The following is a 72,089-nucleotide window of genomic DNA, read 5'->3' on the forward strand; positions in this document are numbered from 1 at the left end:
TTCTTTAACCCCCTCACTCTTTTCCCATTTTGTAATAAATTGTGCCATCATCTAGACAATGGTCTCTAGAGAACTAGCCTGACTAAACAACTGAACCACTTGCTTCTTCATGATACCTAATCCAGAAGTAAACTTAGCAGAAATTCTGAGAGAGAAGAAAAAGGTCAAACATCACCAGGTACATCACAGGTATATGTTATATATATGTATGTGTGTGTGTGTGTGTGGGTGTGTGTCTATCCTAATTCTTTAAGCTTGAGCCAACTTCTCCAGGGATTGAGTATGCCTCAGAGGATAATGTGTTTCCCTTTTTGGGGAGACACTTTTGTTACTTCTGTCCTTAATCTTTTCACTTAAGATTCTTTGTAAAAGCTGATTAATAACAATTGGCTGATTGTTAGAAAAGTGTTCAACAAAATGAAGGCTTATGAGTGATAAAAGAAAACAACTCAAAATTATGTCAGCTTCACTTTCAACCCTTGAAGGAAGGAGTGGTCACTTGTTCCATGGGAACCCATTTTTTCTGGACTAATATGAGTTTAGAGAGCAAACCAAAAGGAGTGTTACAAGAGTATGCACCACATGTTGAAGGAGATTGATCATGGAATCCAGATTGAGAAGGCCCTGTAAATAATAATTTTCTTCAGATACTACAATTTACAAATGACATTTGTTAGTTATTAGGAGCCCATGGTTGTTATGGTAAACATTTAACAACAATTTCTCCAAGGAGGAATATATATATGTTTACTTTGCATTGACATTTTCTCAAGTCCAACAATCAAGAAAATAATAAGCCAATACCTTATTCTGTAGCATTTCACTATTTCTGAGATATAATTTTTCAAACTGAAAATTTAAGAATTGACTCTTTAATCTGGAACTATGCCCAAAAGGCTATCAAACTGTGCAGACCTTTTGATCCAGCACTGTCTCTACTAGGTCTGTATCCAAAAATATTATAAAAAAGGGAAAATAATCAACCTGTACAAAAACGTTTGTAGCAATCTTTTTTTTTTTTTTTTTTTTTTGTAGTGACAAAAAACTGGAAAGTAAGTGAATGCTTATCAGTTGGAGAATGGTTGAATAACTTATGGTATATGAATGTAATGGAATATTATTCTCCCTAAGAAATGATCAGCAAGATGATTTCCAAAAGGCCTAGAGAGATTTACATGAGCAGATGCTAAGTAAAGTGAGTTAGAGCTAAGTGTAACATTGTACACAGAAACAAGATTATGTTATTATAAACTGTGATGGACTTGGTTCTTTTCAAAAATGAGGTGATTCAGGCCAGTTTCAATACATTGTGTTGGATAGCGTCATCTGCATCCAGAGAAAAGACTATCAGGACTGAATATAGATATCAACATAATATTTTCACCTTTTTTGCTGTTGTTGTTTGCTTGCTTGTTTTTTTCTTTCACTTCTTTCCTTTTTTGATCTTATTTTTCTTGTGCAGCATGAAAAATATTAAAATATGCTTAGAAAAAATGCACATTTTAAAATATAATGGAATACTTGCTATCTAGGGGAAGGAGAGGGAAGAAAGAAGGAAGAGAGAAAAATATGGAACACAAGGATTGTAAGAGTGGATGCTGAAAACTACCTTTGCAAATATTTTTTAAAATAAAAAGATAAAATTGTCAAAGATAGTGGAGGGCAGATAAGACTTTCTGTGACTTTCTTGGACTTTCTCTAAAACCAACAGTAGATTAAGCCTCTAAACTGGTTTTGGAGTCAAATAACCCACAAATATTTGAAAAACAACACATTTCCAGAAGAAGATACCTTGGAAAGACTTCAGAATAGGTCTGTTTCAAATGGCCAGGGGGACAGTCTGCTGAGACCTCCTAACCTTGAGGAAGAAAAGGGCAAGGATGGGGTGGGGAATCAGTGCAGCTTCCACTTCTTCTGTGAGGAATCTTCTGTGAAACTTGCTATAAAAGGCAAATTGTAAACCACTGAGGCCTGGGAAGAATGTGGGGGGGGGGGGAAGGGAACCTAGCCACGATTACCCAGCACCAGAAGTCAATCAGTAGAATTGCCCTAGGGCAAACAAAATCAGCAGTTGCTCTTTTTCATTAAGAGCAGACCTCAATCCTTAAAAAATGATAAAACAAAAACAAAAACAAAAAGGATCTCACCATAGACAGCTTTTATGGACAAAAAGAACAAACCTCAAGTTCCAAGGTTCTAAAGACAAATCAACTCCACATGAAGCCCCAAAGGGAGATATGAGCTGCTCCATTTTTCATAAAACTTTCTTGGAAGATTGCATAAAGGACTTTAAAAGATAGTTAGAAGAAAAATGCTGAAAGAAAATGAGATCATTGCAAGAAGGGATGGGAAAAGCATATAACTCCCTACAAATAGATTTGATGAAATGGAAAAAACACATAACTCCTTACTAAATAGATATGAAAAGGATACCAATTCCTTGAAAAATAAAATTTGTGAAATAGAAAAATATGCAATGAACAGAATAATTCAATTGGCCAAATACAAAAAAGCTAAAAAAAGGTAACTCCAGAAAATAACACACTAAAAATTAGAACTGAACAAATGGAAGTGAATGACTCAATAAGGCTTCAAGAATCAAACAAAAACAGAAAATGAAAAAAAAATAAAAGAAAATATGAAATACCTACTAGGAAAAACAATTGACCTGGAAAATAGATTTAGAAGAGACAATCTAAGGATTATGGGACTTCCTGAAAGCCATGATGAAAATAAGAACCTAGACATTACATAACAGGAAATCATAAAGGAAAACTGCCCTGATGTCTTAGAATCAGAAGATAAAATAGCTACTGAAAGAATTCAACAATCACTTCCTGAAAGAGACCCAAAAATTAAAACCTCAAGGAATATCATGGCTAAATTTCAGAACTATCTCACCAAGGAAAATATATTACAAACAACCAGAAAGAAACAATTTAAATTCCAAGGAGCCACAGTTGGAATTACCCAGGCCCTAACAGCTTCCACCTTAAAGGATCAAAAAGCCTGGAATCTCATATTCTGAAAGGCAAAGGGACTTGGACTGCAGCCAAGAATGAGCTATCCAGCTAAGATGAGCATTATCTTTCAGGGAAGAAGATGAACATTCAATGACAGGTGAATTTCATCTATTTCTGATGAAAAGACCACAATTGAACCAAAAACTTGATCTCCAAATACAGAACTAAAGAGAAGCATATAGAGATAAAAGGAAAGAACTCTTGAGAACTATATTTCTGTTATGGGTATACTTAGAGAGTACAGGCATAATTTGATTTTATTATGGTAATATGAAAAAGAAACTAGAGATGGAAAGGGGATTATACTGCAATAAAAGGAAAAAGGAGTTAAAATAAGGGAAATTACATCTCATGAAGGGGCAAAGAATACCTATTATAATTGAAAGAAAGAAGGGAGGGGGGTGAGCATTGTGTGAATCTTACTCTCATCAGATTTAGTTCAACGAGAGAATATCAGACATATTTGGTTTCACAGAGAAACAGGGAAGTGGGAGAGGAACGAGGATAAGAAAGGGAAAGACTAATAGGGGAAAGCAGAAGTATTAGGGAAAAGGTGTAAAAAAGGGAGGGATTTTAAAGGGGGAGGACTGTTTGAGGGAGTTAATCATCAGAATTAACATATTGGGGATGAGGGAAGGGGGAAAGGAAAGAGAAAAGCATAACTTTGGATAAATAAGATGGCAGGAAATACAGAATTAATTATTTTAACTTTGAATGTGAATGGGATGAACTCTGCCATAAAACAGAAGTGTATAGAAAACTGGATTTAAAAGCCAGAATCTTATAATATTTTGCTTACAAGAAACACATTTAAAGCAGAGTGATATATACAGAGTGATGCTGCAGATGAAGTTAAAAAAAAAAAAAAGCAAGTGTAGCAATCTTGACCTTAGATCAAGTAAAAGCAAAGATAGTGCTAATTAAAAGAGACAAGGAAGGAAACTATATCTTACTAAAGGGTACCAAAGATAACAAAGCAATATCTTTACTAAACATATATGTACCAAGTGGTATAACATCCAAATTCCTAGAACAGAAGTTAAGAGAGATGGAAGAAGAAATAGACAGTAAAACTATGCTGGGAGGGGGGTTTAATCTTGCTCCCTCGGGACTAGATAAATTGAACCACAAAGTAAATAAGAAGGAAGGAGATAAACAGAATGTTAGAAAATTTAGGTATGATAGATTTATGGAGAAAATTGAATGGAGGTAGAAAGAAGTTTACTTTTTTCTCAGTGGTTTATGAAGCCTATACAAAAATTGACTATGTATTAGGACATAAAACCCTCAAAATCAAATGCAGAAAGGCAGAAATAATAAATGCTTTCTTTTCAAATCATGATGAAATAAAAACTACATTAAAAATTACAGAGGAAAATAGACCAAAAATTAATTGGAAATTAAATAAGTTAATGCTAAAGAAGGAAAGGGTGAAACAACAAATCATAGACACAATCAACAACTTCATCCAAAAAAAAGGACAATAATGAGATAACATCAAAATTTGTGGGATGCAGCCAAAATGGTTATAAGGGAAAATTTTATATCTCTAGATGCTTACTTGTATAAAATAGATAAAGAGAAGATCAATGAATTGGCTTACAACCAAAAAAGCTTTGACCTGAGTCCATTAGCATTGAGAAAGCAGAAGACAGCAGGCTTATTATTTTCAGGAAAAAGGAAGGAAAGAAACAAACATTTATTAAGCATTTACTGTGTTTGAGACAAATATAAGCAAAAAGGAAAGTACTCTCAGCTCTCAAGGAACTTAGATTTTAATAAGGGACAATGTACAAAGAGATCTGGAAAGCAGGTGAAGGAGGCAAAAAATGAAAGTAAACTATATTTGAGCATGGTTTTAAAGTTGAGACTATTTCAGAAATAGGTTCAGGAAAAAGAATGAAGGCAGGAAAGAACAAATTAAAAACCCTCAATTAAATATCAGATTTGAAATTCTTAAAATAAAACGGGAGATTAATACATTTGAAAATAAGAAGACTATTGAATTAGTAAATAAAACTAAGAGTTGCTTTTATGAAAAAACCAACAAAATAGAAAAAAAACCTTTAATTAATTTGATTGGAAAAAGGAAAGAAGAAACTCAAATTATTAGTTTCAAAACTGAAAAGGGTAAACTTTCCACCAATGAAGAGGAAATTAGAGAATACTTAGGAGTTATTTTGCCCAACTATATGCCAATAAATTTGATAACTTAAGTGAAATGGAGAAATATGTACAAAAATATAAATTGCATAGATTAGCAAAAGAAGAAATAAGTTATTTAAATAGTCCCATTTTAGAAGAAGAAATAGAAGAAGATACTAATCAGCTTCCTAAGGAAAAATCTCCAGGGCTAGATGCATTTATGTGTGAATTCTACCAGACATTCAAAGAACAATTAATTCCAATACTATAAAAACTATTTGAAAAAATAGGAAAAGAAGCAGTCCTACCAAATTCTTTATATGACACATTTAGGTGCTGATAGCTAAACCAGATAGGGTAAAAACAGAGAAAGAAAATGATAGACCAATTTCCCTAATGAATATTGATGAAAAAATATTAAATAAAATATTATCAAAGAGATTACAGAAAGTCATCCCCAGGCTAATACACTATGACCAAGTAGGATTTATAAACAGCAATGCAGTGCTAGTTCAATATTAGGAAAACGATTAACATAATAGATTATATCAATAACCAACCTAACAAAAATCATATGATTATCTCAATAGATGCAGAAAAAGCATTGCATAAAATGCAATACCCATTCTTATTTAAAAGACTAGAGAGTAGAGGAATAAATGGACTTTTCCTTGATATAAGCAGTAGCATCTATTTAAAATCATCAGTAAGGATCATAAGTAATGGGGAAAAACTAGAACCATTCCCCATCATATCAGGAGTAAATCAGTGTTACCCACTATCACCATTACTATACAATATTGTATTAGAAATGTTAGCTTTGGCAATAAGAGAAGAAAAAGAGATGAAAGGAATTAGAGTAGGTAACCAAATTATCACTCTTTGTAGATGATATGATGGTATACTTAAAGAACCCTAGAGAATTGACTAAAATACTACTAGAAACAGTTCACAACTTTAGCAAAGTTGCAGGATACAAAATAACTTTGCAGAAATCATCAGCATTTTTATATGTTAGCAACAAAGTCCAGCAACAAGAGATACAAAAAACAAATTCCTTTCAAAATAACTGTGAATAATATAAAATATTTTGGAGTCTATCTGGCAAAGGGAAGTCAGGAACTATATGAACACAACTACAAAACACTTTCCGCAAAAATAAAGTCAGATCTACTCCGTTGGAAACATATCAAGTGCTCATGTGTAATCTGAGTGAATATAATAAAAAAAATGACAGTACTACCTAAATTAATTTACTTATTTAATGCCATATCAATCAAACTTCAAAGAAATTATTTTACAGACCTAGAAAAAATATTAACAAAGTTCATCTGGAAGAACAAATGATCAAGAATTTCAAGGAATTAAGGAAAAAATAATGCCAATGAAGGTAGCCTAATTGTACCAGACCTAAAACTGGATTACAAAGCAACGATCATCAAAACCATTTGTTACTGGCTAAGAAATAGAGTAGTCTATCAATGGAGTATGTTAGGATCATAGGACAAAATAGTCAATAACTATAGCAATCTAGTATTTGACAAACCCAAAGACCCCAGCTTTTGGTATAAGTACTCACTGTTGGACAAAAGCTGCTGAGAAAATTGGAAACTACTAGGGCAGAAACTAGGCACTGACCCACACACATAACACTACATACCAAGATCAGGTAAAATAAATTAATGATTATAAAGAATGAGCAACATAGGATAGTGTACCTCTCAGATCTGTGGAGAAGGAAGAAATTTGTGCTTAAAGAAGAACTAAAGTACATTATGGAATGCAAAACAGATAATTTTGATTTTATTAAGTTAAACAGTTTTTTGTTCAAACAAAACTAATGCACAGAAGATTAGAAAGGAAGCAATAAATTAGAAAAACATTTTTATATTTAAGGATTCTGATAAAGGCCCCATTTCTAAAGTGTATAAAAAATTGATGCAAATTTATAAGAATTCAAGCCATTTTCCAATTGAAAAATGGTCAAAGATATGAACAGACAATTTTCAGATAAAGAAATTAAATAATTTGTAATCATATGAGAAGGTGCTCTAAATCACTATTGATCAGAGAAATGCAAATTAAGTCAACTTTGAGATACCATTACACACATCTCAGATTCACTAAGATGACAGAAAAAGATAATGATGAATGTTGGAGGGGAAAACTGGAACACTAATACATTGTTGGTGGAACTGTGATCAGATCCAGCCATTCTGGAGAACATTTTGGAACTTTACTCAAAAAGTTATCAAACTGGGCATACCCTTTGACCCAGCAGTGTTTCTATTTGGCTTGTATCCCAAAGAGATCTTCAAGGAAGGAAAGGGACTCACATGTGCAAAAATGTTTGTGGCACCCCTTTTCATAGTGGCACAAAACTGGAAACTGAGTGGATGCCCTTCAGTTGTAGAATGGCTGAATAAATTATGATATATGAATGTTATGAAATATTATTATTCTATAAGAAATGATCAGGAGGATGATTTTAGATAGGCCTAGAGAGACTTACATGAATCGATGCTGAGTGAAAGGAGCCGAATCAGCAATATCAATATTATAGAACAATCAGTTCTAATATACGTAACTCTTTTCCAACAATGAGATGATTGATGCCAGTTTCAATGGTCTTATGATGAAGTGTCATCTACAGTCAGAGAGAAGATTGTGGGAATTCAGTGTGGATCACAATATATTTTTGTTGATGCTCACTTGCATTTTGTTTTCTTACTCATTTTCTTTCCTTTTTGGTCTGATTTTTCTTGTGCAGCAAGAGAATTGTATAAATATGTTTACATATAGTGGATATTTTAATATGTATAACATATATTGGATTGCTTGCCATCTAGGGAAGGGGATGGGGGGAAAGAGGGGGAAATCTGAAACACAAGCTATGCAAGGGTCCATGTTGAAAAATTATCTGTGCATATGTTTTGAAAATTAAAAAAAAATAAAAAAGGAATATAAAATAAATAAATAAAAATAAAAAGATATTATTAAAAATGAGAAGAATCCAGTCAATCTAAACTACCATGTACAAAGAACATTAAATACTATTGGCAAGCGTCTAGTCAAATACTTCCATTATCACCAATGTTATTTTCAATACTATATCATAATAAATACATTTTAATCAGTATTTTCATGTTTCCAAAACAAAGAATTGGTTCTAGTGTGAGCCACTTTTAATTGACTCCAATACAAGCCCCAAGGAAGTTCTATAATATAACAACATTATGTGGAAAAGAAAGTAAGAGGAGCATGACCTGAGTCCATTAGCACTGAGAAAGCAGAAGACAGCAGGCTTATTATTTTCAGGAAAAATGAAGGAAAGAAACAAGCATTTATTAAGCATTTACTGTGTTTGAGACAAATATAAGCAAAAAGGAAAGTACTCTCAGCTCTCAAGGAACTTAGATTTTAATAAGGGACAATGTACAAAGAGATCTGGAAAGCAGGTGAAGGAGGCAAAAAATGAAAGTAAACTATATTTGAGCATGGTTTTAAAGTTGAGACTATTTCAGAAATAGGTTCAGGAAAAAGAATGAAGGCAGGAAAGTCTGGAGCCTTCTATCAAATGAAGATTCCAAGAGACAGTTATCAATGAAAAAAAATGGTAAGGCCTGATGAAGACCTATTACTTGGTGATTGGTCCACAGAGTCAGAAAGTTCTTCCAGGTGAGAGGTCCCAGGCTTTTAAGGAAGATCCAGGAGGAACCAGCAGTGGGTATTGATGTACAGAGGGAGTCAGGAATGATATAAGGAAGGAAAAGGAATTTCAGGAAGCTGAATTTGAACTCTTCTTCCTGACTCCAAGATGAATATTCTATGCAATATTATCTAGGTACCCTGTGGAACAGAGATGAAGAAAAATCCAGCTCTGTCTGTCCCTTAATTTAATCTCTTCATTATTCTTCAATAGGAAGTCATCTTCTCCCACTTCAATCTCCATCAGTCTCTTTCTCCAAATAGAGAATATTACAGTCTATTTTGAGTCTGAAGTTCTAGACTTATAAGTATTTTTAAAGAACCTTTGAAAAAATTACCCTAGACAATGATTTCCAAATTCCTTCAAACTCAAGCCGGAGATTCTGTGTCCCCATCATTCATCCACATTGGCAATGAAAGTTCCTATTTTTCCCTTAGTTGGAGACCTTACTGATGCTCTTTATTGCAAAACTTACATAGCCTTAGTGAAGGAAGAATACTTCCTTCCCAACTAATAAAGCAAGACAGACAATCTTTCTTTAGCCTATTAAATCAGTGAACAACCCCATTCTGACAGAGGCACTCTTTTCTTCTCCAAACCTTTGGATCAAGGCCAGGAGGCTGACTTCTATCTTGGAGAAAAACCTTCTGTATTGCCCAGAGCATGTATTCACAAAGGGCAATGCAGCCTGAAAAAGAACAATGTGTGAAGTATTTTGAAACTAGAAAGGTTTTCTTAGAACATGTTTGTAGTTGTGGAGAGAGGATGAGATGGGAGTAGTAAGGGAGGAAGGAACAGGTCAGGAAAATTCTTACTAATGTACTATGAGTACAAAAAAACTGTGAAACTTCTCTGTGAAATCATCAATGGTAAGAGAACTATTTAACTTAGTCCTGGCTGAAAGCCATTGCCCTGTCTTTTCTTAGAAACATCAGAAAGACAAAAGGTTTCCCTGGCTATTGATTTTCCAAAAGTTTGCCCTCTGTCAGCTTGAATCTGAAGCAGTATTAAAGAATTTTCCTTTCCTTAACATATATGTCTTTCCTGTAACCTAAGTCCACTTGAGCATTAAAAGAATTCCTTCACTGTTCCCTACCTCTCTTTTCAGTGAGAAAGAAAAGTTAAATAAAGGGGATGATGTGATTTGGAAGGGGGGAAGTTAAGAGATTTCCAGAATTGGAATTTTTCTCCTCCTTCTCCAGATGGCAGGTTGACCAATACATGTTAAATATGTTAAAGTATAAATTAAATACAATATCAGTATGCACGTCCAAACAGTTATTTTGCTGTACAAAAAGAATCGGACTTTGAAATAATGTACAATTAGCCTGTGAAGGAAATAAGAAATGCAGGTGGACAAAAAATAGAGGGATTGGGAATTCTATATAGTGATTCATAGTCATCCCCCAGAGTTCTTTTGCTGGGTGTAGCTGGTTCAATTCATTACTGCTCTATTGGAACTGATTTGGTTCATCTCATTGTTGAAGATGGCCACGTCCATCAGATTGATCATCATATGACTAAGAACCATTAAATTGAATTCCCAGTCCCTCTATTTTTATCTGCCTGCATTTTTGATTTCCTTCACGGGCTAATTGTACAATATTTCAAAGTCCGATTCTTTTTATACAGCAAAATAATGGTTTTGTCATATATATTTATTTCGCATTTAATTTATACTTTAATATATTTAACATGTATTGGTCATTCTGCCATCTAGGGGAGTGGGGGGGAAGGAGGGGAAAAATGGAAGGAGGGGAAAAATTGGAACAAAAGGTTTGGTAATTGTCAATGCTGTAAAATTACCCATGCATATAACTTGTAAATAAAAAGCTATTAAAAAAAAAAGAATTGATCATCATATAGTATTGTTGTTGAAGTATATAATGATCTCCTGGTCCTATTCATTTCACTCAGCATCAGTTCATATAAGTCTCTCCAGGCCTTTCTGAAATCATCCTGCTGGTCATTTCTTACAGAACGATAATATTCCATAATTTTCATATACCACAGTTTATTCAGACATTCTCCAATTGATGGGCAGAAAATTCCAGTTTCTGGCCACTACAAAGAGGGCTGCCACAAACATTCTTGCACATACAGTTTCCTTTCCCTTCTTTAAAATCTCTTTGGGATATAAGCCCAATAGTAACACTGCTGGATCAAAGTGTATGCACAGTTTGATAACTTTTTGAGCATTGTTCCACATTGCTCTCCAGAATGGCTGGATGTATTCACAATTCCACCAACAATGTATCAGTGTCCCTGTTTTCCCACATCTCCTCCAACATTGCACATTATCTTTCCCTGTCATTCTAGCCAATCTGACAGATGTGTAGTGGTATCTCAGAATTGTCTTAATTTGCATTTCTCTGATTAGTAATGACTTGGAGCATCTTTTCATATGGCTAGAAATAATTTCAATTTCTTCATCTGAGAATTGTCTGTTCATATCCTTTGACCATTTATCAATTGGAGAATAGCTTGAATAGCCTTTTTTTTTTTCCAACTTGTTTTCCAATATTCCTCATGTAACAGTATGGCAGCAAAAAATTTTCCTTTATGTAGACTTTTTATTTTTCCTTGGAAAAGACAAAAGTGATCTCATCAAACATAAGATTCAATTCAGGAAATTTGGGTCAGTAGGATTCTATCCAAGGGAATATTTCCTGTAATGAGTTTGAAGGGATCCCAGACACTGAAGAAATCTGACCAAACACTTGAATTGAATAATGATGTTTTCTGAGAGTTAGATATATACTTTGCTTGTGAGATTAGAAGAGGAAACCTTTATCTATCTTCTCTTCCTCTTCTAAGAAAAAAGAGTAAAATATAAGAGGTATAGAATTAAATTCTAAATGATTAAATTGAATTTGAAAAATCATTCTGACACATGGAGCTTCTAAAACTAAGTTAGGTAATTGTCAAGTCCAAGAACTATTTAAAATTTTGTTTTAAAAATCAGAATGAGTTTAATAAATTGTTTTAAAGAAGCAAAAGCAAATTTTTAAAATAGAGTTTTATAATATTTTTTCAGCAAAATTCCTCCTTATCCAATCTGATGGAAAATAGAACTCTTTTAACCTTCAATGAAAAGAAGAAGGCTTTATAACTGAGGTTAAAAGAAGTTGGGTTAAGCCAAAGGAGCAGCAAGATTTTACTGTGTGCAAAAACATTCAGACATTTGGCATTCCTTTTGCAATAAAACTTTATTGATGATCGTTTGAAAGTTATAGCAACTCTAAAGTTATAAAACTTGTCATAAAATACCAAACAGTCATTAGCTTACCTGACCTCTTCTCAATATAAACATTTACCTCCAAATGTATTTTGTTCCTAGCTATGAGGGAAAGGAAAGGAGTTAAAAAGATTAAAAGTTTTACCCACTGTTTTATTTATTAAAGTTTTTTTTTATTTTCAAAACATACGCATGGATAATTTTTCAACATATGCCATAGCAAAACTTGGTGTTCCAAATTTTCTCCTCCTCCCCCCAACTCCCTCCCCTAAATGTCAAATAATCCAATATATGTTAAACAAGTTAAATATATATGTTAAATCCAAATATATGGATGCATATTTACACAATTATCTTGCTGCACAACAAAAATCAGATTAAAAGGAAGAAAAATGAGAAAGAAAACAAAATCCAAGCAAATAACAAAAAGAGTGAAAATGCTATGTTGTGATCCACACTCTATTCCCACATTGGCTCTCTTCATCACAAAATCATTGGAATTGGCATCAGTCATCTCATTGTTGGAAAGAGTCATGTCCATCAGAATTGATTATTGTATAATCTTGTTGTTGCCATGTATAATGATCTCCTGGTTCTGCTCATTTCACTTAGCATCAGTTCATGGAAGTGTCTCCAAGCCTCTCTGAAATCGTCCTGCTGATCATTTCTTATAGAACATTCATATTCCATAACTTATTCGGGCATTCCCCAGCTCATAAGCATACACTCAATTTCCAATTTCTTGTCACAACAAAAAGGGCTACCACAAACATTTTTGCACATGTGGATCCCTTTTCCTCCTTTAAGATCTCTTTGTGATATAAGCCCAGTAGAACACTGCTGGATCAAAGAGTATGCACAGTTTGATAATTTTTTGAGCATAGTTCCAAATTGTTCTCCAGAATGGCTGAATTAATTCGTAATTCCACCAACAATGTATTAGTGTCTGTTTTCCCACATCCTCTTCAATATTTATCATTATCTTTTCCTATTGTCTTAGTCAATCTGAGAGATGTGTAGTATCTCTCAAAGTTGTCTTAATTTGTATTTCTTTAATAGCACCTTCTCATATGATTAGAAATTGTTTTAATTTTTCATCTGAAAATTGTTCATATCCTTTGACCATTTATCAATTGAAGAATGGCTTGAACTTTTATACATTTGAGCCAATTCTCTATATATTTTAAAAATGAGACCTTTATTAGAACCCTTAAATTCTACCTACTGTGAAAAATAAGAAATCTTAAGCTTTAAGATCTATATTTATTCCTTATATTGGAAACAATGAATGTTACATCCAGTTATTTATATTTAGTGTTGATAAATCTTTTTGTGGAAAGTATTATTGTGTCCTTCTCTTCCATAATGTAATTTATATTTGTCAGAGCTTAAAATGACTAGAATCATACAGGCTCTCATATATTATATATTCTTGGTGAACATGGGAAATAGAGATAGGAAAGTAGTCATATCCAATTTTTTGGTAAGAGCTTTCTTTTATCTTTAGATATGTTTTTATTCAGAAAGAGTGACATGTTGCCTGCTAGTGGAAGAGATGCTCATAAAATGGAAGTAGCTGCATATGCTTTATTATGTGACTTGAGAAGTGAATTATTTAAATCTTTGGCTTTTTGTTTTGAGTCATTTCATATCTCTATTTCATTCCAGAGAAAAATAAATCCTCTGCTTCTAAAGTAGTAACAATATAATTAATTCATAATTCCATAACCTGTAAAATATTATACTTGATATCAGCTTAAAAACTTTGCTAAACATCTGAAAGAGTATTGCAGAAAGTAATTAAATTTAACTTGATTTCCAACAAATGTCTAGGGGCTGATTTTTATAATTTTCTATGTACAATTATGTTCATCTACTTTTATGTATGTAGATAGGGAATATATATATATATATATATATATATATTATATATATATATATATATATATATATATATATATATATATATATGATAGGGAAAATATCACTTTTGAGTAATTCTCAACTCTTAGGGTATATTTTAATTGGCTATAGTTCATAGTTATCTAAGATTGTGAATTTAAGTCAATTTACCATTAAAAACCATAATGAAATATAGAAATGATTGACTTGTCTTAACTTCATGCTGATTTCTCCAAAGCACATGAAACTCTGAGTAATCTTTTAAGACTTAAAACAGATAAATGTATATAACTATTTGTAGAAATATATTTCAAGAGAAATTATAGATGTGTCTTAGCAATCTAAAGTTTAACTGATTTATGAACATACTCAACTCTTATTAAGCTAAAGTTGTTATATTTTAAAATCTACGAAAAGATGTAATGAGATTTTAGTGAGAAAAGAAAGTTTCAACAAAATTATGTGTGAAATGTTTCCCTGTACTTTCTTTTTTAAAGAGATAAATGTTATATCATGGGGAAATATTAGAGGAAGAGAGGGGAAAGCTCTAAGTTGTTACAATCATTAAAGAATCAAATTCTCATCAGTGTGTAAGTCCTTTTCTAATTTTATTTTAAATTTTTTTTGTAATAAAATAGATAGCATTTGCTTATAATTGCATTAATCTAATGCATTGATAGTCTGATTTCCTAAAAGAACAAATGTTCCTGCCCATGGTGTTCTAAGAAAGAAAATAAAAAGAGAAGTATCCACAAACATTATAGACCAGTCCTGACATATAGATGGATACACTCACACAAGCCTTGCGCTGATTAGAGTTTCTCTGAGGATGACTATGAGCATATAGAGAATATTCTGAATATAGTTTTTTGATTCTTGGACAATTATGAATAGCTTTTATATTATAAGAGAAGACATTAGAAAAGATGAAATTAACTATCATCATAATTTAATTTAATAAAACTGCCTATTGATATGACTTTTATAAAAATGTATGGATAATGTATGTAGTAACAAAAAAAGGGGGGTGAGTCAGCATGGAAAATGAACAGCAATCTCTAAAGGGAAAGACAAAATTATTTCTTTTAAATTACTGAATTTATACCTTTCTTCCCCTTTATTCTTTCAGTTTATTTTCAATGGAATTAATTGCTAGAAAACAAAAATTTGAGCTTTATGTGTATCATTCTACTTTGTTCTAGTTTCATATCTCACAAAATACTATTGACTTATATTCACTGCTATTAAGCACCAACTTTACCTGGTTGTTGAGTATGTTATCAAGTCAGAAAAGAACAGTGATTCCAAATACATTAAGGATATATCATACAATAGTTGTAGCAATGCTCTCCCTCTTTGTGAAAGCAGTTTGATAGCTATCTTAATGTAATTCTGCTCTTTTTTTTGGTGATAAATCATGCTAATATTCTTTCTCCTCTTCTCTTTTTATATTTTACTTTGTGCATCCTGTGTTTATGAGAAAGGGTTTTTTGTTCAAATTATAAACGTATTTGCTTTCTGGGATGATTCCAGTGTATCTTTAACTTAATTGCATTTGAAGCTTTCTGTGTATAGTTGGGTGGTAAGATTGTGAAATCACAACTTGTGTCTTGGAGTTCTAGTGACATGTACAGACAACAGCATTCTGCCTTCATCATTTCTGTTGACATAAGAAATCATAAAGAAAAAAAATCAATATTAATCTGTACCATCCAATTGTAACTTATTCATTCCTTCTGTAAAATTTAGTGTATATTTTACCCTAAGGGTGTATGCTCCCCGATGAGTCTAATTTTTCTTTAATAGTAATAATACCCTGCATAAGTATAATGCCTTTTATCTTGAAAGTTCCTCAAGTGCCCTAGTATTTATATGTTCAAATTCAAAGTATATGTTTATGGTAAAGTTTCCATATATTCATGTTTAAACTTCTGTATTCTTATTTGCTTTCTTAATTTCTTTTGACACAAGAAAATCCTTGAAAGAAATGAAAACCTGTTTGGGAGCTAGTCTTTTCATCCAATTTAGTAAAAAGAGATTCATTAGAACATGTAAATTCTATATTAAAATTTGATGAGGGAGTGTTGGAGGGGAAAGTCTCACTGTTTATGCATTCCTTGGTGATGTTAGTTTATAGATAAATTCCAAATATTTGAGCTTTAAATGCAGATTTCTAGAGTCTGATCCCTTCTAATGGAGAAAAAACAATTTTCCCTGGTCCTAAATTAACACACACACACACACAAACACATGAACACACACACACACACATATATACACTGAGAAACAGGCAAATTTAATAAGAAAAAAATTTTGAATAAATTAAGGTTAAGCCTTTTCAAGTCTGTGGAAGGGTGAGGATGAGGGAAATGTGTAATTGTTTTAAATGATGTAATTCTGTGAATAGACATACTTCTATATGGAAGCTACATGACAGCAGTCTTTCATTGTTCTCAGTCATAGATTGAATGTCTTGATCGAGAAGGAATTGGTTTTGGATTTTTATATATCTTATATACCTTACCTTTAAACCAATTTGTTTGCTAGAAAACTAGAAATGTATGTAGTTACACTGCACAACCATCTTCCAAATAATTAAGCTCTGAAGGCAAGTGAATTAAAGCATTAGTGTTAGAAAAAAAATCTAAGCAAACAATAGCACAGTTTTCTTACATAAAACATAATGACATTGAATATATATTGTATTTTGGATCATAGGTTAGGCTTGTAAGTGTACCATTTATTATGCAATAGAAGCAAAGAAGTGGAAGAAACTAATGCTGCCATTTCCTGAATTTCAGGGGTTGAAATTTTTAGCCTTAACGTGGCATTATTGTAGGTTTTTACAATTAAATTGGGTAATTATTTTCCTTGCCACTGAAAGGTAGTTTCTCTTAAAGGACTGAACCGTGCAGTAGGCAGGGCATTGCAGCAGAACATAATTATTTGGGACAGGAATAGAATATAAGTTCCGTAGCCAATAAAAGCTGTTAGAGGAATTTATATAGGCAGAACCTCAGTTGTCAGTTCGCCAAAACATTATAAACAACAACTCTATTTCTTCAGAAAGATGTTGGGGAATTTTTAACAGTCCCCTCTGGTGTAGACCTTTGCTTTATCCACTTTCTAGAGGTGGTTTCAGCAAAGAACCATTCCATTGGAGTTATGCTTCAGGATAAACTGCAACTAAAGCACTAGATAACTTATTGTTACTGGTCTGTCCAGCACCAGAAGAATTGTGTCAAACAAAAGAGTTACAACAATGATTAAATAGATTTAGTTAAAAGTCTCTGATCCTTTATGGGGTGTGTGTGTGTGTGGGGGGGCAGGAGCAGGGGAAGGAGGGAGAAAGAAAGTAGGAGTGAGGACAAAAGAGAACTTGCCTGACTTTTGAAAACAAATGAATTTTCTGGTCAATAACTCATAAAATATAAATGAATAATTGTTCAGAGTAAAATAAAAGCCAATTATTAACTGGATGGATCTAAGAATGAAAAGACAATACAAAAACTTAAGTCCAGGCAAAAACATTTCAATATTTTACCTCTGCCTTATGACTCCACTGTTCCATTCCTGACATTCATCCTTTATCAAGGAGCTTCATTCACTTTCTCTATTTCTTTCTTTTGAGGAAACATTTTGAGGGGAAAAAATCGGATCATCAAAATTACAGTTCTAAATAGTCGTGTGTGGTTCTTTTATTAATTTACAAGTATGTTTAGAAATTTATTTTCAAGAATAAACCTATTCGTTTTCATTAAGAGAAAGAACATTATTGAATTACACCAAAGACAAAGTCTTTTAGGCTTTTCCTGAGAAGCTTTGAAAAAAATTATCTTTTTTCCTCAACCACCTGAGAAATATCTACATATTTTATTAAATGTCTTATTAATATCTTTATAATTATTTTGTTTTCAAAATCAGGGAAATCAGTCCACCAATTAAATACAAAGACTTAAAAAAAAATTTGCTTTGTGTGAAACAGTGTACTAAATACTAGGGGTAGAAAGACCACCAAAATTTTTTACATATTAATTTTTTTCAGAATTAATCAGGCATACTCCCTTAGCAAAACATATTCTTTCTCCAAATTCCTACACTAAGTTAGGGGGGAAAAACCTGATAACCAAATCAGTGAATCATGTAGTTTTTGTTTTGTTTTGTTTTTGTTTTTGAGAAAAAATATTTTAGATACATGTTTAAATGTTTATTATTTAAAGCCAATTAACTTTTTTTCTTATTATTTCAGATAGAGGTTGATTTGTTAGATGAAATTATTTTGTTCTGAAGATTTCTGTGATTTCTTCCTTCTTTTTAACTCCCTTTAGTAATTAAAAAATATTATTCTTAATTGTTCTCCTCTAATTACTTTGCTATAATTTTGTTGTTGTAATACTTTTCATTTTTCTACATATCCAGCATCACACAAAATGTTTAATCCCTATTTAATCTAATGATAGGATCATGGGATTCCAAGATCTTATCCAGCCAAATATCATCATTTTGCTAGGGTAGAAACTGAGGCCCAGGGAATTTAAATGACTTATAGGATTTGAATAAAGGTCCTTTAACTCCAGAACTATTCTGTCTTTCAATATACTATGCTGCTTCCCTTGATACTTTGTGGCTTCAAGTACTAAGTTTGAGGCAGCCAAAGAGTTTGTGCACAATAACTCTGTATCATTTGTCTCTCCTTCAAGGCTGGCACTAACCATGGTACATCTACTGCATGTCAATACCAGATTCTGGGCTCTTTTAGGAACCTGACAAAGAAAGATACAAGGAGAAAAGTTCAGAAAAATTATGCCAGGTTTATTTCTGAGAAGAAAAGCCCAAGATCTCAACTGCTAGTTATTGCTCCCTGTATGGGCTCAAAATGAATAAAAAATTGACACAAGAAGGCATCCTGTAACTAGTGGGAGCTACTTGTAAAAGAAATATGAACTTGCTTGATTGCAAAAGAAAAAAGGAAACTAACAACAAAAGTTCCCCAGAGATCCTGCTTGCTAGAAAGGACTAGAAAAATCTTGTTAATCTGCCAAAACTAGAACTCTTTTTAACAAACAGAGAGAGTCTCTTTGCAATCCTGGGGATGATCCAAAAAATAATTTACTAGACTAGATCTGACTGTGAGACCTGAAAACTAAGGCTTAGAATTGTTGTAGAAGCCCAGAAGTTTTAATTTTTAGAGTTTTAGCTGGACACGCAGTACTTCCATTGGACAAGGCTAGTTTCATGGGAACTTGGCTTAGCGTGACTCTGATTTCTTCTCTATTTTTTTCTGACATGGACCCTTTCAGAAGATATACCTTAGAAAAATAAATCCTTTGAACTAGGAAAAAAAAAAGATGCAGTTATTATTTTCTTTTATTCCTCCCCCCTCCTCATATGTTTCCAATGCTTTTTAAACTGTTAAAAATAAAAGGTAATCAAACTCACCTCCCACATTGGTGTAAGAGGAAGGCATTGTGCCAAGATGTATGGATCAATGCTCTCTGAGATCCAAGCTGCCTGAAAGAAATCACTCTCACTTTGACAGATGTGTTAATTATCCATTTTAATGCTATTATTTCTTTGATCCTCATCTTTCAATTCCTACTTTAATTCTCTTTAAGAAATAAAAAATAATAATAATGAATGGGATTCTGACTTTTAACCCTGTACTGACCAAGATGGAAAGTGTTGGGAAAGTGTGGGGGGTGGGGGAAGGAAGGAGGGAGATGAGAGAAGTTGACACTTTGAATTTAGATGAAAAATAAAAAATGAATAATTCTGTTATAAGCACATAATCTCCAATTCTCTCCTTCTTTGGCATCCTGTCCCTACCTTGGAAAATTTAGAACAATTAATAGAACAGATAGATGTTCTATTGATTGATGGATAGATGAGAGGAGATGAGAGGAGACAGGGTGGGCTTAGCACAAAGGCTTGCAACAAAGATTTTATACTGGACTTAAGAACTGAGAGGGGCTTTCAAACACTTGTGAGGGCTTTCATCTTCCCTGGGAAGGCCATTTCAAGGTGTGAGGATATCTTTTGTGGTTCTCTATCCTTTCTCTACTTCCATCCACCTAAGGATCACATCCAGGGCAAGGATAGGCTTTTTAAAGAGACAGATCAATTTGTCATTCAAGGAATTTAGAAGATAGGTTAGATCCCTGTAAAAATTTGAGGATAAAAAGTGATTCTTAGGTAAAGGCCAAAACCTTAAAGATGGGAAGGGTATGCCAAAAGTTTATTTTGTTCTCCAAGTCCTTCTCAATTTTGACATGAAAGAATATTTCCCCTGTAGATGGTGCTTTGAAAAGGAAGGAAGAGGAAGAAAGAGAAGAGTCAGTTCTGGGATGATAAAGACCTGAGATTCCTTGAGAAAGGAATGATATAATAACAATATTAACAACAACAATAATATGTGTGTTCTCATATCTCCAGTAAAAACACACTGTCCAAGTTGAGACCTTGGACACAGGACTCTGGAAGGACTTCTTAGCTATGTTAAGAATTTGGAAGTGGTTAGGGCAGTGGTCAGAAAAATTGGCTAATAATGTCTTGGTACATTGTGGCAGGCACAATCCATTAGTACTTCTTGAAAGTCTTTGCCCAGGAAGTGGAAAGCAGATTCCTGCACCAAAATAAGGTCAAAGGATTTAGAAACTGTGGTTGCATTTCTAGAGAGAACCCCATTGCTTCAGGGAATAGTATGATCCTACCTGAACAAACTTCATTGCTGATTTTTCACCACTGATTTCATCTTTAAAGCCAGACAATAAAAGTTTGAGATAATGATGGGCTTTTGAAGGTGCTGGTTGTCTTTGTCACGGTATGGAGCACCACCAGGACAAGATCTTTCTCATATGGGCTTGCACAAATTTTTTCATTTAATCCGGGGCTAAGTGTATTTGTTCCAACTACCTTGATCTCTAGAGACTAGATCTAAGGGCTTTGACATCTCTCCTGATCCCTCTAGAAATACTCTGCCATCTAAGGACACCTCATAGAGCCCCACTAAGTACAAAACCATCCTAAATAAAACGTGTTGTGATAATAGTATTCCCATTGTTTTAATCCCCAAAGGAGGAAAAAAAAATCCTCTAAACAGTTTCTCGAAATAGGAGGGAGGAAAGTTTTGATGGAGGATAAAAGTGATGGTGGTGGGGAGCTATTTTAACAGATCTTAATCTGCATATGTAAGAATGAATCTAATGAAATTAAATGATTCAGTTATTTTAAATGAACCTGGTCTTCGAAAGAAAGAAAAAAGAAAGAAAGAGAAAGAAAGAAAGAAAAAAGAAAGAGAAGGAAAGAAAGAAAGAAAAAAGAAAGAAAGAAAGAAAGAAAGAAAGAAAGAAAGAAAGAAAGAAAGAAAGAAAGAAAGAAAGAAAGAAAGAAAGAAAGAAAGAAAGAAATTTTCTATTCTGTCCCGCACTAGATCTCTCTAGAGGAATCTGTCTCAGATCTCAATTCTTAGAACTACGAAATCTTTAGCTTTGGGACTTTTAGCCGAAAAATCCTTGTAATTTAGTAATGATAGATAAGAAGTGCAAACGCTTTTAACCAAAGACCCCTAGGTGCTTGCCCTTCATCAAAGGTTTCTATTTCTGTGGGTGCTGCGACACAAAAAGAGAAAAAACTAATTTGTTTGACAAAACGAATTAGATATTTGACTTAGTGTTCCAAAGCCTGAGATTTCTCCATGTCTAACAGCCGCTCAAATTCTTGTGTTAATCTTACGCTAACACGATCAGAGCCTTTCCCATAAAAACAAGTTCGCAATTATTTAAGTATTTCATTAAAGAAAAATGACCACAACAAATATGGACCTCTGCAAACCTTTTAAAAACTTTGAAAAGTGAAATGGGGATAAAGCTTAGGTTTAAAAAGACACGACTGGTTTAATGACATTCCCTCCCCCCCCTACCCTTTTTAATTTTTTTTTTTTTTTTTAGGGAAAGGCTAGCTAAATATTTGCAGTCTTTAGAATGAACCAAATCGCGTAGTTTCTCACCTCGGAATTCTGGATTCTTCTGAAACTCAAAGTGGAGGAGTCGGGGGAGAGAAATCCCATCTGAAGTAGATACTAGAAAACCGAAAAGAAATGTCCATCGTTTTTAATTGGGGAAAACAAAGGGAAAGAGGAAACTGAGTAACAACTGGGGCGAGGGTTTGGCTAGAGTTGGGGAGGAGCACTTAGTAATAGGAAACAGAAGAATTGAAAGCGGGTTTCCAGAATCAGTAAAGGTCCTCCTCCCCATCTCTCTCTTTCTCTCTCTCTCTCTCTCTCTCTCTCTCTCTCTCTCTCTCCCTTCTCCCCCCTCCCCCCCAATCCCCTCAGAGAAAGAAGGGGCAAGAGTGATCCTAAATCAGATCGCAAAGCCGACATCCAGTTCGTGTTGCAAGCTACATGTAAGTGCCTTGTCCCTTCTGCGGCGCTTCACAGAGTTAAGATTTCATCACTTGTGAAAAGGGGCATCAGAAAGTTCTGCTTTTATTTATTGTAGGGGAAAATGAAAGAGCAGGGAAGGTTGAAAAGGAAATGGCGAAAAAGAGAAAGGTGAAGAGAATTGCTTGAGGCAATTACATCTCCCATCCCAACTCTTATTAGGTTGGCCTCTGTATTCCTCTCTGGAGTGGAGCTTTGACTGTAGATTCCTCCCACATCCTGTCTTCCCGCAAGGGAATCCCCTTAATCAACAGTCTACAAGATGGTGTCTGGGAGAACTCTCTGTATCCATCTACCTGTTCTCCTAGAGCCTCGCTCGATGTTCCTTTTCCTTTTTTCGAAGAAATGCATCTTCTCTTTTTCAATTCATCATGATGCAGAGACAGCTAGACATTATATCTTCTTCTTAACTTCCGGAAATCCATTCCTTCCACCACCATCACTTATCTCCGTCTTCTTTCCCCTTGATGGCTCTTTACTTCTTTCCTTGAGTGTATGAACTCGACCATACATACATATTTTGTGATCTTCACCACCCTAACTTATACATGAAAAAGTAATGGCTATTTGAAGCCGCCTCTCAATTTAGAGAAAGACAATGAGGGAGAACTCTCCCATGCTAGAAAATGGAGTCATTTGTACCGAGGACCCGAGTTGGTCTCTGCAGCAACTTTCCCACACTGATTCGGCTCTTCTCCTAGCTCACCTGGGTTTGTATAACCGAAAACTGCTTCACTGTATTCTAAGCCCCAGGTTGAGACTCAAGTAACAATTAGAGCAGTGTTTGTCATTTTAGACAACCGTTTGGCTAACCGAAATCCCGAATCTCTGTAAGACACAGATCATGCACACCTGTTTGGTTTAATACAATCCTCCCTCTGCTTCCTCACCAAGAGTGCCCTCTTCTCCCCACAGGCCCACATTCATTCACTAAAAGTTAAAAAGAATCCATTTTTTTTGATTCCAAATAGATCCCCTCACAAACAAATTTCTACTAAAATTTCCAAATAATGAAAGTCCTTGTAACTGGAGCTTAGCTTCGAGTTTGTTGCTTCCAGAGTCTCTCCATCCCCATCTTTAAAGGACTTGGTATAGGAGATATCCTTAGGTATTTCTTGCAATGATGTACCCTAGACTGTCATTTGTTCAATAGGATTGATTTTCTTTCATGAATGAGGAAAGATTGAGCATAATATTACTCTTTAGTATTTTTTTTCTCTCTGTTCTTTAACAATTCAAGTTGAAAACTTCTGTACAACTTTATTCTCACTCTTTCCTCCTCCCAGACCCGACTCATTTTCAAATGGAAAATGCCTAAACAAAAGGAGTTCTTCAGACTGCAAATAACATGCAGCCCATATTTTTATCAGACTTATGGGGCAAGCCCCTCAGTTTTCCTTCTCCAGTTCGGTATCTGAAAAAAAAAGTTTAGAAGGTCTTTAGAAGGTCTACTCTGCCTAAAACCTTTTCCAAGAACCACCAGAGAATGATCTGGGTACAAGTGTCTGTTTGTCCTAGAAAGACTGGTATTGGACCTGGAAAATTTCTCCTTCAAGGCCTCTAGGGTGAGGCAGGAAAAAGATGGATTACAGGTGAAACCCTAAGGGTCTGAGTTTGGTGATAGATTTATTGAGTTTTTATAGTCTCTAAATCAGCAGCACTATGGGGAAAGGGGATGCCAAAAGAGTCATCCGGCTTTAAATTGCTATTGGTCCTAACTTTCAGTTCTAGAATGGCAGTTCAAACTCTCTAGTAGTATTGTTTGTAGTTAAACTTACCTCTATACAACCCTCTTTCCCTTTCCCCGTGGGATCTTCTCCCCTGGTAAAGGCTTTGGGAAGACAGGATTAGATGGGGTGAGATGAAAAGGGCTTCTTTCTCCTCTTTCTCTTTCCCCCTTCATATTCCTTGTCTTCCTTCTACTTAGAATTTCTCTATGGGTAAATATTTACATTGAAAGCTGAGAACGAATGGGTCTCCCCTAAAAGGAAGCCAAAGAGAGAGAGGAGGAGGGTTTTTTCCTTCTCTTCAATTTGAAACTGCTAGAGACATCGATATTAGTGCTTTTTGATTTGTCTTTAAATTTTTGATCAAATTATTTCAGTTCATATTTTATCTCCTGGCCAAGGAGACAAAGCACCACTTCAGCCTAAAATTGACCCTTCTGCCTCTTCACAAAGACTTGGATCCATACTCTCATCTACGTCTTCTGTCTTCCTTTAATAAATTATCTTGCTCTCATTTTCTTCCTAGTCTCTTTTCTCTGTTTCTCAATTTCGGGGAAGCATACAACGTCTTTTAAAATAAATTCCTGGTCCCCTCATTTAGCTGCTCCGAGAGTGCAAAACTGGGCATTTAGTTTCCTTTGATTATTTGACATTTAGGTTTATTACCAATCTAGTCGCGGGAGCAGATTATATACCTTTTGCTTTTGGTCTTTCCAGAATCGCTCCGCCTTGATAAGCAATGAAACTGAACTTTATGCTCTGCCTTCATATCTCAGTAAGACGGAAATAAGTCAAACAAATTCACTGCTTGATAAACCTTTTCTCTAAGCCACTTGGAGACAAGATCATAGGAGTTATTTTTACAGAATACATTAGGGATATACATTCAGAGCAAGTGAAAGAGGCCCAGAATCTTTGAGTTAAGGTAGTGGGAATGGTAAATTAGATAAAAGCGAGACTCAGAGTAAATGCAAACAAGGATGGGAAATGGGGGAGAGAAGGTGTAAGTAAATGTGGAGAAGTGGGTAGTGGATAATAGTTAAAGCGAACTACTGAAGTAAATAGAGAGATAAGGCAGAAAGGCACTGGACATATTCTAGATTGCAGAAAAGGGAATCTGAGGTGTAAGCTCTGAGGTTTTTTTTTTTTTAATCACTCTCAAGAAATTTCGAAGATCTTGGTGCGAATCCTTCCAGCTATTCATTCTAGATTCTCTGGGGAAGCTGGAGACAATCCGGGGGAAAAACAAACAAACCTCATTTTCAAAGGCATTGGAAAAAGAACTATCCAAATTGGTTCAGTCTCCCCTTATCTTACACTGCAGTCGAGAAAATACTGCAAAGTGAAGTTGACAGTTGTAGCCAACACATAGTAGTGGGGATGAGATTTTTTTTTTTTTTTTTTTTTTTTGCAGATTATAAGTACTGTAATTAAATTTAAGAATGACAAGAATTTCTAAATTCTCATATAGTAAAATTTGTCATTTCTTGTTGAACACCTAGCACCTTATGTTTATAAAGCCTGAGGCGAGAATTTATTTTAAAAAAATCTTTTTGTAAATGGCAGAAGTAAATGAGTATATTCTGAAAAGAAGGGTATCCTGATTAGATTTTGTAAGAATACTATCAAGGCAGATTAAAAATTCAGATGATTTTAACAAAAACATAATATTCTCTGAGCATTATTTCCACTTTTGGGACTTTTCATGATATTCTGATTGAGTTCCTGTAAGAGATTTTTTTATTATTGTTTTGAGCAGTTGCCTTTTTCTTTTGTTTTGTTTTACATTAAGGGAAGTGTCAAAGTAAGGGAAGCTTCTTACTAGAGGGGTGATATTGAGAAAGTCAATTTAAGATTTCAGAATATCAAAAACACTCCTATACAAGAATAACTATATACCTAAATTGACTACCAACCTCACAGGGTTGTTAGGAGGATCAAATGACATCCTGTATTTAGAACTGTTTTGTAAATTACAAAATATTTCAAATGTAATTATTTGATTTTATACATATCAAATTATTTGATAATACATATCAAATACATACCAAATGTAGTATTGTGGTTTAAGAAGATGTAACCCACTAGTCAAATTCAATAAAGCATATTCAACTTTGCTTTCAATTTAAACAATATACTCCACAATCTATGAAAACATAAATATTAGAACTTAATAACCACAATGTGTATCATGCCTTTGTTATTTCTATGATAATGCAGAAATATCAAAAAAGCTAGGATAGTTGGTTTCATTTGTATACACATATGCACACAGGAACACAGACACACAAGCATGAAAGCATGACATTTTCATCTTTCTTTCACTCAATCTTTCAGATTTGAATCAAAGCACATCTTTCTAATATTTGAATCTGAACACTATTATATTGGTTAAAAATCAGTTATGAACAATAGCAGTTCAATGGGAAACAACTTCTGAGTGCTTGAGTTCCACATCGGTTGGCTTGTACTTAAAATTTTACCTTGAAAAGTAACATAGCCAGAGGTAGCTGCCCTACTACAACTTTAGTATTGTACTTTATTATTGTAATTTAAGGCTACTGACAAAAGCTGGGTCTTAATTCACTCCAATTTGGCGGTTCTTTCTGGCCGCAGGATCTACATAGAGAGGATACTTTTATCTTCTCTAACTTCTTATCTTCCCTAAGAGACCTTCTTAAGGTAAAGCCATAATATGGCCACTAGCTTGTCTTCTGAATTGGAAAACTTAAGCAGTTTCAGATAAGGATTTTCTGTGGTAAAGGATATTGAATCTTATCAGTCTTCTTATCCCAGACACTGAATTTGGGTGGTCTCACCAGGCCTACCTTTCTTTTGCTATTACCAAGTTTCTAAAGTGCCTCTTCATGCCAAAGTTATGACGTCATTCGAGATTAAATAATTCTAAATGCTTTTCTTTTCTTTCCTCAATCCACACCTTCCAACTCATATGTTAACTTCAATTATTTGATATTAGCCTAAAAAGTACTGATAATGCTAACCTTAAGGTGTTTTTGACCCAACATAATCGTTGCCTTCTCTTCCTGATCTCCTTCCATAATCTGTTATAATGTTTTAATTTAATTTAATTTAATTTGACTAACCAATATATATTTATTCATGATTTTTGCTTTCTCTTTGAGTTACAATAGGGCAGATGTTAAATATTCATTTCTATTGTTATTTAGAAATCCAGGTGCTGAGCACTACTAAGAGAGAACGGAAGGAGTTTCAAGGATTGTACCTTCTGCAGCCAATCTCAAAATCATTTTCTTTGAGGCCCGCCTCTTTGGAGGTGGGTCATTGGTGATTGATAGGCAGAGACACCCAGCCCAACTCAGCCCAGCCCACTTTGCTGCTTAGACTGAAATGCAGAACTCGTACCTCTTTCTTCAGGACACAGACTTCCTTTTATCCCTTTCCCCTTTTAATTTCATGTTCTCTGCTCCTGGATTCAACCGGAGGGACTCGTGGCTAGAGCTAGAGGAGACTGAAGCACTGAGGAAATAGTTAAAATTAGTTCTTGGAAGTCTAGAGTGACTGCTTATTGGTGTCCTGGTTAAAGGAATGGGTAAGTGGCTGCGTACTGTAATGGGAAAATTTTCTGTTCTGTCAGACTGGGTGGGAGGACAAGTGGCGGGAGGAGAGAGAGAGAAACAGAGAGAGAGAGAGAGAGAGAGAGAGAGACAGAGAGAGAGAGAGAGAGACAGAGAGAGAGAGAGACAGACAGAGACAGACAGAGACAGACAGACAGAGACAGACAGACAGACAGAAATAGGAAGAGGGACTGAGGGAAAGAGACAGGGATAGAGAGATAGAGACACAAAACTAAAAAGGGACAGAGACAGAACAGAGAGAAGCAGATTCAGAGAAAGGAAGAGAGAATTATAATTTGTCACCGGAAAGTCACAACTTGCATATTGACTTTGCTTGTGTTTCCTACACGTTGTAACAATAAGTTAAAAGTCAATAATACAGAGAGATCTAATGTCTGGGTGAGTGATTATTAAAGCCATTAAAATAAAGGAAATTTTACATTATGGATCACTAGAGTACCGGTGGAGGCATTTTGTTACACAGGCGTACTCAGCATATTTGACTTCCCTTTGAACCTGTCTTTAGAGCTGGTTGAACAGAATTAACTAGCTGAGCGTAGGATGTTGAAACATAGAGAGTTTGTGAATCCCAAGAATTGTGTCCGATTTCCTCTAGTCAGTTTTGAAGAGTTTTGAGAACCCCAATGATCTGACTGCTTCTTTATTTTAATTTGCGTCTAGAGTAACTAAAATACTTGGACGGCGGAAAGAGAGTAGGGGAATAAAGCAGAGAATTTCAGTAAAGTTCCAAACAGTGAGATTTGGGAGACACACAGATTTGGGTCTAGAGAAAGGAGTGTCAGTTCAGTCATACCCATTGGGCTCTTAGAGGGACTAGTCCAGGGATCTCTTTTGTTTTTTCCCTGAGAACTTCAAGAAGGAGGAAGACTGGTGCTTTGATAGTTGTCACAACACTCTGTGTGTGTGCGTATGTGTGTGTGTTCGCGTGCGCATGTATGTTCTTTTGCAGAGCCAGCCTTCGGGGAGGTCAACCAGCTGGGAGGGGTATTCGTGAACGGGAGGCCTCTACCCAACGCCATCAGACTCCGCATAGTGGAACTGGCTCAATTGGGCATCCGACCCTGTGACATCAGCCGACAGTTAAGGGTATCCCATGGTTGTGTCAGTAAGATACTGGCACGCTACAATGAGACGGGCTCCATCTTACCTGGGGCGATTGGAGGAAGTAAACCTCGGGTCACTACCCCTACAGTTGTGAAACATATCAGGACCTACAAACAGAGGGATCCAGGAATCTTTGCGTGGGAGATTCGTGATCGTTTGCTAGCAGACGGTGTATGTGACAAGTACAACGTGCCTTCAGTCAGTTCCATCAGCCGAATCCTTCGCAACAAGATTGGGAATCTATCTCAGCAGAGCCAGTATGATTCTTATAAACAGCATCAGCCACCACCTCAACCCACTTTGCCTTATAACCACATATACTCCTATCCGAGTCCAATTACTGCAGCTGCAGCCAAAGTACCGACTCCTCCTGGAGTGCCCGGGATTCCCAGCAATATGGCCATGCCTCGAACTTGGCCCTCTTCACACTCTGTCACAGATATCTTGGGAATCCGTTCCATCACTGACCAAGGTAAGTTCGGGCCTGAAAGGGAGAGAGGGAATAGTAACAGCGACGTTTATTTTTTCCTTTTCCCATTCTCACCGCGGCAAACTCCTCTTTAAAACTTTTAAATCACTTTAGTACTCTCTACTTGGAAAACTATTGTCTATGGCTTGTCCTCCTGACCCTTCTAACGGAAGACATTTTTATTAGGAAGTATAGAGGATTCTCTCTCCCTCCTCCTTAGTAATTGCAATTCACTATTTCTTAAAACAACAACAAAATCTTTTCCTCCTTCACTTGGAGCTACTCACCTCAGAAGCCGTCTAGACACCTTACCTAGATTCTGGTCTCTAGAATTTGATTCAAATTACGAATCCAAGGCAGTATAACTTCAAGTTTAAATAGCAACGGAGAGAGAAAAGGATTCAGCTAACTCTTCGAAAGACAATTCAGCTCCTAGACCAGGCCTCTTGGAGCTAGGGCTTTGCATTGAAATTTCCCCGTTCCCCTACTCATATTCTCTTAATCAGGCCAAATTTGCTCAGACAGGAAGTTCAAATGTCACCTAATTGGTTTCATTCTTTATGCTTCACTTTATGAAACAGTGAATGAACCAAAAAGAAAACCATCGGTTACTTTGTGGGGCTCTCCTTCCATGAACTAATTTTCTACTTTATTATTGTTCACGTTTCCATTCTACCTTTAATTGGGGAGAGGGAGAGAGAAAGACTGTGGGAGGGAGATAATGTCAGTCTTTGTTGATAGCTGTTTCTCTTTGCCTAAAACCTACACATTCTTGTGAACAAATCTTTTAACTTTTAAATTTTATCTAAAGTGAAATAGACTAAGATTCTTTATACTTAATACCGTTTTTCTTTTATTTTTTTCCTTCATACTGTTTACCTTGCTTTTGTCCTCTGTTTGTCTTTGTCTTTGTCTCTGCTTGTCTTTCTCTTATTTCAGCTTCCTCTGCATATTTTTCAGTTCTGTAGCCAGAGTAGAAAGCTATTTTGATTTTGCTTTTAGCTGCAATAGAATCGTTTCCTTTTTCTTCTTTCCCCCTTCCATCCTCCTACCTGTCCCAACACCTCTCTCTCTGTCTCTCTCTGTTTCTCTGTCTCTGCCTCTCTCTCTCTCTCTCTGTTTCCGCCTCTCTCTCTCTCTTTCTCCCTTTCTCCTTCCTTTTTTCCCTCCCTTCCTCCCTTCTTCTTTCTTTCCCTCTCTCCCTTCTTCTGCCGTTTTCTACATCGGTAGATTAGGGAACGAACATCGTTTTGGCCGGGCAGATTAGCTTCCTAAAGTCCGGGGTAATCAGTATTTCCGTAGGCGAAGTTTGTTTTCTTTACTAAACTGTTAAAAATGCCGAAGAGGCAGATCTCAAATAATAGTGAGGACTAAGAGGTGTGAACCTTACTTATCAGCTCTCTATGGGTTTGGAAAGAGCAGAGGGGCAATTCCATTTTGGAAAGGATAGACACCTTTAATTATTTCCTCCTTTATTAACACCACATTGGCACAGTTGCCTCTTTCAGTAATCAAACAATAGTCGCAGCTTTTCATTCCCTAGTTGTTGATAATAGCATTAACTGTTAGAGTGAACAGAAGATTGGAAGCTGCATTCTGAGGGTTGTTTGCCCTTGATTTATAGGATAAATTGACCTCGCTGACATTTAAAGGAAGCTTCTATTCATGAGAAAGTGTGGGATCTGTAGGAATGGGGGCTCTCTCAGCGATCTCAGTTTCTTAAGACATCTGGCTGGTGCCCATCGACTACATTTTGCCGAGAAAGACGAAGAGATAGAGACAGCTCTGTGTTGGAACATAGACTCAATCCAAATGGGAACTCGACTTAATTTATGAGGAAAACTCATTCAACAGGGGTAGACAAAATTGAAAAAAAAATTGTTCTACCTACAAGAATCACAGTTAGACTAAGATGTCGCTTGTCGGTTTCTCTGATTAGTGAGTGGAGAGGGGGAAGATCTTTGTGATGTGTTTGTTGTTTTGGTTGTTTTTAAATGCTCTAACATTGAAAATCTTGCTTGTGAAAAACAATTATTCTACCTAATCATTGCTCCTAAACATTCTCTCGTTGTTATGTTTATGTGTGTGTCTAAATTTCAAAAAGAAGAAAATCCAACATTTCAATCCATATTACTGAAAAATAATATGATGTGAAGTAAGCAAGTCCTAAACCTGTGTCTCTTTTAAAAGAAGCATACTAATAAAAAAGTGATAATGAATGAATAAGCATAGCTTTAAGTTAAATTTTAGAATTGTTTTGTCACTTATGTTTGTGGTTGTCAATTAGAAACAAAAAAGATTTGTGAACCTTTCGTTCATCCTCCTAAAATATCGAAAATGCTTTTATTTCTATTCTTTTTCTCTTGCTTGCATGAACATTCTTTTTCTAACATTTTCTATAAAGCCTAGGATTTTAGAATGGTAAACAACTTATTTATTATCACAGTCCCTCACTTTTTCATAAATACTTCTACTGCTCATATCTAATATCTGATTGACACAAACATCTCGACATTACCCTCCATCTGTATAATTGTAACAGTATCCGAAAGTCCAGATCAGGCGTACATATGGGGAAAATGGGCACTCGTATTTAATTCTAACTATGCGTCATTCTTGTTATTTGTTCGTATGCTTTTCAAAGGCCTTTTAAAATATATTTTTAATTTCCATTGTTAAGTTTTTCCCATGCTGTAGTCCCATTTGGCAAGACTAGTGCCTAGACACCTCTTTTTCAGAAATAATGTTTGGGGGTTTGAGGAGATTTTTGCAAATTCATAATTGAAGGAAATGCTAATTTTCAATTCTAATTTTTTAAAATTCAAGTTCAGGATTCCTCCCCTCCAAGAAAATGGATTGTTTAAGAACTTCTGAATTCCATTGATTTACATGAAAAAAATGTGAAATACAGAGGGATATTTGTAAATACAAACACATTCACACTGAGACTGAAACGTTTGCATTCTTTTCATCTTTAGCTCCAGCGTTCTTAATCTTGCTTGATTAGCCTCCTAGAGAAGTTGGGTTTAAAATGGAGAAAAGTCAGGCTTTGCCTCTTGCCTCTTCATTTTTCTTTCCTTGATGAGGGGAAAACGTGCTTTCTCATTTCCTCCTTGTTTCTCCATTAAAGTCAGGTGGAAAATAAGTCTTTGTTTATTCTTTTTAAAGCAAAAAATCTTGCTGGAGGAGATTGCAGCATAATGCAGGCTAAAATTCAAAAAGAGATGGCTTGGCCCAGTGCTGGGGAAGGACAGGGTAAGAAAAGAGAGGAATTTAACTGAATTCTGCAGACTCTGGATTTAGAGGCATCATTTCGCTCCTTTGTGGGGATTTTAGGCAAGTTTGAGGAGAGGTTAGATGTTTTTCAAGATCCCAAAATCATTTCATGAAGTCTCAGCTAGCCTCCAGCTTGCCTAATTTCTGCTTTTCTTTTCTACCACAGTGAGCGACAGTTCCCCTTTTCATAGTCCAAAGGTGGAAGACTGGAGCAGTTTGGGCCGCAACAACTTCCCTACCCCTACCCCACACCCAGTCAACGGTCTGGAGAAAGGTTCTTTGGAGCAGGAGGCCAAGTATGGACAGGTAAGGGGTCCAAAGGCATCCTTGGAGTTAAACTTTTAGGAAGGATCCACAAAGGCACACTCTGAAACCGTTGAGCTAGGAATTTGTGGTGTGTATATTTTTTAAAGCCCAGTGATACAATGAAGAGACACACATTTAATTCTGAAACTGTCCTAAATATGATTGTCTCCATTTTATACACCAGGAAACCTAAACTACAAGAGCTTTTAATTAAGTGACTTGCCAGAATATGATTTCTAAAGTTCCTTCCAACTCTGAAATTAATGGTATTAGGATTTTTTGGATGTTGGGGATTATTCCATTTTTAGTCACTGACAGGAACTAATCCTATACCGAGTTGGTAGTCTTTCCAAGGAACGCAGGCAGAGAATTGCCTAAATTCAAAATTTCTTTTCTCTGTTCTCACTTTGAACCTCTCCAGTTCTCCAAAGTTCATGTGCATTAGCCTAAAGTGAGGGATCACAAATGGATGCTCCCAAAGTCATAGAAGGACCTTTGGTTTACATAATACAAATCTCCTCCACCCTCAAGGGCCCCAGTCTTAAACCTATGCTCAGAAGGTGCAGAGCCTCTGTGCAAAGACAGGAGAAATGACAGAGTCAGATCCAGATATTGAGAATTTCAGGATGGGATTGGATGGCAGGAGGCAGGCTGTGAGCTCCTGAGCCCAGCTAGCATTTTCTAGTCATAAAGAACCTGCCGATTCTAATCTGGGGAAGAGGGGATGGAAGATAACACAAGTGGCTCTTTCCCGGGCTGGGGGAAAATGTCTGAGCCATGACCAGCAACTCCTTCTACACATCCCCTGCCAGACTCAGGATAGATGTTTCTGGTGGCTCAGAAATGCCCCAAGTGGAAAGGAAAGAAAAGAACAGAGAAATCCATAGTTTTAGTTCCAAATTCAACTGGAGTTCTCTTTCGCAACTCGGTCTCTCATTTGGTGGTTCTGTTGAAATCTTTAAATAGAGGTTTCTGATTATGCTTGCTATGGCTGATTTGGGAGTCAAGACAATCCAGTGGGTATTTTCTGGTTTAGGAATGGTGCATTTTAATCTTAATTTTAAACACTTCTGGGGATTACTGTGGCCATCACAAACCAAAATCTGCCACACAGGGAACTGGGGTAACTAGATAAAGTTAATAAAATTAGCATTTGTGATTAAAGGTCAAATCATAATCTCCCAAAAAAGGTTTAGTGAGAAAACCTCAAATTGTACTGAATGGTGGTGGACTGTTTAATTTTTGTTTCCTTCCCTTTCCCAAAAGGAGATATTAAAGCACTTAAAAAAAAAAAAAGAAAACTGACCACCACCACAACACCAACTACAACAAAACCCAAGCCAAATAAAGATTACCACCCTAGAATTTTAAATCTAAATTCAACAGTTAAGTATACACTTGATACTTAAGTACATACTCAGGCTTTTCAAGTTACAAATATACTCAAATGTTACCCCAAACATATTATTGTCCAAATTCTGAAAACTCCAAATACCTAGCTTTTACTGGGTATTCAAGATTTTTCTTTCTAGAAGGAAAAAAAAAGATTATTAACATAAATTGAGCTTTTTACTTATATTAAGCTCTTGGAAATCCCGAATGATTTCTTTTTACAGAAACTTTCCTTGCTCCACTTAAATAACAAAACTGGAAGAAAAAATTATATACACTATCTTATTACATTCTTTCTACAATCTAAATAAGACAATCAAGGACCTAGGATCAAGAGTTTGAGAATCATCCAAGGTAATACCATTCTTATGCAGCCCAGTGAAGACTAGAAGATCTTTTTAAAACTCCCTCTCCAGAATCAGAGTATTTTCCCCCTTTTCAGTGATACATAACTTCTACCAAAACATTTATTAACAAGGAAAGAGTTTTCTCTTTGTTCACTGTATACCTACTAAAAGTAATATTGATAAGAAAAAATTATGAAGAGGTCTTTGATGTTATTAAACATCAAAAGATGTTTCCTCCTCCCCTACTTTAATGCTGAACTTTTAGCAATTAAATTAACTTTTATGAATTCAAGAGCATAGCGTATTATGTTTTTGAGGTCAATCTTCAGGATATCTCCAAGGACTTGGATAGACATTATTATATATTCTATGAATAACATAGAGAAATTCATAGATGGAAAGGATTTTATTGTTCTCCTAGGATGCCTCTTTTTAGTTGATGAAATTGGTTGCTATACAGGTAGTTTCTCTATACAAATAAAAAGACCTTGAGTCTCTTTTCCTGTCACTTAAAAATTGTAGCTCTTTTCTGAAAAAGTGTAAATAAATTTTATTCATATATATGATCATAAAGCTAAATCGATTAAAAAAAATAAAAGTTTGAACACTGAGAGATTTGCTTCAAGATGACATTCCAAACAAAAATTGCTTATATTAGACAGATTGAATATTCAGAAATGATAAATCTTAGAACTGAACCAGACATAGAACTGAAAGAAACAGTAGTCAAACAGTAAGTCTCCTCCTGTGCTCAAAAAGAAAAAAACTAAAGCTGAAAACTGATTTTTTTTAACCCCAAAGAAAAAAGCTGTTATATGTCAAAGTAATACATGGATATTCTCATTTGCATTATGTTTTTTTGTACTGCTAAGGAACTAAGTATTATATTATTACATTTAGACAATTAAACATAATGCAAATGTTTAAATAATGAAAAATGTCTAACTACTTTCAAGTCTTTGAGTGCCTTGTTAATTTTCTAAGGATCTAAGGATGTGCTGGGCTTAAGTTTAATTTAAATTTACATATTAAACAACATATCACTTTAACTTTGCAGAACACTTTACATACTTTATCTCATTTAAGCCTCACTGTAACCCATTGTTGCAAAGCATTTTACAGATGAGAGAACTTGCACTTAGATTAAATGATTAGCTGATGTATCACTTAATAGTAATAATAATAACTAAGTATCAGAGACAGAATTTGAACCCAGTTTTTTCTGACTTCAAGTCCAGGAGGTAATTCACTATTATCCATGTGATTCTATAGATCAAAAAGAAGCCTGTATGTATTTGAAGATTCAAACACCTTTTGATTATGGGATGTAATATAATTCCTTGGCTAAAAAATTCATACATATGTATACACATGCTCATGTGTGCATATATCTTTTCATGTCCAAAAAATCACAACTTTATTAATATTACTTTTGAAAATGTCATCAATATTTTCAATAAAAAAATGCAAAGCTTTTGGTAATATGTTTGGTCTTTAAGTCTGTGACTTTTGGGGGTTGCATGGAAAAAAGGTCACAATTTTTACATTTACACAATTTCTTACTCTTAAGGGGCATTTGTGAACACAAAAGATATTATTTAACTTCCTTATGCTGTGCAGTATATGCGTATATTACACATTTTTTTTTTCATTATATAAATGAGGAATTGCAACTTTGCAGAACATGAATCATTTATCCAAGGCTAGGCATCAGATCAAGGGGGAAAATTCAGCTTCTTGACACTCAGATCATAAAAGTTAACCAAGGTAACTTTCAAATTACAATTCAGGGTGGAGTGGGAGTAGTTGTAAAACTTCAGTTTTAGTGAGACAAATTTAGATTTGATGTTACAAAAAATTTCCTAACAATTAGAGCTGGCCTATCTTAAAAATGGAGTTCTTCAATTAGATGCTAGATAATAACTCAGTGGTCCTTTTGTATTTGGGTTGGACTAGATGGCCACTGAGGTCTTTTAAAACAAGCTGAAAAATGATTTTTTTTCACCCCAAAGAAAAAGCTGTTATATGTCAAAGTAATGTTGCAAATGTTTAAGTAATGAAAAATGTCTAACTACTTTGAAGTCTTTGAGTACCTTGTTAATTTTCTAAGGCTCGAAGAATGTGCTGGGCTTAAGTCTAATTTAAATTTAAATATTAAATAACATATCACTTTAACTTTGCAGAATACTTTACATACTTTATCTCATTTAAGCCTCTCTGCAAGCCATTGTTGCAAAGTATTTTACAGATGAGAGAACCTGCACTTAGATTAAATGATTCTCAAATTCTGTGATTCTATATGACTGCAACAACCAAAAACAAACATTTGATGGCTGCTGTATATTGGTGTTTTTTGCTTCCCAATTTAAAGCTCCAAAGAATGTCTGCTCGATTCTGCATAATTAGAGCCTTATGTACATTTCACTTACATATCTATATGTTTGAAGGAAAGGTCAGCATAATGTTTTTAACATTGCTGCACTGTATAATTGGCATTTTATGGTACTTTTGAGTAGTCCATTTCTATTTTCTCACACAAATTGGAATATGGAATGGAAATAAATACTAACAAATTCAGATTGTCTTTATCCATGGATAAAAAATTGAAACATTATTATTAAGCTTAAGAAAGAAAAAGAAAAAGAAAAATACCTAGTTTGTTTCTCACTCTATGAATCAATTCTTTCTTCTATTCTTTCATGACTGATTCTTTGCCAACTTCAATACTGAGAACACATAATCCTTGGTGGCTAATGTGACATAATACAAAAGATTTCACAAAGAATGATGGAAATTTGTCCCATATATACCCTTGTATGTATGAACAATGACTTTATAATAAATTGATATCTTTTATTAGTTTAAATTACTTGGAAAATTATCTGCAGGCATTCCCCCAGAGTTTTACAGAAATTAAAAATATATATATATATTTGTTTATTACCCAATTGAAAAGAAAATTGAAAGGTAGGTTTTCTGGCTTTCAGTTATAGATATTATCCTTACTTTAGAATAAAATAACATTTCTTTGGAATTTATGATGATCTCAATTATGAAAGTATTATTTAGACTGATTAATTCTAACTGAGTATTAACAAGCAAAACTTTGATCATGAAACATATCAAATGTCAAATTAATCTTTTCATAAAACTTCATATTTTTAAAAGCTGTTGTCAACTTGCACAATATTTTAAAGCTGATGTTATATTTTTAAATTATAAAATGTAAGAAAAGTATCAATATTTCATAGTTTTCCATTCCCCAAGGACATTTAAATCTGCAACTTGATAACCAAACATAATTAAGATACTTTTTTTGATGAATCTTGAAACAATAATTACAATTGTCATTTAATTTTATCAGATTTTTTTTTGGGGGGGCAGTTTAGTATATACTGGATTAAGGGAGAGGATTGACAGAAAAAAATGCTTACACAAAACATTTAGGGACTTTTGTTTATTAATACATCCCAGTGCATTTTCTTGCTTATGATTTCAAGATTGGAATTCCAGGTAAAGCATATCTATATTTGCAGTCAAGTTTACTTCACAAAAGTGCCGATAGAAAGCAAACTCAAGTGAGTTTGAGGGAATAGTCATTTGGAAATGTTTAATGGATAAAAGCTTCCAATGGCCAGACAGTTGTCATACCAGTTTCTTCTGTGGTTTGAATGCTGACAGACTGCTATTTTTTTTCTCCCTGAGGTAGGAAAGAGACATAAAGACTTCAGGATCAAAAAAAGAGATAAGTAGGGTAGAATTTTTATTTGTGAATAACTCTTGTTATTTTAGTCATTCAGAAGATAATGCTTATTCTATGGCAAAGTAAACATTCTGATTCAAAGGCAAAATAGCATATTTTTGGATAAACATAAATGTGGCTTTTTGAGGTCGCAGAACTATTTGAATCCCAGTAACTTTAATTATTTTTTATAATTTGGCAATTTACTCCTTTTCATTTTTAGTACTTTATTCAACAAAATTATGTTTTAAAAGTTATTTCTAATATTACATCTTTTAAAATTCTTGTTCAGTCAGTCACGTAAGTCTTTGTGACCCCATATCATGCTCTTCCATTCTTCATTATCTGCTGAAGTCTATTCAAATCTATGTTTGTCCTTTTTTTTTTAAAATTAATTAGTTTTATTTTCTACTATTTGAAAAATCTCAACAATCAAAAATTGCTGTTTTTAGAGAATTCCCTTTTGTATATTTCTATTAGTTCTAGTAAATATTGTTTTCAAAAACCAGGCAGAAATCAGACTGGTTCTGGAGAGCCTTTCCACAAACCTTTTTTTTTTTTCAAGGACTATTGTAGGTCTCAATAGAATACACATATATAAAAGAGGCTAATGGATTGAGCTTTTATTTATAGCCTCATTAGGTAAAGTAATTTTCAAAAATGAAATTTTCATTACTAATATTTCATTTGGAAAATTTGTTTACTCTTCCCTGGGGATTCCATATTATTAGTGGATTTATAAATTGTATTTACAATCTTGTTAAATAGAATAATTTAGTGTACTTGCTTCTATTATATTTATGATGTACATTTGGGACTCTCTAGTTAAATTAAGTATAGTATTTCAGATTAGTTGTACACACTCTTCATTGAAAGCATTAAGTACATCCTGGAAGTCTAGACCCATGTACTGTTTTAGTGGGAAGAATAAGTAGCGTGGCTATCTGTAATATTTCTTTCTTTGCTGTGGAAAACTTTATTCCTTCAGTGACTGTTTCATAAATATCAATTGACTTTGTCTTTTAGAGACCTGTGGTTTTCAGCAGTGGCACTTTCTAAATTAATAGTGAGAAAATGGAAGTGTTTATGGAGTTTCCAGAGTGAATGTATAATAAAAGTAGCAGGAGACAGGCTCACTATGATGTTCAGAATCTGGGCCTTCATCTCTCCAACTTTAAGTTTATAAAGTTAAAAATATGTTTTAAAAACACATTTTCTCACAGCGAGATCATCTTTAGCTTAATCAAAAACCAAAGGTTTTCTGGATAGCCATTTAAAGTAACATTTATTCTGGATGTTAAAAGAAAATCATTTAGCCTTTCTGTGCTGCTGTTAAAGGAAAATGACAAGGTTGACCTCATTCATAGAAGTTTTGGGAGGAGTACACAATAAAAATAACTAAACTCTCTAGCAAGTTTTAAAATGCTATAAAGTGTTTAATAATAATGAGATTCCTAACAAACATTAAGTTTGGGGCTCTGAAGATGGAGAAACTGAGTTGAAATGAAAAAAAAAAGGAAGCAAATTAGCAGCATAGTTACCCTGAGCTAGTAAATCTAGTCATGAAGAGAAGCACCTGAAGGCAATGCTGGCCAGATTCCAGTGTACCACAGTTCCTAGGTTCCAAAAGTATTATGTAAGAATTGGATGTAGCATCATTTTCTAGAGAAGGTCAGAGTGAAATTTTTCTTCAGAATTACTTCCATGTAATTAGTGAGATGGGAACACTAGCAAAAAATATGGATGGGAAAAGTTGAAACAGAGAATAGATTGATGGTGTGTAAGAAGACATAAGGCACAAAGGAAAGGAGTAACATAAAGAGGATATGGGGATGCAATTTTTTTTAAACAAAAGTAGAAATTTCAGGGGGGAAAGGTTTGTCATATAGACAAACTGCTGGTTTAAAAAAAGTAGGGAGAAAAAACAATAGGTAGATAATGGATTTTGTGAAGGGGAGGATAGAATTCCTTTACCATTTTTATTCATTGAAAAATCAAAAGGGTTGAAGTGATTGAAGAGTTTTTCCTCCAACAAAAATATTATACATAATGAGTTTACATACATTTGATGTAGCTATTATTGCAAATACAATGATAAGTCTTTTCATTTTGTAGAGAGAGGAGAAGCAATGCTGAGCTTTTTAAAATTGAGAATATATACTATTCATTTCTCCCAAGGAATTAGAATTTCTTGTTTATTATTAGAATACAAAACACTGATAATATAGGTTTATATCTTTGCTAAGGATTATAACTCTGAAACAGAAAGAAGAAATTCAGGGTTAGTCATGTTCAAGATCACCCACAGATGTGAAAAACTTTCAAAAAGGGAAACTAAATAAATCTTCTAATTTTTCCTGGTCTATTGAAAACTCAAAAATATCTTAAAGCATCCTTTGATATATTATTGGCTAGGTCAAACTAATCATCAGTCTTTTTATTCAAAGATTTCTATTCTGTAATTCATTTCCTAAATCTCCCAGTACTTTTCCTCTTCAGAGTAATAAGACTTTCTGGAAAGACTCTGGAAAGAGTTACCACACTACCTCTAGAATAAGTATGAAGAATTAATATCACATATCTAGTTTTATGTGTTTCATTTTTTAAAGAGAAAATTTTAATGAGAAGATCCATTTAAAATTCATTTTATTCTTTCTAATAGATATCTAAGAGAAACATGATGATCTACTTAGTAAAATTTCCCAATTATTCCTTAAAACAGAATATCATAGAATGTGTTTAAATAAACCAAAGGAACATAATTTATCAACCACTAATAAATAAAAATCACAGTAATTTGAATTAAATTATGTAAATTAAACTAGAAAAAAGTTAGAATCATTGAACTTTACGTTTTGGAAGGAATTTAGTGATTGTCTAGTGGGGAAAAACTTGTTTATTATTTAAATTATATTTTTGAACTATATTTTTCTTTAAAACATAGTATTTTGGATATGTATTATATATTTGTATACATACACACCCATGCACATTTCCATGATGAAAAATATCTGTGTGATACATATGTATGTATATGTCTAAGATACTGTATACACATATATTATGATTTTGAATAATGAAAACATTTTCTGAAAAGCAAAATTCTTCAGTCATGCTTTCATTAGAAAAATATGTAAAAAATTTAGTTCATTCAAGTCAGCATTAGGAAGCAAGATTTATTTATTTATTTTTTAACACTAGAAAAGTGAAACAATTACAACTTATGTGAAGAGCACAGAGAAAGTCCATGTTAGAGTCAGAATTATAATTCAGAGTGTCTTTTATAGTATTAATAGTAATAATAGCAACAATATTCCAAAAACCTATCATTTCCTAAGGAGTTGTTTCTGACAAACTCCATACTTTTGTCTTGTTTTGTTTGTGTTTTTAAAAACATTTATTGATATAACTTCAAAATTCATGATTAATTCAACAACTTTTTAAGTGATTTGTCAAGCAATTTAAAAATTTCAAAACTATATTCTAAATGGGAGGCTTGCTTCTGGAGAAAAAAAATTCTGATAGTTAATTATTCACTTATATGACAGCTATGTAAGAGGTTCTTAATCTTTTTTTTTTGCAATCCTTTCTCAGTATATTGTTCTTAAAAGCAATGCATTTAAAAAAGAAACCAAAATAGGTGAAAATAAATATTAATGTTTCCCATTCAAGTTCATAGACCCTTGAACTCCATTTACAGACCATTCTTCCCCACATGCCATCCCTTGCCTCCAAGGTTAAGAATCTTCAGATTAAGAACTTCTGAGCTGTATTAAAAACTCTAACCATGATAAAAACAAAAAGCCTGTTGTTTGCTTTTCTTTTCTTTGTCAATTAAGCAGCTATGTTAAGAAAGCTAAAACACTTAATATGCCATATTTAAGAAAGGTTATAAACATTGTAACTTCCTATTGACAACTATGCCCTGCTATCTTTATTAGAAAGGATATAAATTTGCACAAACACTTCAAGGAAAGAGCCAGAGAAAATGAATAGTTGAACAAAGTGCTAAAGAGCTTGATGAGTATCATTTCTTCCCTCACCTAATATCTGCCCTAGCCCAGAGGAATGAAAATTTGTAAGACTGCTTTTTGGGGTTTGTACTATGCCTTTTGTCCTAATAATAAGAAACCAAATCTTCAGATGGCATAGTTCAATAACTTGCTCAAGACAACCTTCTACTTCTTCCTAAGAATCTGTTTTCTGTTTTTCAAATATAATTATTTTTCTTTTCTATACTTCTTTTATTTTCCTGTCCATTTCAGGCACCAAATGGCCTCCCAGCCGTCAGCAGTTTTGTGTCAACATCCAGCATGGCTCCTTATCCTACCCCAGCCCAAGTGCCACCTTATATGACATACAGCGCTGCTCCTTCTGGTTATGTTGCTGGACATGGTTGGCAGCATGCTGGCAGCACTCCACTCTCCCCCCACAACTGTGATATCTCAGCATCGCTGACATTCAAGGGCATGCAGACAGCCAGAGAAGGTAGTCACTCCGTTACCGCTTCTGCTCTCTGATATGAAGTTCAGTTCTGAACAACTTAGTCCCAACTTTTCTCACTCTGCATCAGTCAGTTCTCTTCTTTCCTCCAAGACCACAGTACCGTATCCCTTCTATTCCCAAACCTTTCTTACCTCCTTTTCCAGATTCACATCCTCTGTGTTAATGACCCTTAAATATTTCTTGTCCTAGCATCTCTTCCACAGAAAAGCTGAAATAACTTTAGGATTCAAATAACAGAAGCAACATGAAGATATTTTCTATTGCCCACACAGTGTTTTTACTTATAGAAGAACCTGTATCCCTTAAAGGGCTCAAAAAACTTTTTTGATTTCATTGATAAAACCACACGTGTATATTTATTCTAAATCAACCTGAACTTTAAAAATGTGCAATTTCTTGTTGAAGTTTGTGAAAATCAATAAAGGAAAACAAACACAGAAAAATGTTATACTATACCCGCTAATCAATCAAGGTGACCATGTAACCTTTGCTTTACAATTTATTCACCTAGGGAATAAATCAACAACCAACCTGTTTGAGTGAATCAATTGATTTTGACAGATGACTTAATTGAGCTGTGGATGAAATTGTGTGTAGAACCAAGACAGTATCTCAATTGTGTTCCTTTTGGTGCTTCAACCTGATTCCAAAGGCATGATTGTTTATATTTTCTGTCAGTTTGTAAATATGGCTTTGGGTAGCACTTGTGATTTTGTATTTTGGTATTTTCTATTCCTTTCTCCCCTACCAATCTTCATACACTTTGGAAGAAACTTTTTTTTAAAGATGACTTTCTGGTTATCTTTGACTTTGATGGTGGACTACTCAGGCATTGGGAATGTGGACTCCACACTCCACCAACTTTTGCGTATGCAGTGAAGTCTTCAACATCTCATGAAGGATTTTTTTCCCCCTACAACAAAGGAATCAAAAGGCAAAAAGGACAAGTCAATTTTCTCTACTGTACTTTAACCAGAGTACACACATGCCAAGCATTAAAAGACAAGCAGGTGAAACATAATTTGAACAACAACAAAAACCATAGAAGAAGTCACTTAGAAGCTTAAGTTTAATGTGAAACAAATGCAAGGACAATCTTTCCCATGAACTTAAGTTAAAAACCACTGTGAAACAAAGTTGTACTTTTATTGTTGACTTACATGTATACTTAGCAATACAGCTCAAAATTATGTTGTAATTTTAAAAAATGGAAAGTTTAGCTTTAGTGAATGTAAAAAAATGGCTTGCTGTGAAGTTTACATTGATATACAGGAGCATGTTTCACTTACAGGTAAACTGGTGGTGGCAATAGACATATAAATGCTACTTAATTCTTAAATTCCCTTTAGTAATTTCTGGATTCACAGGAAACTTTTAATTGCTAAATCATGTGATCTCAATTATTTTCCAATTTAATGTTAATAACAGAAAATGTGTATGTGTGTGTGTGTGTGTGTGTATGTGTGTGCACATACATGTGTTTGTGTGTGTTCATACATCTTAGCTGTTTCTTTGGCAAAATTCTACAGGTATTTTTTTCTGTTCTGTTTATTAACTTCACATGCTTGAAAATAGAAGCATGGAAATGATATGATTTCTTTTTTAATTGGCAAAATTCATTTATTAGAATATTAATATATTGTGGGTATTTTTTTTTTTGACCTGTGCAATAACTAAAAGGGTATGTCACTAGGTATGGATGTTAAAGATTACATTCATAAAATGATCTTGATTTCTGCATTTCTATACTATACACAGCTTAAATGGCAATCCATTTCCTGCTATATCAATTTGATAGTCTCATTCATCTTAAATTCAAATAGCTAAATAATAAGCAAATTCTCCAGAAACATCATGGTGACCAAGGAAGCTCTTTCCCGTCTCCACCCTCCTTTCTTAAATAGCTGTCCTGTAACAGCCAATGCAACCTAACTTCAGTGCCACAAAGAGGCTTAAAGCAATTGAATTCTCAAGGGCTTTCTTTGATCTGGTTAAACTATTGTTGACATCTACAAGCTTCTAGTCTAGTGAAAAAGTAGACTATAAACCAAAAAAATGAGAGGTGCCAGTCCAATGTTTTTAAAGTGTTTGGACACTTTAAAAATTGTTCAAAGAGGGACTTTTCTGCTTATCAGAAAAACTAACATAGATGATAAAATTTTTTTGTGGTTTTCCAGGTGGTATAAAGTCTTTAAAGAACACTAGTTGTTACTGGCCATATATGAAGCCAATTAATTTTATTTCTTTTTTTCCTATTTTCAAAAGTCTATTGTTATGCTACTTATAAACAGTTTCTTATAGTTCTTGTATTTTTTAAATATGGAAAACATTTTTAATTCACATGGTGTAAATTGAAAATGACAAAAGCAAATCCCAAACATTATCTACTATTGAAACTATCTCACAACTTGAAGTCTCTCAAAAAGCTTAGAAAGGAAAGAGAAATACAGTGACATTTTTGTTTGATTTTTAAAAATTATTATTATTGACATATCCTCTCTGTTTCTCTGGGGATAAAAGCATTCTTTTTAAACTGGCAGATATACTCTTTAGATGCATTTTCCCACACTGTCCATAAGGAGAGGCTAACACTTCAATTACATGGCCTTTATGCAGGCAAAGCCCTCTTTGATATAATTTGGAAATATAACCTGTGTAGCTAGAATGCAATTAGATCTTATTAAAGGCACATTCTCGTTTTTCTTTGCATTTCTGTTTTTAATCGTCCTTTTATGGAAAGATTGGGCTGAAATATAATTAAAAAATCATGTTGGAAAGGAGGTACAACAGAAGGCTATGTATGTACATAATTATATTAAAAGCCTTTTATTTTTATATTTTGAATGTTCTAAATTAATAAAATTATAATTGCAATGTTATCTTTTAATTTTAATTTTTAAAAATATATCTAACCAAAGTTTCCTTATGACATTGGTTCACTCAGATATGTATTGTCAAGAAGAGGGATCTCTTTTTGCTGATTTAAGTTACTGGAGTAATATCTTTACATCAATAACAAGAAAGTGTAGTTATAGAAGCTGATGCAGTTACATAAAAATCAAAGATATTTTTGTTAGTCTATGTTAGTACAAGAATCTTTGGAAATGCTAAGAATGCCTAGTAATTTAAAATATTTGTACCTTCATGATATATCACAGATAGCAGACTTTCTTACCTGAGCTATCATTCAATCAGGAATGTAATTTTGATTTTTGCATTTCTCTAATAATCTCATAAAATTATGTAAAAATCTGGATAATAAATAGTGACTTTCATTTGTTATTTTGAATAGAACAATTAGCAAGAAAGTAAGAAAGTAAGTGTTTCCAAATATGGATTCAAAAAAGGAGAATTTGTTATATTGGAATTTAATATTTCCCAGTCAAGAATTTCTGACATAATGATTTGTAAAAATGGCCCATTTCAAACAATGGTTCAAAACAATATGTCAATCAGTAAAATTTATGCATGTACATGTTATACATATATAATATATAATAGGGACTCATGTCACTATATGGAATCACATTCATTCTGATTTAACTATTTGAAATAGTGAAAGTCAATGGAATAATTAAAACATTTAACATTAACTGATTTCACTGTTTCAGAAATTTATGTACAACAAATTTCCATTTTCATATGCTTGAAACATTTTCATGGTATCTTTAAAAGTAAACTATTTATACAGGAATCTAATTACTTATTGAATATTTAAGCAAATTTTAAAACTTTGTTTTTCATCAAAGCACTTGAATACTGTTAAAAATGGCCACAAAAATATTTAATTTTCTTGTACATATCTTTCTTTGACTTTGTAAGATGAAGTAATTATTATTAACATGGTAAAGATGAAGTGGGATTTGTGGCACATTTTGTTAGAGAATTCATTCAAGTCATTCCTATCAATGTGGCTTCTATATGAATATTTCCACATTATGATTACATATTTGCCCTAGATTACTTTTCTCTCCATGTTCTATATTCCCAATTACAGTTTAAATATATATCCAAAGAAATACTTAAATAATTTCTAAATGTGTTTGTTCTTGAGAAAAATTGATTTGTGCTTTATAGTTCAGTGTCTATGAACATTAATATTAGATTCTGATTTTATCACTATTGTTATAGAGCAGATATTCATTATCTCAAAGGAAAAATAAAAAATTTCATAGGCAATCCATGAATCACAATATTTCCAAGAATATATATATTCAGAAGCCAAAAGCATCACTGCACCACCTAGGGAAAAAAAAGATTATCGTTATTTAATTCTTGTGGGATCTTCTGTTTTTCTGTGTTTCTCAATGCTCAATACAATGTAATAGAGAGAAACTATAAGTAATTATCAATATATATGCATTAATGCTTTAATATACATCAATAAGGCATATACATGAGTATATATGTATGTACACATTATATATGTTATCATAAAGTAAATAGAAACACACTTAATCTTGTTAAGATATGGCCTGAATACAATTTTTGGAAGCTTCAAATGAAAGCAATAGAAGTATATTTTTCTTGGTCCATGAATTAATTGTCTTAGCAGTGTTCAGGAAAAAGCTTCATCTTTCTAAATAGCAACAACAACAAAATGATACTTTCTCTTACAATTATGTCAAATAACATATCACTTCAAATTGCACTGCAATGAATGCCAAGAATACTATTTAAAAGTATAGTGCAAAAATGACTGGTACAGTTTAGAATGATATTGTATTTTAATCGTCAGATTTAGATAGAATGAAACTGAAACTATAAGATTGTGGAGTTGGGGTTGGTTATTAATCATCTTGTACAGAATAATTTGCAGATATGACAACTGCATCAGCATATTTGAAGAGTATATATTCTTTCTGATATGCTATAGTAAATCTGAGGTGCTTAATGCTGCCTTTACTCACTCATAGGACAATGTGAAAACTATTCAATAGGTATCCAGTTTGTTAAAACTTTGCACTTGCAAAATAATTTTAAAAATCAAGATTCTTTACTATTGTGTTAGTGTATGGAATAATGAAAGTAAGGCAGGTGGATCATTTCCTGGTCTAGTCAAATTTGAGTTCAAAAGCCTTTCTTAAAAAAAAAAAAGGTTTAAGTAGAGATTTGGAGTAGGGAAGGAAAGATAAAGGGAAAAATCTTCTTGAATGAATGAAAATGCATTATGATTATTGATTACTGGCTTCTGGTCAGTTTTGGAGATGATAAAAATCAGATTCATAAGCAGAATCTTTCTTTTTAAATAGAGGCTGACGTATAGGAAGAAGACATTAATAATGGAAGAGGTATTGGAGTAATTAATTTTATTACCAGGGTGATTGAATAAATGAGTGTGGACAGTGTGGTCCAATGCATACTTTTGCACTTATTCACAAGGTGGCATATAATCCAGAACTATTTGCTCACATTTGAATCCAGAGGAATAATATTATTATCTATTACATAGGGGTTGCTGACTTTTCTGGTGAGATATAACAACTCTGTGTGTGTGTGTGTGTGTGTGTGTGTGTGTGTATTTCCTTCCTTAGATAAAGAAAATCAAGTTTTCAGGGTGTTCCTATCTGAAGGAAAGGTCATGTGTCTATATGTATCAACTGAGAAAATCTGTGTAAAGTGCTTAACTCAAGATGCTTTATTATTTTAAGTTGAATTATTATTTTCATTATTATTTAGGCTAATTATAGGAAACCATTGTCATTTTTGAGGGGTTGTCTTTTCTTGAATTTATAGTGATGAAACATGCTTTGGTTTATGAAGCCTTCTTAGAAAGAGAAGGAATAATTCTCTTAAGGGAATTCATCTCTTTCCCTTTATTTTCTCTCTTCATAATGAAAATTTTCTCTGAAAATGGAGGTAAGGCATCATTCAAGAATTAACTAGGAGCAGAAGAATTTTCTTGATGGGATGCTTGTTTCTTACCAAAGATTTTCCCTTCAATACGAAGCCACCATATATCCTAAGACAGCCCATGAGTTTGTGGGTTTGTCTAAGTTTTATTATTATTATTATTAATTGTTTGTTTTAATTTACTTAATCTGGTGTTTGGCTTCTATTAGAACTTCAGCAAGGGAGAAGTCTATATATATATATATATATACACTAAGGCATTCCAAACATCTAATGGTTTGTGGGTTTGTTTGAGTTTTTATTTTTATTTTTGTATTTACTTAAAACTGACTTCTATCAGGAGTTCAGCAAGGTAATAAATATATTTTTTAGAAAGCTACAGATAAGTATATTAAAGACTCACTAACAACACTAACAACTCTTAAGTTCTCTCCCCCTTTTTTTTTTCACTGTGTTTTGTTCATGTGGGGAATTTTTATTGTGTTGGTAACAGATATGAATTTTGTAAAAATAAAAAATTTAAAGAGAAAACACAGAAAAACAAAGAAGGAAGGATAGATTTAATGGAGATATTATTATCTGGTCTAAATCTTATAATTTTGGGGAGTAAATTTTTGTACAAAGCAAAAAACCTATAATTAAAAGGATTGAGAAACATTTTTATTCTGAAAACAAAATGAGTTTATCTCTAGAGGCAACTTTTGTATAAAACTAATCATTTGAAATGATATAAATCTAAAACCAAATAGGACCTGCCTAATGGCCTATACAATCAATTGGATGAGGACAAAGAGTTAATCAATGTTCTGTTACCAAATCTTTCCTGATTCTGTCCAATCAGAAATATGCCTTTCATCAGCAAGATGGTTTTTCCTTTCAAGGAAAGACTTATTTTCAAGACAACTGTTAACATGGGCAAAATGACTTCTATAATTGAATTTTTAAATCTTCAAGTTAATCCTCACTTATGAGCAAACTACAACATACATCAAAATAAAAATATTACTTTTTAGCTTGAGAGAGACATAAAAATTACAAAGACAGAGAAAAGGAAAGACTTCACAATTTAAAAGCATGATGGCTCACACTTCTCATATTTACTGTCCTAGAAATTTTTGATAAATATATTTTTACTTTTGTTTTTAGTCAAAATTTTAGATTTTTGTAGCCTTAGCTTTAAAAAAATGTATTACTAAGCTAATTAATTATAATAGATTGACAAGTAAAAGGCTCATCTTAGGCCTCAGGTTAAAATAGACAGTGGAGATGAATGAAGAACATGGTACTATTGCAGAACATAACCTTTGATAGTGTCAGAAACTTTTACAAACCTCAGAGAATTCTCTCACTTTGCAGTTTCTCAGATGTTGTCTTGAGCTCCTATGATGCATGCACAAAGCAAAAGGTTTTATAGCTCTAATAAAAATGGAAGTAAAATTCATTTTTACAACAATTGAGCAAAACCATAGTTTTTTGCCATTATTAAAGTAAGAATCTTACCCTTTTTTTCCTGATAGATGTTTGCCATTGTTTTAAAGCAGGTTATATGCTTGATCTCTCCAAGAACTTGTGGTCCTTGAATTCTACTTTTGGCAACATTGAAAGGAATGTTAATGATTGAAGCTATTATTCTAGAGAGAAGATCAATTCCAAATTTTCTCCAAAATTCCAAGGTTGGATCCTAAAAAAAAAGAAGAATTAACTAATGAAAAAAGGAAACAAAAACTTCTAAGTATGTTTAACACCATAATGGAATATATATGTAACTAAATGGAAAACTCTCTGCCCAACCTAGGCACATACATGCTAGTTCAGAGGAACCCTTAGGATTTTCCCGGCTGGAACTTGTTTTCTTGACAATCCCATTGGCTATGTTTTTACACATGGTCTAAATTGCTGAAGTACACATTTCCTCACACAGGATTTATAAACACAGTTCATAAAGAAAGACTGGCATGGCATATGGGGATGATTTGTATAATTGGGCTTCACAATGTACTTAGTATTACTGTATCAAAACAGGAGAAATCCAAGTGCACTATTAGCTAATTGGCCAGAATATTTTACAAATGACAGCAACTTCCACCATGAAGCCTACTAAAATGCTCATTTGTGTGTTGGACCCCCAAATGTTAAATTAAATAAAAGCTAATCTCAGTCTGCTGCTATTCCCCTCCAGGTTTTTTGCATTTATTTTCACGTGTAGCTGATCCACTGTACTAGGAAGTGCTAGCTTCCTGTTATTAACAAACCAACTTGGGACGGCTGCAAAACAGCCTGTGACATTCTGTGCATTATAAACAGTAGTAGTAAGTCACTGAGGTAATTGGTTGAAGAATTTACAACACTATTTTTTGAATCTACTCTTCTTTCATGGCAAAGAGAAAAATGAAAGAATAGAAAAAAGAAAACAAATGTTTAAAAAATTCCTCTATTTGTATTTTGGTCCTTCAAATTAGTTTGATTTGATTTCCTTTAACTTGCTACCCTCTCCTGCTATGCTTTCTAACATCAAAGTACTTAATTAGGGCTTATGTGGGAGTCACTTTCCTTCAGACAAATTCTCAGCCTATTTTTATGCTCAGTAGAACTCACATTAAGTTCCTTTATAATGAATTTGCTGGGAAGTTCTGATAAGTTTTTAAACCTTCCTTCTTGCACTGCAGGCTGGGTAACAATTTTTTTACAAACACACCCCATGCTGCTTGCCTACATCCCCTTGAAGACAAATAATGGTTCAGAAACTTTTTACCAATCATCAGGAAACAGAAACAATAACACTTATATCATGATATTGCTCTATTCAATAGAAAGCCCTAGGAGGGGGTAAAGTACATCTGATTTCTATTTTGAAAAATAAAACAAACAAAAAAGTTTAACTATCACAGGTTTCTTGTGTCTATAAAAGAAGATAAATATCTATGTTCTCTAAAAAATTCATCTAAACCAAGATTCCTCTACTTATGGAAATTCCTAAATATCTAGGAATATAAAATGTGACAGGTTCTGTTAGAGTTCTTGGACCTGGGCTCCAAAAGTGCCTTATAGATTTAAAGGGATTGGTGAAACAATTTAAAAATAATTATAGAATACAATACACAAGGAAGAATTAAATTAAATGAAGATGAGTCTGTGCATGATAATTATTTCCATGTATCTGAAGAGCTGGCATATAGAAGAGGCATTAGACTTATGCTTCTTAGATGCAGAGGGGAGAATGAGGATAAAAGAGTACATTACAAAGAGGCATATTTAAGCTTGTTTTGAGAAGGAAAACAATTTTCTAATGATTAAAACTGTTCAAAAGTAGAATGGACTGTCTTGGGAGGTATTGCATTTGGTTCCCCCTCATTAGTGATATTCAGTAGAGGCTGGACAACTTCAGAAACATTTCAAAAGAGGTATACTGATCATATACAAATCAGAGTATGTAGTCTTTTAAGTCATTTCTAATGCTCATATTTTATGATTATGAATTCGTGTTGGCACTGATGCCTGTGCAGAGAGATATATTTTGAATTGCACTGGTACTTTGAACCCAGGAGTTTCAAGTTCTTCAAATCTAGAAATGTGAGGGTTCCAGAAAAAGGTGTTTTGAATCTTAGGAATGACTTATATGAAACTAGTGCTGAAAGATTCTTTCTTTGAATCATAATGGTATAATGCTCCTGGGCCCTAAGCTCAACATTCAGTATATAACAGTACAATAAATCAGGTCCTTTGGTTTGAAAAACTTTCATCTATGTTTTCAAAGAGTTATTACTGAAGTGATCACAGTAACCATATCAATGGTTTATTGATTTAATTAAAAACAAAACAGATTTAATGTCATTACAGAGAAAACAAATGGTAGTCAAACTATAGAATCTCAGAGAACTGTTCTAAATCATTTTCCTTACAAATAAAAATATACAAGAAGGGACCATTCAGGGATCATTATTATAAAGGTCAAAAAGGAGGAAAAGATGATTTAGGAGTAAAAAAAAAAAACATGGTAATTAATCCTATTGAGAATTATTTCTTTTATATATATCTGTAGAGTACTTACACTGACTCAGTTCTGTCCAAGCAATTTTAGCATGCTCTTTAAACAATGGGTGACAAACTGATTTGCATGTTTTTCCATTTGATTCTCACAAAAATACTGTGAAGCATATTCATAGAATTAAAATATCTTGACCGAGTCCAAATGGCCTATAAGAGGTTGACAAAGGGACTTGATACTGAGTCTTATGATTCCAAAGTACTTTTTGAAGTGTTCTTTCCTTTTATGTCATGCTTCCTATTTGAGACAAGGAAAGACTTTTTTTTTTATGGTGAAAACTGGAGGGCTAAGAGGATCCAAGCTGAAAAGAGATCTTAGAAATTATCTAGTCTAAATATGGGGAGGCAGGCTTAGAGAGGCAAAATGTGTATGTCTGAGGGACTGGGAGCATGATATTGCCCTCTTCAATAACAGGAAAAGTAGGAGGTTCCTTTTTCTTTCTCCTCTTTCCCCTCTTCTCCATTGCTTGCAATAGATTTTTACATTTTCCCATTATGTTATTTTTGCATCTGAAGTCATTAAAGGGCTGTTTTTCCTAACATCTCTGGCTCATGGTTCTCTCCTTAGACATAAATCGTATATCCAATCAAGGACTTAACTTTGATAGCTTCCCCTAAACTGAAAGAATTTTCACTGAGAACCCAGCTGTAGAAATCAAGAGTCAGTATAGGAAACCTACATTTTCTCAGGAAAAACTCCCTTATGTCAGAGGACAATTACAAAATGGTAGACACAAAGATAGACAGATAGACACACACATACCCATACACACATACACACATGTAAGCATATAAAATTTGAGACCCAAAGATGGATTTCAAACTCTATCCTTATTGGTGAAAATCGATGCACTGCAAAGAGGATGGGTTAAATTTGGCAAGAGTAGAAGAGAAAAGAAATCTGATCTCTTCAGTCTCTTCTAGCTTTAAGCTTTGAGAAAGAATGATCTCTCTTCAATATTACTCTCCAACTCCCTCACCCCAGAAGGGGAAAAGACTGAGAAGAAACTGACATAAGAGGAGCATCTCAATCATGTCCCTATCTATCATTTGGTTCACTAGAGACTTTGAGGAATCTCCACTTGGTGAATTCTAAGATTTCTCTTTCTTTTGCTGAGTTCTCTCTCACTGAAAGAACTTTAGTTTATATTGCATGGGGCATGTTCTCATATGTATATATTTTTTATTTCTGTTTTGATTTGAATTCTCTTTGTTATTTGCTATGAAACTGCTTTTTGGTGGGAAAGGAGTCAAGCTTAGAATTTAAAGCTTGGGACTCTCTATTCTTCAATAAAAATGAGTTTAATTTTAGCCTAAAACTTAAATCCCTTAGACTAATAATATTTAAGGGAGCAGACAGATCTAATTCTAGCCCAGTATCCTCTATCTTTAATGAGAGGAGAGGAGTAGCTAATGTTTCTAATTGCCTGTTTCCTGTTCTGGTAAGAATGAATGTCTCCTTTGGAGAAGAATAGGAGGAGAAGACACTAGAGATTTATATTCTTGCCTTCTTGCAAATCATATGACACCATCCTCTTGGTACATATAAACAAATATGCAGATATATAGATATGCATTTATACACACATATAAACACACATTACAAATGTATGTTTTAGATGTGTATATGTATGTATACATATATGTATATACATATTCATATGTACAGACACACATATACACATACATGTATCTTCACACATTGAACAATTCCTTCAGCACAATTCTTAACATTCTAGAGACATGTCTTGGTTTACTTTTTGGGTTTTCTCATGCTACCTCTCAACTAGCTGGCTATGTCCATATCTAGTTATGGGTCTGAGGACTATTTATTTAATTGCATTGTTTCCAAAAAGCCATACTGAACCAAAAAACTGTATCTCCATTCACACACAAATATGACTCCTACAAAGCTTAAAGGGGAACTGGGCTTCTACTGGACAATTAGGTAATGAAGACTCCTAGTAATATAAAGATAACAGCATCAGCAAGGTCAATCTTCTGTATTTTTTTTTTTTTTAAGTGGGAAAAAAATAACTTTCAGTCTCCCAAAAGTCAGTATTTCTTGATTGATTTAAAGGTAACTTGAGATCTAAGGAAATCCCCCAATACACATGTTGAATGGTTAGAAACAATTTATTCTCTAATTTCCCAAGTTGGGGTGAGATAGAGCCAGGTATCAAAAACATCACAAGCAGCTTGGAGGCTGACCTAGGTTCATAATTTGTTTCTAGAAAACCTAGAAACCAAAGTTATATCATCTATCTTTTCTTAGTATTTTTTTTTTTTACACCATGGTCATCAACAATTAAGAAATATCATTTGAAAGATCTAAAGGTTCAAAAGCTTAGAACTTTTCTATTATTATTATATCTTTTGAGTGCTGTTTCCTCATGAGAGAAAAAGAGTTTTAGCAAATGTTTAAGAAAATAAATATCTGTATATATACACGTGCACATATACACACAACTTGACATCCGTGAAACATATTAGCTAACATTACAATTGAGGTGTGATGAAAAATATATTAGTCCCAAATTCTGGATCTCTAGTGACTATTTGTTTAACATATAAGGCACATTGCAAGCACATGTTCCAACAGTATATACGTATGCATAAAAAGCAATGCAATAATAATGATAGAGAATCTACTTAATAACTGAACATATATAAAGAGTAGCACATGTGCAAACAGAGAAACATAAAAGTATACATTGTTAAGAGGCAGATCTATGGTATTTAATATATTTATTGTATGTAAGAATTTCTAACAATCACCATCAGTGAACATATGCAATACATTACATATCAGGTACATCTTATATTCCAAATACTGTATCTGTGATTTTGCATTGACTAACCCCCTGCCTAGGATTTTCTCCTTCCTCATCTCTATTTCTTAGGTTTCCTGGCTTCTTCAAAGTCTCAGTTCAAATCTTACCCTCTCCAGAAAGCCTTTCCTGGTCTCCTCTAACTGCTAATGCCTTCTCTTTTCATATTACCTTACCTTTAGTTTGAATTTATATCATATATATCTAGTTGTTTACTTGTTATCTCCACCCCCATTAAAATGTAAGCCACTTGAAGGCAAGGTCAGGTTTTATCTTTCATTGTATCCCCAATGTTTAGCATAGTGCCTGGAACATAATCAACTGTAATGTTCTTTGTTGGGTTTTCTTAGAGTCTCTGGGAGCAGCCTTCATTTCAGTTCTGGAATCATCAGAAGAGTAACCAGGGGTTAAAGTACAAATTCTTTATTATCTCTTGTCTCCTTTTCTGGGGCCTGGTTAGCTTTCTTATAGGCCAGATTCTTTATTATATCCTTCCTGGGGCTGGGCAGCTTTCTGGAAAGCCTTTCAGACTGGCCTTGGCCTCAGTGGAGAAATGCAGGAGGAGAGCCTGCCACCAGGATGGTGTGAGATGGGATGAATGAATCTGAGTCCAAGGACTTATGCTTCAGTCTCCAGTCAGCTTGTCTTCTCTAGCTGTCTCTGAATCTGGCAGAATTTGTCCGAGCTTATTGCTCTCTTATCATAGGTGTGAATCTTGTAGAACTATATTAAGTACTAAGTACATGTACAGAAATAGAGCACCATGCTAAATTAGATAACCATTGTTTTTATTGATTCCACTGACAACATCTTGTAAGAATCCTTGTTTCAGAGTTCTGGTCCATAACATCTCCCACTTTCTTTTCTTTTAGAACATAAGGTGGTCACTCTCCCTGATTTCTCAAGGAGGTGAGAACCCCAAAAAAGGAGATGATCACATCTTCTCTGACTCCTCAAAAAAGGGGTGAAAACACCATAAAAGGAGGTGATCACACTGTCCCTGACATCTCAGGAAGGGAGATGAAAACACCAAAGGAAATGGGAAATCAAATCAGATTAGCAGGTTTCTTAAGGGTCTCACTTGAAACAGGTATACATAAATATCAACAGGGGAGGTATTACACATAATTACATAAATTATATAAGTACATAGTAACGCAGGTTAGTAGTGATGTAACAAATAATATGAATCAACATGAGAAATTATACATGTCCAAAAGGAATCTATTGTCCAATTACTTCATGTGTGTGGGGAATACAATGATTCCTGAAAGTTTTTGAAGTTCTGCATCAGTCTTATCATGTGTTATAGATTCCAATGATTCCTGCAGATTTTGAAGTCCTATATCAGTCTTGTCATGTCTTAGGAAATCCAATGATTCCTGCTGTTTTTGAAGTTCTGTAATAATCTCTTTATCAGCCATGCTTTTTCAGTGTTAGATGTTTCTTAGATCTTCTCCTTCATTTCGAGGTTTCTCTCTTTTTCTATCTCTCTCCGGTGGACAAGGCGAATATGGCTTGTTGGCACCCATCTGATTCCTTCTCTATCTGTAGAGATACAAGCAAACCCTTTCCCCCAAGCAATGAATGTATCTAGTACCTTCTATTTGCCACTTTCTAAATCTCTCTTCATCACCTGGCGATTATATTGGAGCTGCTTGCACTGGACACCATCCTTCTGTTGGGTTAAAAAGCCTGTATTCTCCCCAATTGTAATCCCTTTCTCCCATCTGATTGTTTTTTGGCTGATTGATCATGTAATTCCTTTCTTCTATCAAATTGCTTCTGTGCTGATTGATCATATCAGAGTATTGAGCTTCTAAAGATTCTCTGGTTATAACCTTGGCTGCCATCATGCCTCACCTGTTTTTTTTTGTTTGAGATTTTGGAGCTTTCATTTCCCTGGGACAATCTACATTCTGAGGCCCAGTGGAAGCCATTATTGCATTTTGGACACAGGGTTTTAGGTTTTATTCTCTCACCCTGTCCTCTCACTCTATTTCTTTCGCCTACATTGGGGTTTCAGATGCCCTATTTTTTCCATACTGAAAGCATTGGAGAGTTTCTCTGGAAGTCCCTTGCCAAGAGGGACCCTGTCTTCCCATGTTCATCAAAGTCTGGGTATACTAAGCATTTGTGCCCACTGTGGCACAGCCTCTTATGATCTCCTCTAAAGGAGCATCTTTGTGTAGTCCCCATATAATTCTTTTACAAATCTCATTAGCATTTTCCTTAGCCAGTTGTGTTATCATAATTCTTGTAGCTACATTTTCTCCAATGGCTCTTGCGACAGCTGTTTGCAAATGTCCCACAAAATCAGCAAAGGGTTTTTGTGAAGGCTTTACCTCCATCTTTTCCTGGGAGGGAGCCCCATGCTTTGATAGCAACAGCAGTGATCTGCTCATATGCTGCTATAGATAATTAATCTGTGCTAAAGCCTCTACATACCGACATTTACCTTGTAGTTGGTCAAAGGTGATTTGTATATTAACTCCAGTTTGCCTATTTTGTTGGGCTTGTATCCTGTATAATTCACTATACTCTGAAAGCCATGACAGGTTTTATTCAGCTTCTAAACATGTCCTTGCTATAGATTTCCAATTACTAGAGGTTAAAATTTCATAAGCTAAATTCTCTAGTAATATTTTAACATAATATGATATAGCCCCATAAAGAGTGCAACTCTTTTTCAAATCCTTAATTTTTTTCAGATCAAAAGGAATGTATCTTCTCCTGGCTTCACCTGAAGACTAAAATTCTTCAATCACAGGGTATGCTTCTATTAAATCAGACACATTCTGTCCTTTTTTTGCTTTAACTAATGCCTTTTGTAATCTTGTCATAGGATGTTTCATAGGTGGTGCTGATTGTGTCACTGCCTCTCCCCCTCCTCCTTCTACCTTCACCCATGAATGGCTAATTCAGGGAGGTAGGTCAGGGCTTGGGGAATGCCATAATGGCTCCTGCTGTAAAGCACCACACTTCTTAATTTCATCAGAATTGTACTTAACTCCATTCTTGTCTAATTCTTCATCCTTTTCACCTAGTTTGTCTGTATTCTCTCTCTCCTGCTCTTTCTTCTTTTTTCTTCTTTTATAATTTATATAATTTCCTAAAGCCTGTTGTATTAAGTTATATGTATAAAATGTTTCTTTGGAAATTGAATCAGGGCCATTATCATTGCAGTATTCACATAGTTGCTCTCCTACTAATTTTCACGCATCTGGATCTAATTCTTTTTCCTTAGAGAACCAAGGAGATGTGTACTGTACTGTTTCTAAAAGTTCAATGATCTGCTCCCAAGTTACAATCAAACCTTGTTTTTTTTATAAGTTTAACCAAGCTTTTGACAAATTTCCCTTGAGGTGGAGAACTCTCCTTTCTAAACATTTGTCCCATTTTAGCTGGAATACTATTTTAGCCCTTTTCAAAGCTTCCTTTTTGTACTCACCCCAATTTCACAGATGTAGGTTCTTGGTCCCACGTCCAGGCACCAAGATGTAATGTTCTTTGTTGGGTTTTCTTGGGGTCTCTGGGAGCAGCCTTTGTTTCAGTTCAGTAATCACCAGAAGAGTAACCAGGGGTTAAAGTCCAAATCCTTTATTATCTCTTTCAAAGTCTTGTTTCCTTTCCTGGGACCTAGTTAGCTTTCTTATAGTCCATATTCTTTATTATCTCCTTCCTAGGGTTGGGCAGCCTTCTGGAGAGCTTTTCACACTAGTCTTGGTCTCAGGAGAAATGTAGGAGGAGAGTCTGCCACCAGGATGATGTCATTTGGCTACATGTGTAGAATGGTCATAGGTCCAAAAGACTTATGTTTTTTCCGACTCATTTCTTCATATATCTGAACTAGTTGATAGTATCATAATTATAAAGAAACATTTATTAAGTGCCTATATGTCAGGCACTTTGCTAAGTGCTGGCCATAAAAAATAAACAAAAGATAGTCCTTGCCCTCAAAAACCTTACAATCCAATGCAAATCGAACTTGTAAACAAATATATGCAAAGCAAGCTACATGCAAGATAAAGAGAAAACAATTAACAAAGTAAAGGAATTAGAATTGAAAGGCTTAGGAATACCTTTAATAGGATTTTGGTTGCAGCTTTAAAAAAGCTGGGAAGCCAATAGGTAGAACATAGGAGGCAAAATATTCCAGATATGAAGAAAATAGTTAGACAAAATGCCCAGAACCAGGAAACAGAATATCATGTTCATGGAAGAGTTCAGAAGGTCACTAGATTAAAGAATATGTGATAGAAAATAAGTTATGAGAAGACTGGAAAGGTAGGAGGGGATTAAATTACTAAAGACTTTAAATGCCAAACAGAGTATTTCATACTCATTCCATTGATTATGGAATTTAGAAATAGCTAGTAGAATTTATTAAGTAGGGAATCAGACCTCTGTTTTAGGAAAATTGCTTTTGTGGTTGAAAGGAATATAGATTAGAGTGGGAAGAGACTTGAAGCAAGGAAATCCACAATCAAACTATTGCAATAACATAGACGTACAATGATGAAGTTCTGAACTATGATGGTAGCTATGTTAGAGGAAAGAAGAGAGAATAAGTGATATCATCTTAGATATCATGCCTGAAAGACTTAGGATGATATTGTTCTCTACAGTAATAAGAAAGGTATGAGAGGCAGAGGATTTAAGGGGAAAGATAGTAAATTCTGTTTAGATATATTGAGTTTAAGATTAGACCTCTAATTAGAAATGTTAGTAAGATAATTGGAAATGGAAGATTGGAGGTTTGTAGAGAGGCTTTGGTAGAACAGATGGATTTAAGAATCACCAGCATAGAAGGCTGATGAGATCACCAAGTTGTATAGGAGGAGAAGAGAAGAAGGTTCAGGACAGAACCCTGAGGAACACTTAAGGTCAATTTATGATCTCGATGAGGATTCAGCAAAGGAAACTGAAAAGCATTGGTTGGAAAGGAGAAGGTGAATCTGGAGGAAGTAATGTAATGAGAATAATGTCCCAAAAGCTTGCAGAGAAGAGAGTTTTAAGGGGAATGGAGGACTGGGCATATCAGCTGGTGAAATTTGAGCAGGAAATGCAGAGTATAGTGGCCATAAGGATACAGCCTAATGGATATCTGTCTTTGAAGACCTAGATCTTACAAAGTGCCATTTTGCCTAGTTCATTCTCTATAAATGAATTCTTTGAGAGGATGGAATACCTTGTTTTTCTATTTGTATACCTAAATCTTAACAAAATGCTAAGATTTTATGCCAAGAACTATTATGTTAAGCACAAGAGATACAAAGGCAAGATATTGGCCCTGCTCTCAAAGATTTCATTGTCTAATAGATAAAACAATAACCATACAATTATGTACAAGCAAGATATATAAAGGATAAATTAGGAATAGTCTCAGAGGGAAGACACTAAGATTAAGGAGGTTTAAAAGAAACTTCTTGAAGATGGAACTTTAGCTCTGACTTGAAGCAAAAAGGAAGCTAAAAGGTAGAAATGAGAAAGGAAAGATCATGTCATATTTAGTAAATATTTTTGATTCATCCTTTTATTTTTTAAATAAATCAGATGATGCTGCAATGTGGTTTTAAAGTTGGTTTGACAATTATATCCAGAGTATTGATTAATTTAGATTTCGATCCTTAAGTATATTTTGATTGATATGCCATAGGACTGTTTTGTTCAATAATTTTTATCAATAACACATACATACATTGAAGTCATACACATTAAATGTTTGTATGACATAAAAATAAAAGGGGGGAATGATATGTTATATAACAGACTCAAGAAAAAAACAAGGTAAAATAATATACCTGAAAAATTTGACATAATTAAATACACATATTAAAGAAATTGGTCATCTAAGTACAAGTTTGACAGTGGTTCATATGAAAAAATAATACTGCCAAACATGTAATGTTCTTTAGAGGTATTTAAGCAGAGACTAGATGATAATCGATACAGGATATTCTAGAATAAATTCTTCCTTTGGTTATTCTAAGTCTCTAACAACTAATTAACAGCCATTTATTAAATGCTATCTATTTGCTAGAAGATGTAAAAGCTACCATTGGGAACAAAACCAGAAATGAAACAATACCTGAATTCAAGTAGCTTGCATTCTAGTGGGGAAGACAACATATATAGAGTTATGTACAAAACATAGAGAATGTACAAAGTAACTTCAGTTACTTCAGGGCATTAATAATTTATGAGGCAAAATGTCTTCATGCAGAAAGTTGCTTCTTAAACTGAATCATGAAGGAAATCTGGGATACCAAGAATCAAAGGTGAGGAAGAAATGTTTTCTGTCGGTTCAGCCAGCTCAGAGTAATAGAAATGAGAAATAGAGTGTCTGAAGACAGTAAAGAATTAAGCATTCCCTAAAAATTATCTCTTTAGGTGCTCCAGTGGTGGCATATCATTTCTTCAAATTTCTGTAGGACTATCAGAGAAACTCATTTGGCATGTAATATCTTATATTGCATTATGTATATGTATGTATATAATCTCCCAACTAGACAGAAAGTTCTGGCTTATTTACCATGCTGGAAAAGGCTTCAAGAATATTTTTATATCAGACTTTCTGCTTTCTGAGGACTAAATTAGCTAAATATTTAGTTAAGGGCAGTCATAAGTAGACTGGCTATGAAGCTTTGGTGATTATATTCTATGAAATAAAGAAATGTAACAATGACTCTCAGTTTTATAAGGCTCTGGCTTTCTTGTGATTTCATAATGATAGTGACAGAGTAGTGGAAAAGAAGATAGAATTTTTAATATTTACATAGTTTTTAGGAAATCTCCAAATATTAATTTAGCTTTTGGGATTCTTTAAAAAAATCATTGAACTAAATTCAAAATAATAAAAAATACAGACTAGAAAAAGAAAGACAGAAAAGGAAATTAAAAAAAAAAACAACAAAATAAAACAAAACATTGCCATGTGCCCAGCAGAACATTAGTGAGGATTCAAAGTATATAACAATAAATTTCCACTTCAAGAACTCATATACAATAATAGAAGAAATAAGTTTTGACTTTTTAAATTTGACTTTCTCTCAGATAATGATTGCTAGCTCTACTTTTTGTCCTTAATAAATGCTACTCATGATCCTTGTTGTAGTACTTGTGTACATCTTTTATTTACTCTCCGTGCTAAATTTTCCATTTAATTCTGCTTTTTAACTTGCCTTGCTGTTACTTAACCTCCCTCTACTCATGGATCCCTTCCTTATCTTCTCTCTCTACTCCTTCCTTCTCTGTTTATCCCATTAACATTAATCTACATATCTTATCCCACTCCTATTAATCCAAAGACCCTTCTTATCCTATGCAGTCTTTTACCTTCATCTTTATTCCTTTCCCAATAATCTATACAGCTTGTCCCATTGCCATAACTCTACATACTCTTCTACTTTTCCCATTGTCATAAATTTACACATCTTTCTTATTATACACACCCCACTGTATCATTTTCCCTCCTCTTCTTTATAGATTTTGGAGGGTGTTATACCTTTCACATTATATATATATATATATATATATATATATATATAATATATATATATATATATATATATATATATATATGCAATATTTCTGGTTTAACTCATTCCCGATGTGAGTAGGTTTTCAGAACTATAAGCCCTTTTTGCCCTTCTAGTGCCTCTGTGTGCATTCTTCCTCTGAATCTTATTTGAATAACATAATTACTCTTTTTACCTTTTACGAGATAGTTTTGCTTTTTAGAATCAGGTAACACCTCTACCCCAGTGTTTCTTTTGAGCTATCCAATTATTGATATCATGTCAAACATATGCTATACCATTTCCATGTAAAAAATATAAACAATTTGTGTTGAGTTCCTTGAAATTTATCTTTGATATTGACTGTTATGTGTTAACACATTTTCTATTAGATTTGGGTTTTGTTGAGACAAAGTCCTGAAAATCTGCAAGTTTCTTGAATGTCCTTTGTAATGGGTAAAACTGAGCAGATGCACTTGAACAGCCGAGCACTTAAGGGTAATTACTTATTGGACAATACTCTATTAGCATATGCTTGGAAAATGGCCTGCTCCACTATTCTGTGCTGGCTTGATCTGTTGGTGTATACAGAGAATTGTAGGAGGGATTAGAGGGTGGAGTTAGATAAGCCAGGTGTGGAGATTTCTGTGTCCATTACTCTCATTTCAACAAAGAATAAAGATCAAGGACTTTTGCTTATCCTGACTCCAGCTGACTCTAAGGTATTCAGGGTGCTAACTTTGTCTTCACATTTGGTGCCCAAACAGGGATGAAGGATTCTACTTTCACTGAAGAAGTCTCTGGTGACCAGGAAACTGGGTGAGTATTTTAATAGACAAACAGGGAACTTACTTTGTTAAGAGCTAAACTAGTAATCTTTTCTAGTTGAAAGGGGGCAGATGTTAGGAAAAGATTCTCTCCTATCCCCACCCCACCCCCACCCCCACCCCAAAGGGAAGCTACAGAAAGCATACTTAAGTTGATCAAGGGACAAGGCTTAATTGTAACTTGAGAACAGATTGCTAGACTCTTGGGTACATTAGAACGCATGTCCCCTTGGTTCTTAGAGGAAGAAGAAGTAGGAATAGATAATTGGAAGCTGGGTAGGAGATCAATTATGTGAGTAGTACAATGATAAAGGTCCTCATTCAATTTCCAAGAAAGCATTCTATATATACAACATAATACAATTGGCCTTAAAGAATCCTGCAAGTTATAGAAAAAAGAAAAAATTTCAGAACAGCCAGATGAGGAAGTGTGAGGAAAAAGAGGAGGACAAAGAACAGATTAATGATATCACCAGAGGGCATGGAGAGTTAAGTGAAGTTCAAGGGTGTGGTGATTCTCCTTCTCTCAAGGCAGCTTCAACTCTGCCTGACACATCCCTGACACACCCCCATCAACTCCACCTTCTGGGATGGAGGGAAGAGGAGTAGTGAGAGGGGCAATGATATCACCAACACCTCCCCCCACCCCCATGACTAGATTGCAAAAAGCAGTACTTAAAACCACAGAAGAAGGCAGAATTTAGGTGATTTGAAAATAGAAATGTATCCTGTGATTCAACAGTTTAACTCTTCAGGTTAAGAAAGTAGAAGATACACTCCTTTTGATTTAGAAATCCTCAAAGACTTGAAAAAGGCTTGCACTCTTTATGGGGCTACATCACCTTATGTTAAGATGTTATTACAGAATTTGGCTTATGAAGTCTTAACCCCTAGTGACTGGAAATCTATAACAAGGGTATGCTTAGAACCTGGACAAAACTTGGTGTGACTTTCTGAATATAGTGAGCTCTGTAGGATACAAGCCCAACAAAATAGTAAAAGTGGAGTTAATACTCCAATCACCTATGACCAACTAACAGGTGTAGGTTCTTATGCAGACATTTCAGTACAGATTAATTACTCCAAAGCAGTATATGATCAAATTGCTGCTGCTGCTATCAAATCATGGGCTTTTCTCCACAATAAAAACAACAAGGGTGAGGCCTTCACAAAAACTGCACAAGGACCAAATGAATCCTTTGCTGATTTTGTGGGACATTTACAAACATCTATCATATGAACTAATGGTAAAAATGCAGTAACAGACATTTTGATAAGGCAACTTGCTAAAGAAAATGCTAATGAGTTTTGTAGAATTATGCTAGGACTACGCAAGGATGCTCCTTTAGAGGAGATTGTAAGATGGTGTACCACGGTGGGCACAAATGCCTTTTATAGCCAGGCTGTGATGCAGACTTCCCAAGATCTCAAAATGGGAAGAAAGGATCCCTTCTGGCAAGGGACTTCCAGAGAAACTCGTCAATACTTTCAATGTGGGAAAGTAGGGCATCTGAAAGCTCAATGTTGGCATAGAGACAGATTGAGAAAACAAGGTGGGAGAACAAGACCCAATACCCCATCTCCAAAATGCAACTGAGGCTTCCATTGGGCCTCAGAATGCAGACTGATTCAGGAAAACTGGATGAGGGGTCCAGCTCTAGGGCCCCAGGCAAAAAACACTTGGAGCATGATGGCAGCTGATGTTACACCCTAGATGCCTAGAAGTCCAGTACACAGACATGACCAATCAGCCAGGAAGCCATATGATGGGAGAAGGGGATTACACAACCAATCAGCCAGGAAGCAACCTGATGAGAGAAAGGGATTACAATTGGGAAGAATAGAGTTGTATGTAGCTGGGACAACTGAGATACCCCCTGGAGAGGTGAAATCTGTTCCTCTCCAGCCTATGGATCCTTTGCCTCCAGGCCCAATAGGCTTGACCATTTCATCTCCTGAAAATACTTATAAAACAGTATCCATCCATAACTGATATGGGAAACTGGGGAATGTGTAGATAATATCCCTGTCACTAATACAGGTAGACAATGTATGACTTATCAACCAGGAGAAATAGTAGCATCAGGTTTACTGATACAGACTCCTAATAAGCAATCTGGTGATAACCACCCAGATTCTGACTCCAAGCAACAAAATCCAGGAATATACTATAGCAGCTGTGACAACTGACCATCTTATACTCACTATCTATATAAATGGCATACTATTAGAAGGATTGGTAAACACAGGTGCAGATCATACAGTCATTAGAGGTGCCAATTGGCCCAGTTACTGGCCAAAGATTAAAGCAGACACCTACATGTCTGGCGTAGGGGGATCAATAGCAATTGAAATTAGTGCTACTTCTTTAAGATGGACATTTGAAGTTGAAACAGGCATTTTTACTCCTTTTATAGTCGAAAAAATCCCCATCAATCTGTGAAGAGACATTTTACCACAATTGGGATTATAAATGAGTACTTTTTTTTTTTAGGCAGGGCTGCTGTTGAAGGCCTGCCAACACTCTCATCTGTTCCAAATCAATGGAAAACTGATACACCAGTGTGAATAGAACAGTGGCCTTTGGCTAGTGATAAAATTCAGACCTTATTAGATATAGTTCAGGAGCAATTTGACCAAGGACACTTAGAAACTTCTCTAAGTCCTTGGAATTCCCCAGTATTTGTTGTAAGAAAGAAATCTGGAAAATGGAGGATTTTGACTGATTTAAGAAAAGTAAATGAACAGATGGAAACTATAGGAGCTCTTCAGCTTGGACTTCTATCTCCTACTCAATTGCCTAGAGAATGGCCTCTTTAGGTTATAGACATTAAGAATTGTTTCTATTCTATCCCTCTAGATAAGGAGGATATGAAAAGATTTGCCTTTTCAGTGCCCAGTGTTAACTTAGCAGAGCCTTATAAAAGATATGAATGGGCAGTTTTGCCACAGGGAATGAAAAACAGCCTGTCTATGTGTCAAATGTATGTTGCTGCTGCTCTTAGTCCAGTAAGAAAAGCATTTCCAAAAGTAATGTTATTACATTACATGGATGATATATTGGAACGTGCACCTGAGGAACAAATGTTAGAAGCATGTCTACTAAAGACCATAAAAACACTAAGGAACTAAAAACTGCATATAGCTCTAAAAACATTCAAAGACATGTTCCTTTTCAATATTTAGAATATGAAGTATACCCTAAGGTGCTTAACAATACAAAAACTTTCCTTAAGAACAGAGAAACTTTAAACACCTTAAATGACTTTCAGAAATTGATAGGAGATATCCAATGGATGCTTCCAGTGTTAAATTACCTATCAATTGCAACCATTATATAACATTTTAAGGGGAGACAATGCTTTAAACTCACCATGCCAGCTTACAAAAGAAGCTCAAAAGGCTTTGAGAGAAGTTGAATTGGCTTTATCCAATGTGGTTGAAAGAGTCACTCAAAAACCCTTGGAAATATCAGTTTTTGCTACACAAAAGGCACCCACAGCAGTCCTTGATCAAGAAGACAGTGTGATAGAGTGGATGAACCTCCCAGTACAATCAGAACAAAGCCTTACCCAGTGCTTGTGGCTAGAATTTTATTAAAAACCATTAAGTGAGCGGTACAATTATCTGGGATAAGACCTGACTAGATATATACCTTTTATACAAATACACAAATTAATGTGTGCTGTGAAACCATCCAAGAGTGGCAAATTTTATTGGCCACAGCTCCAAATTTTACACAGGAGTCTCCATTAAAGATAACTAGACTATTACATAATTGGCAATGGATTCTTGAAGAAAAAGTTTCTAAAGTTCTTGTTAAAGGACTAACTATCTTTATAGATGCATCCAAACATAACATTTGTATTATATACTCTCATGACTTAACTATAAAGAGAGGAGTCATAACCCCTTTTCAATCCACTCAGCAGAATGAATTGTATGCAATCATTTTAGCTCTTACTTATTATCCAGGAGATATAATTTCTGATTCGGCCTATTCAGTAGGTGTGGTACAAAGAATTGCCACAGCCCAGATAAAATTTGTAGATTCCAATATATATCAGCTTTTCAAGGAACTTCAAGATCAAATGAGAAAGCATCCAGGTAAGATTTATATCTTGTACATCCACTCACATAGTGGACTTCCAAGTTCTATTTTTGATGGTAATTCAAAGGCAGATAGCCTTAGCCTAACATATTGGCTGATACTCCTTTATTTCAGGCAACCCAAGAATCTCATTCTAAATATCATCAGGCTGCTAGAGCTTTACATTTTCAATTTGGGATAACAAAAAAGGAAGATAGGAACATAGTAAAAGCCTATACAGCTTGCCTTCCTTTCCATGCTCCTACACTGCCTTCAAGGAAGAGCCTCCTGGTTTGAAACCCAATGAAATTTGGCAAAAGGATGTGACCCATTACAAATCTTTTGGTCATCTGTCTTTTGTCCATGTTGTAGTAGACACCTTTTCAGGATTTACTTTTGCAATACCAGCAGCAAAAGAGACAGCTGAGTGGTCACTGAATTCCTTATACAAGCATTTGCAATTGTGGGTGTGCCACAAGCAATAAAATCCGATGATGGCCCTGCATATACTTCTAAACATTTTGCACACAGTATCACACCACTGGCATATCTTCCAGTGCTCAAGGACAGGCACTAGTAGAGAGGGAAAATAGAGATATCAAGACACTCCTCCAAAAACAAAAGAAAAGGGGAGGCATTAGTAACTCTAGAGAACTTCTAAATCTAGCTCTTTATACTATTAGCTTCTTGATTTTTGACAAAGATGCATTGGCTCCGGCAGCCAGGTTTTATAACCCACTGGAAGGGCAGTGTCCAGTGCAAGCAGCTCCACTATCTTTAGATAATTACCAGGTGATGTGGAGATACCCAGAAAGTGGTGAATGGAAGGGACCAGATAGATTAAATGCTTGGGGGAGAGGGTTTGCTTGTATCTCTACAGATGAGAAGGAATCAGATGGATGCCAACAAGCCGTATTCACCTTGTTCTTTGGAAAGAGACAGAGCAGACCCTTGAAATGAAGGAGAGGACCCAAGAAACATTGGGTGGTCCCATTGCTGACTGTGCCCACCACTGAAAGAGCTAGGCAGTTATGGTGTTTGATTCATGGACATCAAAATTTTTTGGATTTCAAAACCCTCAGGATTCCTTGGAATCCTTGAGACAGGAAAATATTGTTGTAGGACTTCAAAACCCTCAGGAATCATCAGATTCTCTGAGAAATGATACGACTGTTGTAGGATTTGAAAACCTTTAGGAATCATTGGATTATCTGAGACATAATAAGATTGTTGTAGGACTTCAAAATCTGCAGGAATCATTGGATCCCCTAATATATAAAAAGACTGTTTCAGGACTTCAAAAACTTGTGGAGATCATTGGATTCCCTGATACGTGAAACAAAGGACAATAGATTAGTTTTGGATTATCTCTTGGCTTCTGAAGAAGGAGTATATGTGACTGTTGTTTACATACCCTTCTTCTAGGACTTCTGGAAATCTTTTACAGTACCATGTTGATCCATATTGTTTGTTATATCACTACTTGCATGTCCAATAAATGTTTGTTACACCACATTGAGCCTGCACTGATTGTGGGGAGAGTCATCATTAATAGCCTGTGCATTATTGCTATGTGCTTGTGTAATACCTCCCATGCTGATAGGTTTGTGCATATCTGTTTCTAATAAGACCCTTCAGCCCAGAAAACCACTAGCAATCCCCACTTCCCTTTGGTGCTTTTTATCTCCCTTCCTGAGATGTCAGGGAAGGTGTGATCATCTCCTTTTTAGTGTTTTCACCTCCTTTCCTGAGAAGTTGGGGAGGGCATGATCACCTCCCTTTGGGGCTCTTACCTCCCTGAGAAGTCAGGGATGGTGTGACCACTGTCTCCTAAAACAAAAGAAAGCAGGAGATATAGTGGGCTGAAAGTGAGCAGATGCACTCGGATATCTGAGCACTTAAGGCTAATTACTTATTTGACAATACTCTCTTAGCATATGCTTGGAAAACAGCCTGCTCCACTATTCTGTGCTAGCTTGATCTGTTGCTGTACACAGAGAATTGTAGGAAGGATTAGAGGGTGGAGTAAGACAAGCCAAAGTCTTACTGTGTTCATTCCTCTCACTTCGACAAAGAATAAAGATCAAGGACTTTTGCTTATCCTGACTCCGGCTAACATTCTTCTAAGGTATCCAGGGTGCTAACCCAGTCTTCAAAGTCCTTTTATTTTTCATTCAATATTATGGATAATTTTGCTGGATAAGATTTGTTTACCTAGTTCTTTTGATTGCTGCTATATATTATTATAGGACCTTTAGTCTTTTATTGTGACTACAGATAAAGTCCGGTACAATTCTTTTTTTTTTTTTTTTTTTTTTTTTTAATTTTTATTTAATAACTACTTTATATTGACACTCGTTTCTGTTCCGGTTTTTTTTTTTCCCTCCCTCCCTCCACCCCCTCCCCTAGATGGCAAGCAGTCCTTTATATGTTGGATATGTTGCAGTATATCCTAGATACAATATATGTTTGCAGAACCGAACAGTTCTCTTGTTGCATAGGGAGAATTGGATTCAGAAGGTATAAATAACCCGGGAAGAAAAACAAAAATGCAGATAGTTCACATTCGTTTCCCAGCGTTCTTTCTTTGGGTGTAGCTGCTTTTGTCCGTCATTTATCAATTGAAACTCAGGTCTCTTTGTCAAAGAAATCTACTTCCATCAAAATATGTCCTCATACAGTATCGTTGTCGAAGTGTATAATGATCTCCTGGTTCTGCTCATTTCACTTAGCATCAGTTCATGTAATTCTCGCCAGTCCTCTCTGTATTCATCCTGCTGGTCATTTCTTTTTTTTTATTTTTTATTTTTTATTTTTTTTTATTTTGTAGCTTTTCTTTTTCTTTTTCTTTTTAATTTTTATTTAATAATTACTTTATATTGACACTCGTTTCTGTTCCAATTTTTTTTTCCCTCCTTCCCTCCACCCCCTCCCCTAGATGGCAAGCAGTCCTTTATATGTTGGATATGTTGCAGTATATCCTAGATACAATATATGTTTGCAGAACCGAACAGTTCTCTTGTTGCATAGGGAGAATTGGATTCAGAAGGTATAAATAACCTGGGAAGAAAAACAAAAATGCAGATAGTTCACATTCGTTTCCCAGTGTTCTTTCTTTGGGTGTAGCTGCTTTTGTCCATCATTTATCAATTGAAACTCAGATCTCTTTGTCAAAGAAATCCCCTTCCATCAAAATATGTCCTCATACAATATCGTTGTCGAAGTGTATAATGATCTCCTGGTTCTGCTCATTTCACTTAGCATCAGTTCATGTAAGTCTCGCCAGTCCTCTCTGTATTCATCCTGCTGGTCATTTCTTACAGAACAATAATATTCCATAACATTCATATACCACAATTTACCCAGCCATTCTCCAATTGATGGGCATCCATTCATTTTCCAGTTTCTAGCCACTACAAACAGGGCTAATACAAACATTTTGGCACATACAGGTCCCTTTCCCTTCTTTAGTATTTCTTTGGGATATAAGCCCAATAGAAACACTGCTGGATCAAAGGGTATGCACAATTTGATAATTTTTTGGGCATAATTCCAGATTGCTCTCCAGAATGGTTGGATTCGTTCACAACTCCAGCAACAATGCATTAGTGTCCCAGTTTTCCCGCATCCCCTCCAACATTCATCATTATTTTTTCCTGTCATCTTAGCCAATCTGACAGGTGTGTAGTGGTATCTCAGAGTTGTCTTAATTTGCATTTCTCTGATCAATAATGATTTGGAACACTCTTTCATATGAGTGGTAATAGTTTCAATTTCATCCTCTGAAAATTGTCTGTTCATATCCTTTGACCATTTATCAATTGGAGAATGGCTTGATTTCTTATAAGTTTGAGTCAGTTCTCTATATATTTTGGAAATGAGGCCTTTATCAGAACCTTTAACTGTGAAGATGTTTTCCCAGTTTGTTGCTTCCCTTCTAATCTTGTTTGCATTAGTTTTATTTGTACAAAGGCTTTTTAA

At 34.5% G+C, this 72,089-nt stretch overlaps 1 protein-coding gene across 1 annotated transcript; it reads left to right on the forward strand.

The window, feature by feature from the left end:
• The first annotated feature begins 28,710 nt into the window (after window positions 1-28,710).
• On the forward strand, window positions 28,711-43,461 carry PAX9 (paired box 9). The gene is made up of 3 exons (XM_051973677.1): window positions 28,711-29,377; window positions 32,817-32,956; window positions 42,703-43,461. Exons 1-3 carry the CDS (start codon window positions 28,711-28,713, stop codon window positions 42,955-42,957), a joined length of 1,062 nt encoding a protein of 353 aa, XP_051829637.1. The 3' UTR covers window positions 42,958-43,461.
• Window positions 43,462-72,089: the final 28,628 nt, after the last annotated feature.

This window comes from Antechinus flavipes, chromosome 2 (genome assembly GCF_016432865.1).
Source record: "Antechinus flavipes isolate AdamAnt ecotype Samford, QLD, Australia chromosome 2, AdamAnt_v2, whole genome shotgun sequence".
NCBI lineage: Eukaryota > Metazoa > Chordata > Mammalia > Dasyuromorphia > Dasyuridae > Antechinus > Antechinus flavipes.

What these genes read in the sequence shown, in the direction of transcription:
- PAX9 (XM_051973677.1), top strand. Translation starts at nt 28,711, where the DNA reads ATGTGTGTGTGTTCGCGTGCGCATGTATGTTCTTTTGCAGAGCCAGCC. An exon ending in CCGTTCCATCACTGACCAAG is followed by an intron (nt 29,378 to 32,816) that starts GTAAGTTCGGGC and finishes TTTCTACCACAG; the next exon opens with TGAGCGACAGTTCCCCTTTT. An exon ending in AGGAGGCCAAGTATGGACAG is followed by an intron (nt 32,957 to 42,702) that starts GTAAGGGGTCCA and finishes TGTCCATTTCAG; the next exon opens with GCACCAAATGGCCTCCCAGC.